The 72089-nt window shown below is 36.7% G+C and overlaps 3 protein-coding genes across 5 annotated transcripts in view; 1 reads left to right on the top strand and 2 right to left on the bottom strand.

The window, feature by feature from the left end:
* insig2 (insulin induced gene 2) overlaps positions 1-10661 on the top strand; it is a 12319-nt gene extending 1658 nt beyond the window's left edge. For both annotated transcript variants that reach the window (XM_058786096.1, XM_058786095.1), the window contains exons 2-6: positions 1686-1988; positions 2156-2280; positions 3380-3546; positions 3712-3811; positions 9176-10661. In XM_058786096.1, the coding sequence (XP_058642079.1) occupies positions 1742-1988; positions 2156-2280; positions 3380-3546; positions 3712-3811; positions 9176-9217 (681 nt within the window). In that variant the 5' untranslated portion in view covers positions 1686-1741 and the 3' untranslated portion in view covers positions 9218-10661. The remainder of the gene's footprint in view (positions 1-1685; positions 1989-2155; positions 2281-3379; positions 3547-3711; positions 3812-9175) is intronic.
* Positions 10662-34029: 23368 nt separating this feature from the next.
* Positions 34030-37695, bottom strand: en1a (engrailed homeobox 1a). Its single transcript, XM_058786091.1, has 2 exons — positions 36646-37695; positions 34030-35320 (listed from the first exon to the last, which is right to left on the bottom strand). Exons 1-2 carry the CDS (start codon positions 37406-37408, stop codon positions 35004-35006), a joined length of 1080 nt encoding a protein of 359 aa, XP_058642074.1. The 5' UTR covers positions 37409-37695; the 3' UTR covers positions 34030-35003.
* Positions 37696-64352: 26657 nt separating this feature from the next.
* marco (macrophage receptor with collagenous structure) lies at positions 64353-71718 on the bottom strand. 2 transcript variants are annotated; one of them, XM_058786089.1, is made up of 17 exons: positions 71560-71718; positions 71094-71195; positions 69168-69277; positions 68977-69064; positions 68281-68334; positions 67561-67614; positions 67267-67365; positions 67129-67173; positions 66890-66970; positions 66303-66365; positions 65662-65757; positions 65531-65575; positions 65392-65445; positions 65276-65293; positions 65109-65156; positions 64795-64959; positions 64353-64693 (listed from the first exon to the last, which is right to left on the bottom strand). In XM_058786089.1, exons 1-17 carry the CDS (start codon positions 71675-71677, stop codon positions 64563-64565), a joined length of 1371 nt encoding a protein of 456 aa, XP_058642072.1. In that variant the 5' UTR covers positions 71678-71718; the 3' UTR covers positions 64353-64562. The 2 variants fall into 2 exon arrangements, with proteins under 2 accessions (XP_058642072.1, XP_058642073.1); XM_058786090.1 differs by lacking the exons at positions 71094-71195; positions 71560-71718 and adding an exon at positions 69361-69385.
* Between the last annotated feature and the right edge of the window lie 371 nt (positions 71719-72089).

Genomic DNA, 72089 nt, shown 5'->3' with positions numbered 1-72089 from the left:
ATTTGTGACATTTTATTAGACATCTATTACAGTGGACTTAATAAGTTAGGACATGTTGCATGTGGTCTTTGCTTAGGATATTTTCCCCTCTCTGGGTCACAAACTACGAGTAAGTTAGAGCTGTAATATGATGTTTTGGAGAATTCAACACACAATACTTTCACTATGACCCTAATTAATTAATCGTAGTCGTTATTCGAGCAAGCTGTTTTGAGAGTCTGTTTACATTGTAAACGATGTGAGTGCTGGAAGGCCTCCTGCTGATGTGGCCTTTGATCAGTCTCCTTTAACAGCTAGAGATATGTAACTAGTTTGCTTTGAGTCCTGCCAAGTGACCAGCAGTAACATATCACGGGATTTGTATGCTGTGTCTAATAAGTGTTTGTGTGTCATATGTTTTATCAAAAAGTGATTTACAGTACTCGAATTATAATATATAACTCGTGTTATAATTGAGGGTACAGTTCACATAAACAAAAACAAAGTGCTTTCTCAGTAAAATTACTACTGGCTCCAGTTTATATATTTCATCAGTGTAACACATGTGACCCTGGACCACAAAACTAAAAAAAAAAAAAAAAAGTTTTAATTGAAATTGATGCATAATCTAAAAGCTAAATAAATAAGCTTTCCATTGATGTATGGTTTGTTATAATATAACAATATTTGGCCGAGATACAACTATTTGAAAATCTGGAATCGGAGGGTGCAAAAAAGAAAAAATTGAGAAAATTGCCTCATTTGTTGTCCAAATGAAGTTCTCAGCAATGCATATTACTAATCAAAAATTAAGTAAGTGATATTTACGGTTACTAATACTAATTACTAAAATCCTAACGATTTTTAACATTTGGCTATTGCTAAAAATATACCCGTGATACTTGTTTTGTGATGACTGGTTATATGATAAAATGTCCTTGCGGGTTAGCGTATATAGGAAAGACACAGCGTGCTTTAAAAACTAGGATTGCAGAACATCGAAGCAGTATACGCACAAATTATCAAAAAAAAAAACAGGTAGCAGTACATTTTAATTTAAAAAGGCATAACCTTTCCACACTGAGGTATATTGAAATTGAACATGTTGAAGTACTCAGGAGAGGTGGTGATTTCAATAAGATTTTACTAAAAAGAGAAGCTTATTATATTTACACATTAAATACTCTTTCTCCTAAGGGTTTGAATTTCAGAACTTGATTTTAACTCATGTTTCTAATTGATATTTGTTGTATTGAAAGGTGAATGTTGTTGATATAGCCTCATTTGTGCCATAATATATGTGTTGTATGGTTATGCATTGTCTATTTCTAGGACAAGTAATTGTAAATTACAAAAAGGATGGGGGACTGTTTGGTGTTGTTTTATGAAGGTTTGGATATTTCTTAATGTTGTTTGTATTGAAATTTTTGCCCCAGTGTGGTTGTCTTGTTTTAATTGGGATACAGCTGCTCACACGATTGATTTTGATTACCAACAGGTGTAATCAATTGGAACTCTGTTTGAATCTTAGTACTTGTTGAGCTGTTGCTTTTGCTTGAATGTGTTTACCTGACGAAGGTCTTGGACCGAAATGTTGCTACTTTAAAAAAAAATTGAATAAAGGGAATATAACAGTGTGCAGATCTTTTTCCCATTTTTTGGGGTTTCAGACATCATCATCATTATTATTACCACCTTCTTTCCAGGTGTGATGTCAGCTGACAGCAGCAAATGTAGCTGACGTCCTTCTGTGACAGCGGCCATGGCGGAGGTTTCATCACCGAGCAGTGGTGCTCCGATGCACCGCGGACCCTACATCAGCATGATCACCAACCGGACGATGAACTTGCTGATCCGTGCTGCCATGCTCTTTATGGTGGGCGTGTTTCTAGCGCTCGTGCTAAACCTGCTACAGGTGCAGCGTAATGTCACTCTCTTCCCTCCAGATGTCATCAGCAGCATTTTCTCATCCGCCTGGTGGGTCCCACCGTGCTGTGGAACAGCTGCAGGTACGCAAATACACACAACATATTACGATTATAAACGGTGTTTGTCTGAACTGCTTCTGTCATAACAGAGGATTCTCACACAAATGAATGCTGTTGTCATTAATACAGTATATATGTTGGCCTGTGAGATCTGTGATGTCGATTAAATGCCACTCTTCTTTTTTCAGCGTTGATAGGTTTGCTGTATCCCTGTATGGATCATCGTCTGGGGGAGCCGCATAAGCTCAAGAGAGAGTGGTCTAACGTGATGCGCTGTGTGGCCGTCTTTGTGGGCATAAATCACGCCAGTGCTGTATCCTTCTCTCACAACATCGCATTTCTTCTTGTTCTTGACCTTGATCTGTCAAGCAGTTCAACTGCAGTAGATTAACACTGTTTCAGTCTTATTGTTTATCCTAAAGTTCCGTTGTAGCAAAATTAATATTTTCTTGCATAATATGACGCACGTCTGAAAAAAAAAATGTAACCAATAAAATGCGTTTAGAAAATAGATGAAATTTATTTAATGCATAAGGTTTTTTGATAAAGTTTTTGGTTGTCAGCGTTTACAGATAAACATATTTTTTTCTGCCCTGGAAATGGCATTGAACTGATAATAAATGTGGCAGTTTTATAGAGCGCTGCAGTGATGACTTGTTTTTGTAGGTCAACCCATAAAATAGCATCATCCTTGGTTCCTTTGACAAAAACCAATAGGATTTTTCTGTTGGCTTTTGGATTTTTGCAGAAAATAAACTCTGTGACAAACAAATGTTTATCATTTGCACATTTTGTTCATCATGATAATCTTTACAAATTAAAACAATTTTTTTAAGTTTTTAATCCTAAATAAAATCACCAGAAGTAAAAAGTTAAACGGCCTATAAACAAACAATACCACGGTTTCATGAATTGTCTAATGTCTCACAATCTTATGTCACCACCATTAAGCGTCTGACACTTCTTTCAGTCTAAATAAAAATATCTGAAAGTGTGAGTTACAGTAGTTTGCAAGAGTGCAATTATAAACAATGAGGCTGTGAAAGTGGACTAGTGAGTAGTTTATCTGTTCAGTTTGTTTATTGTCCTCAAACCTCTGTAGTTGCATTTAGCAGCTTGTTAGCAACCACCTTTTGCAAGACATGTTAAAGCTTTTAATAAAATCACAACTGGGAATTACTGATGTATTTTATGTCATCTTTAGCTTGTGTGAACAACAGACCTTATTTCAGGCTTCCAAACAAAAACTCAGTTAAAAACCCATTGAATTCAGGACAATGGAACCGGAAGTGCTGAAAAGCTACCTTGTTTCTGTTTCGGCCTACAATAATACATCATACTTGCAGTACACTATAGTACAAAAACGATATTGCTCTTGTATGACTTGTTATCTTTAACACTGGTACCAACAGAAGGTGGACTTTGCGAATAATGTGCAGCTGTCATTGACGCTGGCTGCCTTGTCTGTCGGCTTGTGGTGGACGTTCGATCGTTCACGCAGTGGTTTTGGGCTGGGAGTCATCATTGCAATACTCGCCACATTTGCAACCCAGCTGCTGGTTTACAACGGAGTCTTTCAGTGAGTTTATATAGTCAGTTGGAATTATCACCAAATGACAGTAGTTTTTTTTTTTTTTAAGGCCTGTTCACACCAAGGTATACTGCTTACACTTGCATCATTACAAGACTGTTTTGCTTGGATGTTTTGTTTGGTACTTCACTGTCCATGTGTGAATGTGTGCAGATATACCTCCCCTGACTTCCTGTACATTCGGTCCTGGCTGCCATGTATCTTCTTCGCTGGGGTCATAACTGTGGGGAATATTGGACGACAGCTAGCTCTGGTAAACTTTTGCATAGTCGCACAAACATAATCACACAGTTAAGCTCTGGGGGGTATTCCAGAAAGCAGGTTATGTGACACACCTGGGTATGTTGGGTAAGGGGATAAAGTCAGCTTTTGGTTCCAAAAAACAGCAGGCTACTTTCAGGGTATTTAAGTAGCCATAGCAACTTATTCTCTGAACATAACCTGCTCTAGAGTAGGTTCTGTTTCAGGGTTAGTTCCCTTCAGAGCAATCAGCGCATGCATGGACGTGACAGATTGCACACAATATTATATGTTATTACAATATAGTTATATAGTATATATATGTGACCCTGGACCACAAAACCAGTCTTAAGTTGCTGGGGTATATTTGTAGCAATAGCCAAACATACATTGTATGGGTCAAAATTGTGTTTTTTTTTATTCCAAAAATCATTAGGATATTAAGTAAAGATCATGTTCCATGAAGATATTTTATAAATTTCCTACCGTAAATATATCGAAACCTAATTTTTGATTAGTAATATGCATTGCTAAGAACTTCATTTGGACAACTTTAAAGGCGATTTTCTCAATATTTAGATTTTTTTTGCACCCTCAGATTCCAGATTTTCAAATAGTTGTATCTCAGCCAAATATTGTCCTATCATAACAAGCTTATTTATTCAGCTTTCAGATGATGTAAAAATGGCCATGGTCATATATAGTTTTATGATAATTTGATATATTAGTGCTTTATAATTAACATAAGTAATAATAATATATATATATTACTATATATAGTAATAAATAAGGTAATATATTATTCTAATATGGTTATTATTATATTTATTTTATTGGCATATATAATAGTTATCTGTATAAATTTTAAAACACTATTATGACAAGGTAATGTTTATTATTACATTTTATACTATCATCTCACACACATCATGGATTGGCATTTTCTATAATTTATTTCTATGATAAAAATAAATATCTGATATGACTTATTATATTATTAGCATCAAACAAACAATATAATTATTATTCTCAAGGATTAAAGATTAAAAAGAAAAATAATTGCACAACCACCAGTTAGGTGGCCTTTGAACAGAAGAAGAAAGAAGTAGCATGTCGTTAGGGATGGGCGATACCTCATATTTTATTTTTGATCCGATACCGATATTTTCAAGCCCAGTATAGTCAATACCGATACCTCTAATAAACTAAACTGATCTTTTAAATTATTAAAAGAACATAATCAGTATTTATACTTAATATTAGATTTCAAAGCCATGTTTTTTTTTTAGATTTCATAGGCCTTTTTTTTTTTTTTTTACATTGTCAGAAATATAATATACTAAAATTGTATTTTAGCCATTTACTGGGACAGAAACCTCAAAGGTGCACCTATACCCCTAAAAGGGAGCATATTAGTACCATACAAGTATGCATGCTTTAAGGGTAGATAAGTTACAAAGGTGCACCTTTGAGGGTACCTTATTAAAAATAAACATGGTGTTACATAAGTACTAAAATGTGTTGTTATTATTATTACCATGGTAAATTTGTGGTAACTGCAGTTTTACTACAAATACTGTGGTAAACTGTGGTTACTGTAATAAAACAATGTAAACCATTTTTGTAAAAGGCTGCCAGGCTGCTGTACTCCTAAAGGTGAAACATTTTAGCATATTTTTCAGACAGATTTATTAACCGCAATTACAGAACATAACACACAATCAATTTGAACTTTTAACAACCAGTTTAAATAAATTTACTTGCACAAACTAGCCTATTTAAAATAAATATTACATAAATAAACCAAGTTTGGGGTAGGCCAAGTAAGATTTTTAAATATTTTTTTAAATAAGTCTCATGCTCACCGGGGCTGCACTTATTTGAACAAAAATACAGTAAAAACAGTAATATTGTGAGATATAACCATTAAAATAACTATTTTCTATTTTAATATATTTTAAAATGTAATTTAAAATGCATCTGATCAAAGCTGAATTTTCAGCATCATTACTCCAGTCTTCAGTGTCACATGATCCTTCAGAAATAATTCTAATACCATTTGCTGCTCAAGAAACATTTGATTATTATTGCTGCTTCATATTTGTGGAAACCATGATGCATTTTTTTCAGAATTAATTTTATATGTAGTAACAATGATTTGTAATGTAATAATGTGGCAATGGTTTCTTAAGATCTACTTATGCTTCTGATCCTTTTGGGAAATGCAGCCCTATTTGAACAAACACTGTGACTAAGCCATGCGTCAGCAGCGAACGCTGTCTGTGATTGATTGGTTTTGTCTTTCAGCATTTGCCTGTGTTCCGATGAGCAGCAACTATTTCGATGAGAAATAGTTCTATCCAACACAATCACTCACTAATATAGTCTATTTTTCCACTTAGAAGCTGATTTTATGCACTGAATTTCTTGATAAATAAAATCAGTGGTTAAATTTAGAACTTTAGAATCGATATTTTTATGTGAGGATCGATCCTTTCGATACAACATCAGTATCGAAGTTATCGATATTTTAGGATCGATCTGCCCATCCCTACATGCTTGCTTTTTCTTAGGGTCTGTTTCAATAGTGATACGTCGCTCTGTTGAGAATGTCTTGAGTCCTAAACAGGAATATTCTCTGGCCGTTTCTCAAACGGAAGACTGCATCCTCCGGACGTTGCATTTGTTGGCTGCATACGTCATCAAGCCTGGTTTATTTCAGTTAACTGAAGATTACATTCCCGAGTCATAAGCATATTACAACAATTTATGCTTAACTAAGAATAATGGTCAAATTTATAACTGTTAATATTCTGAAATGAGATCTTCTTTAAGACGTATGCAGCCTACAAATGTGACCTCCGGAGGATTCAGCCTTCCGTTTGAGAAACGACCTCTTTATTGAATGAACTTACTCCCGGATGCGTTTTGGAACCAACATACCTCGAGTAAGCAAGGTTTGGGTTAATCCACTGAGAGTGCAGGGTTTAGCTGATGGTAAGTTAACCTTGATTTCTGGAATACACCCCTGTTCCAAATCTCAGTGAACTGTGAACTGATTTAACTCAACTGAGGTCAGAAAGAGGTTGTTGTTGTTGTTGTTGTTGTTTGTTTTTAAAGAAATTAGTACATTTATTCAGCAAGGGTTCAAAAAAAGTGTCAGTAAAGACATTCGTTTCATTTTTTTATATATATACACATACAGTGGGTACGGAAAGTATTCAGACCCCCTTAAATTTTTCACTCTTTGTTATATTGCAGCCATTTGCTAAAAAAATTTTTTCCCTCATTAATGCACACACAGCACCGCATATTGACAGAAAAACACAGAATTGTTGACATTTTTGCAGATTTATTAAAAAAGAAAAACTGAAATATCACATGGTCCTAAGTATTCAGACCCTTTGTTCAGTATTTAGTAGAAGCACCCTTTTGATCTAATACAGCCATGAGTCTTTTTGGGAAAGATGCAACAAGTTTTTCACACCTGGATTTGGGGATCCTCTGCCATTCCTCCTTGCAGATCCTCTCCAGTTCTGTCAGGTTGGATGGTAAATGTTGGTGGACAGCCATTTTTAGGTCTCTCCAGAGATGCTCAATTGGGTTTAAGTCAGGGCTCTGGCTGGGCCAGTTGATGTGAAGCTACTCCTTCGTTATTTTAGCTGTGTGCTTAGGGTCATTGTCTTGTTGGAAGGTAAACCTTGGCCCAGTCTGAGGTCCTGAGCACTCTGGAGAAGGTTTTCGTCCAGGATATCCCTGTACTTGGCTGCATTCATCTTTCCCTCGATTGCAACCAGTCGTCCTGTCCCTGCAGCTGAAAAACACCCCACAGCATGATGCTGCCACCACCATGCTTCACTGTTGGGACTGTATTGGACAGGTGATGAGCAGTGCCTGGTTTTCTCCACACATACCGCTTAGAATTAAGGCCAAAGTTCTATCTTGGTCTCATCAGACCAGAGAATCTTATTCAGGTGTTTTTAGCAAACTCCATGCGGGCTTTCATGTGTCTTGCACTGAGGAGAGGCTTCCGTCGGGCCACTCTGCCATAAAGCCCCGACTGGTGGAGGCTGCAGTGATGGTTGACTTTCTACAACTTTCTCCCATCTCCCGACTGCATCTCTGGAGCTCAGCCACAGTGATCTTTGGGTTCTTCTTTACCTCTCTCACCAAGGCTCTTCTCCCCGATAGCTCAGTTTGGCGGACGGCCAGCTCTAGGAAGGGTTCTGGTCGTCCCAAACGCCTTCCATTTAAGGATTATGGAGGCCACTGTGCTCTTAGGAACCTTAAGTGCAGCAGAAATTTTTTGTAACCTTGGCCAGATCTGTGCCTTGCCACAATTCTGTCTCTGAGCTCTTCAGGCAGTTCCTTTGACCTCATGATTCTCATTTGCTCTGACATGCACTGTGAGCTGTAAGGTCTTATATAGACAGGTGTGTGGCTTTCCTAATCAAGTCCAATCAGTATAATCAAACACAGCTGGACTCAAATGAAGGTGTAGAACCATCTCAAGGATGATCAGAAGAAATGGACAGCACCTGAGTTAAATATATGAGTGTCACAGCAAAGGGTCTGAATACTTAGGACCATGTGATATTTCAGTTTTCTTTTTAATAAATCTGCAAAAATGTCAACAATTCTGTGTTTTTCTGTCAATATGGGGTGCTGTGTGTACATTAATGTGGAAAAAAAAATTAACTTAAATGATTTTAGCAAATGGCTGCAATATAACAAAGAGTGAAAAATGTAAGGGGGTCTGAATACTTTCCGTACCCACTGTGTGTGTGTGTGTGTATATATATATATATATATATATATAATATATTATTAAAATGCATGCTGTTCTTTTAAATTTTTCTATTAAACAGAGAATCCAGATGTTAAATGTATTACAGTTTCTACAAAAATATTAAGCAGCACAACTGTTTTCAAAATTGATAATTAATTAAAAAATATGTGCTCTAAATCAGCACATTAAAAGGATTTTTAAAGGATCATGTGACACTGAAGACTGGAATAATGAAGCTGAAAATTCAGCTTTGCTTCACAGGAATAAATTACAAATTAAATTATAAGTATAAATTGTAAGTTTCACAATATTACTGTTTTTACTAATATATTTATTTTTTAATCAAATAAATACAGCCTAATTGTCATCTTTCAAAAACATAAAAAAAAATCTTGTCAACCCCAAACTTTTAAACAGTAGTGCAGGTAAAATTGTTGGCTTGTATCTTTCTTTCTTTATTTATAAACGTATTTATTTAGAAATGAGTGTGTAACTCAATTTTGGAAGCTCTTAAAATTGTGATGTGTAGTTATGTTGCCTTTGAAACACTATCTATTGCATTGATTTGTGTTTCTTTATCTGCTGCAGTACGAGTACAAAGTCAGTCAGGAAAAGACCCACCAGGATTAAGGAAGAATCCAGCATAAAGTAGTGAAGCAGGAGCACCAAGACTGACAGAGTGATCCATCATTGAGGAGGAGCTGTTCTCTGTGTTTGAGGATGGACAGTGTTATGATTTATACCTCCAGATCTGTTTTCTGCCTCCTCAGACGCTCAGGTTCTCTAAGTGTGTGTAACGGTTAGATATAATGTTGTTTACACACTCTCATACTGTCTTCGCCGGCGCTAAAATGCTACCGGCTGCTGTAAAGTGCCAAACTGACTCTGACTGATCAAACTGCGTGACTGTCCTCATCTCATGACTGGAGGCAAAGCCTGGTGTGTAAAAGATGGCCAATATATTGGCTGAATATTTACATGTATTTCATGCACAGACACAGAACTCAATCACAAGAAATTTTCTATATGATCTTGATACTGTTGTGGCCTCTATCCTCTGTGATGGGTGGAGGAGAGTCATCTGGACAAAGCACAATCATCAGGTCTCGTTCATCATACAGAAAAATCACTGGTCATTACAAGTAAGGAGAGTTATATAGCGTATTATGACAGGGCATCAAATCTGTTACATATCACTTTACTAAAGTGCAGTTCACTTCTGCGGTGTCTCAGATCCACCACTAGTGGTCGTCAGAGGATAACTGACCCGTCACCCTGTGTTTGTAGATGCAGTGCTAAACACAAAAGACATCATATTTTCTAACAGACTAACCAGTGTGCTGTGTTCATTAGTTGGAAGGGGAATTGGTGTTCAACAAGCAGTTGGTTACTGCTTTGATTACAACTTGAATATTTTATTTTAATGCATTTCTCCTTATAGCCAGGGCTGCGTTTCCCAAAAGCATTGTAAGCTTAAGTTGATCGTAGCTCCATTGGTTTGAATGGGTCTACGATGTACTTAAGCTTAAGATGCTTTTGTGAAACGCAGCCCTGATCATTCCTTGCTAGACCTGAAGAACTCATCAGCTTTGACTGAATGAAGCATCCCTTAGCTCCAGAAATCTCTGATGACAATGTTTCAGGATAAAATTAAAATGCTTCTTAATGACATTCCATTGATCATTACCAAAGCCTTAAAATGACTTTAAGATAACAGATAGATTGGAGCTCAAAGAAAAGAGGATAGAACAGGCAAACCACCATCTGTGCACTGATTTTGGATAAATTAAGGGATTTTTTTTTTTTACTGGGAGGATATTTTATGAAATACTGAGTAGAATGCAAAATAAGTGGGATCAATGTGTTTTAAGTGTTGCAATGAGACTTGACAACTTAATTGTAGACTTGCAAGAGTAATTGTACAGTTCGTATGTGACCATCTGAAAGCGAGCATGTTGGGATGTTTTCTCATGGGTGATTACTTGATCCATGGTTTGTATTTTACCACATTTACTGTTTTTTGAAGTTGAAGTTACATGTTTGTTATTATTACATCTGCATTATTAAAAGAGACTTTCTCTGAGTTTATTTTCTTTTTGCTTACTGTTATAATGAATCTTTTGTTTTTTTGACTTTGATACCGATTCATTACATTACACATTTTAGGTAATCTAATCAGACTACTTTTAGATTACTTTTGACTTAACTCGTTTATCACATTGATTTAAACAGGGTAATCTTGTACCATATTGGTATAAACATAGATACAAACTCCTCTCCTTTCAGCAACAACTCACTTTTTTGAGGTCAAAATAGGTCACCTATGAGATTTGCATGGGGGGTCTTTAGGGTACTTGTGATCTTACAAGTTTATGCAACTGGCACCTAATTGTTTCAATAAGTTTTGTATAGTATTTTCTTTACTCTTTACTTCAAAAACTGTCTAAAAAGGGTCATTTTTTATTTTTATTTATTTATTTATTTTATTTTAGCTAGTTATTTATTTTTTTTAGGTCTGAGATGGGAACGGTGAAGAGAGAGAGGGCAAACATTTAGCATTTTAGGTCAGCATTGCCGTCTAATCAGCCGATACTGTCTTACATAGCCTGCATAACACTTCATCTTTTATAACATGGGATTTTGACCAAATATATACAGTGTTAATTTTCATAAAATGTTGCAACAAGATGTTAAAAAAATTTTGATTTTTGAAAAACAAGATGAAGAGCATTAAAAATTATACAGTGGGTACGGAAAGTATTCAGACCCCCTTAAATTTTTCACTCTTTGTTATATTGCAGCCGTTTGCTAAAATCATTTAAGTTATTTTTTTTCCTCATTAATGTACACACAGCACCCCATATTGACAGAAAAACACAGAATTGTTGACATTTTTGCAGATTTATTAAAAAAGAAAAACTGAAATATCACATGATCCTAAGTATTCAGACCCTTTGCTGTGACACTCATATATTTAACTCAGGTGCTGTCCATTTCTTCTGATCATCCTTGAGATGGTTCTACACCTTCATTTGAGTCCAGCTGTGTTTGATTATACTAATTGGAATTGATTAATAAAGCCACACACCTGTCTATATAAGACCTTACAGCTCACAGTGCATGTCAGAGCAAATGAGAATCATGAGGTCAAAGGAACTGCCTGAAGAGCTCAGAGACAGAATTGTGGCAAGGCACAGATCTGGCCAAGGTTACAAAAAAATTTCTGCTGCACTTAAGGTTCCTAAGAGCACAGTGGCCTCCATAATCCTTAAATGGAAGACGTTTGGGTGACCAGAACCCTTCCTAGAACTGGCCGTCCAGCCAAACTGAGCTATCGGGGGAGAAGAGCCTTGGTGAGAGAGGTAAATAAAAACCCAAAGATCACTGTGGCTGAGCTCCAGAGATGCAGTCGGGAGATGGGAGAAAGTTGCAGCCCTCCACCAGTCGGGGCTTTATGGCAGAGTGGCCCGACAGAAGCCTCTCCTCAGTGCAAGACACATGAAAGTCCGCATGGAGTTTGCTAAAAAACACCTGAATAAGATTCTCTGGTCTGATGAGACCAAGATAGAACTTTTTGGCCTTAATTCTAAGCGGTATGTGTGGAGAAAACCAGGCACTGCTCATCACCTGTCCAATACAGTCCCAACAGTGAAGCATGGTGGTGGCAGCATCATGCTGTGGGGGTGTTTTTCAGCTGCAGGGACAGGACGACTGGTTGCAATCGAGGGAAAGATGAATGCGGCCAAGTACAGGGATATCCTGGACGAAAACCTTCTCCAGAGTGCTCAGGACCTCAGACTGGGCCGAAGGTTTGCCTTCCAACAAGACAATGACGCTAAGCACACAGCTAAAATAACGAAGGAGTGGCTTCACATCAACTGGCCCAGCCAGAGCCCTGACTTAAACCCAATTGAGCATCTCTGGAGAGACCTAAAAATGGCTGTCCACCAACGTTTACCATCCAACCTGACAGAACTGGAGAGGATCTGCAAGGAGGAATGGCAGAGGATCCCCAAATCCAGGTGTGAAAAACTTGTTGCACCTTTTCCAAAAAGACTCATGGCTGTATTAGATCAAAAGGGTGCTTCTACTAAATACTGAGCAAAGGGTCTGAATACTTAGGACCATGTGATATTTCAGTTTTTCTTTTGTAATAAATCTGCAAAAATGTCAACAATTCTGTGTTTTTCTGTCAATATGGGGTGCTGTGTGTACATTAATGAGGGAAAAAAATGAACTTAAATGATTTTAGCAAATGGCTGCAATATAACAAAGAGTGAAAAATTTAAGGGGGTCTGAATACTTTCCGTACCCACTGTATATTGTGTAAAGGTTTTCTAAACTGAGGTTTGTAAAGGAACTGTAGGGGGTTCGTACATTTAATAAGTAAATAAATCATAAAAATGTAAAAAGAAAAAATAATTTTCAAATAACAACAATCAAAGCACCTACTAAAAAAAATGAAATATGTGTTTACCTGCAAGTCATGTGACCATTAACCAATGTCAGAGAAACGTGAACATGCAAATGTGTTACTTCGTTACTTACTTATACCATAAAATCTCAAGAGTACTTCAAGTAAATATATTAGGTTAAGAGGTTCAGCTGTTTAAAAAAAAACAAAAAAAAGTTTGGGAATGCCTGCATTACATGTAAATAAAAAATAACATGAATTCATGCATTTACAGTAATGCATTCCAAAGACAGTAATGCATGGTTAAATAATCCACTCATCTTTCAAATAAAAATGAATGTGTTCATCAGTAGTTTATGCAATGTTGAAATATTGAGAAAAACGTATTAAAATTGAAATTATTTTTTGTAAATCAAGTGGTCAAACGCTGTGTAATTATAGCCACCTGCCTAATGAAGGTCCACAAAACTGGAAGACTTTCTGAATGTATTAGCAGAGGGCTATTTCAGAAAGGTAAAAAAATAAAAGAAAAAGAGGAATTAGGGAAAATCAATAAATTATAAATAATTTATTGCTATCGTGTGAATATGTAATCATGTACTCCATAAAATAGTACTGTAATCTAAAAGTACTTAATTTTTGGAATCTGATTAAGTAATCCAGATTACATGTAATCACTACCCAGCACTGAATGTGTACGACAAATTTCAGACGTTATATGTGCAATAGGCTTTTGTTGCCATATATTTTAGTCAGGGTATAGATTTATTTTTAATTTTGAAACACCAGATTGCACGGATCACTGTCAGAAATATCTGAATTTTATTCAAGTTTAAATACTCTTAAGATATTTTGGGATAATGTGATTTTTAATAAACTTTATCCAGGCTGGGCTAAACCCATGATCTAACAGTACCTGTCTTGTCAAATACTATTATTACAACCTGAATTCCGGAAATGTTGGGACGTTTTTAAATTTGAATAAATTTAAAACTAAAAGACTTTCAAATCACATGTGCCAATATTTTATTCACAGTAGAACATAGATAACATAACAAATAACAAACAAACAAACAAACAAACAGACATTTTACAATTTTATGCACAAAATAAGCTCTTTTCAAATTTGATGCCTGCTACAGGTCTCGAAATAGTTGGGACAGGGGCATGTTTACCATGGTGTAGCATCTCCTCTTCTTTTCAAAACAGTTTGAAGACGTCTGGGCATCGAGGTTATGAGTTTCTGGAGTTTTGGTGTTGGAATTTGGTCCCATTCTTGCCTGATAGGTTTCCAGCTGCTGAAGAGTTTGTGGTCATCTTTGATGTATTTTTCGTTTAATGATGCGCCAAATGTTCTCTATAGGTGAAAGATCTGGACTGCAGACAGGCCAATTCAGCACCTGGACTCTTCTACTACGAAGCCATGCTGTTGTAATAGCTGCAGTATGTGGTTTTGCATTGTCCTGCTGAAATACACGTTGTCTGGAGGGGAGCATATGTTGCTCTAAAACCTTTATATACCTTTCAGCACTCATAGTGCCTTCCAAAACATGCAAGCTGTCCATACCATATGCACTTATGCACCCCCATACCATCAGAGATGCTGGCTTTTGAACTGAACACTGATGACACGCTGGAAGGTCTAACCTCCTCTTTAGCCTGGAGGACACGACGTCCGTGATTTCCAACAAGGATGTCAAATTTAGACTCGTCTGACCATAGAACACTTTTCCACTTTGAAACAGTCCATTTAAATGAGCCTTGACCCACAGGACATGACGGCGCTTCTGGACATGTTCACGTATGGCTTCTTTTTTTTTTTGCATGATAGAGCTTTAGTTGGCATCTGCAGATGGCACGGCGGATTGTGTTTACTGACAGTGGTTTCTGGAAGTTTTCCTGGGCCCATTTAGTAATGTCAATGACAGAATCATGCCGATGAGTGCAGTGTTGTCTGAGGGCCTGAAGACCACGGGCATCCAACAAAGGTCTTTGGCTTTGTCCCTTACACACAGAGATTTCTCCAGTTTCTCTGAATCTTTTGATGATGTTATGCACTGTAGAAGATGAGATTTGCAAAGCCTTTGCAATTTGACATATTCCACAATCTTTTTATGCACTCTTTCACAGATTAGAGAGCCTCTGCCCATCTTTACTTCTGAGAGACTCTGCCTCTCTAAGACATCCCTTTTATACCTAATCATGTTATAGACCTGATATCAATTAACTTAGTTGCTAGATGTTCTCCCAGCTGAATCTTTTCAAAATGTCTTGCTTTTTCAGCCCTTTGTTGCCCCTGTGCCAACTTTTTTGAGACCTGTAGCAGGCATCAAATTTGAAATGAGCTCATTTAGTGGATAAAAGTGTAAAATTTCTCAGTTTAAACATTTGTTATGTTCTCTATGTTCTATTGTGAATAAAATATTGTCTCGTGATTTGAAAGTCTTTTAGTTTTCATTTTATTCAAATTTAAAAAACGTCCCAACATTTCCGGAATTCGGGTTGTACACAAAAGAGAGCACAAAAGAAGGATTTGCACAGTTATATTGGCCTCAGAGAGCAGATTTTTGTGACATAAAAGTACGAACTAATAACTGAATAACTGAATTACTGTAATTAAGGGAATGGTAATTGTTGGGTTCTTTGTCAGTTCTGCTCGATGCCTGCTGTGACAGACATGTTTGCCATTGAGGATGTTTTTCTTTTTGTTGGTTTCAGTTGAAAACTGCTGATGTCCAAATGATTTATAGGGGTTCTGAGAATGTGTTAAACAGAGCTCAGTGTACCATGCTTTTATCGATGATTAATGATTTTCTTCCCACAACAGTGAAACCTGAAATTACCAATATTGTGGAGAGCATCTAATGGTCTCCATAAGGGAAATGGCTTAAAAACATACTAAAAATATGTATTTTAGACATGTTTATAGGGTTAGGGGATAGAGAATATCATTGCCTGAAGGCAATGGAAAGCCCTCAACATGACAGAAAAAATAAGTTCATATGTGTGCGTGTCCGCGTGTGTGTGGTAGCAGATTTAGAGGGTGCTCAGCATGGCTGGCTTCTCCATATCTCAGTAACACTGACTGCTGTAATCGCAGTTATGGACTGTGTGCGTTTAATCGATTTGACTGTGTCAGTCTGTGTGTGGTCCCATGTAACTGCTCAAAGCCTGAACAACCAGTCATCACTAACTCTCCAAGGACAGTTCTGGCAAAAACATGACTTGTGTCTCATACACACAAACACATACGCTCTGCAAAGGTTTTTGTTCTGTAAAGGTTAATGCATAAGATCTGCTTCGTGCACTAGTTAATCAATTCTGCTCAGTTCCAGAGAGTGTGAAGGAAGTGTGAAGCAGCGCTTTTACCCTGATCTCACACAGCTGCTTGCCATTTATCTCTCCTCTTGACTTCTGAATTCTGATTCCTTCAGCAGTTCACCAGTTTGAAGAATGTATCAAACTGAATGATGAATGGAAGGATTGTTTTGTGTTACAAGAAGGCATTCACCAGTATGTTTGGAAATCTGTACATTAATTTTCTATAAATGCTTTGAGAATAATTAACAATAAGACACCTAAGATATTTTGGCTAAAATGAGGAGTGTTATCATTTAGTGTTATCATAAAGTTTTATCTCACTGTGGGATGAATTTTAAATGTATATTTCTGTATAAACACTAAACTTAAAGGGATAGTTCACCCAAAAATGAAAATTCTGTCATTTACTCCCTCATGTCATTCCAAACCCATAAGACTTTCGTTTATCTCTGTAATACAAATGAAGACATTTTTAATAATTTCTTAATATTCCATCCATTGAAAGTCCATGCAACCAAAACTGACACATCAAAGTTAATGAAGATAGTGTAAAAGCAATTCATATGAATTGAGCAGTTAATCCAAGTTTTCTGAAGAGACATGATCACTTCATGATGAAGAGATTAAATATAGGCTTTTATTCATATAAACACTGATCAACACATAAATGAGCTCATGAGAAAAAAAACTCACTGGTTCTTGCACAAGCAAGCATGGTTGCACTTCCATGTTTACCATATCTGATGAGCTCTATGTATGTGCGCTGATCAGTGTTTAATTTATTATTAATGTATACAATCATTTTTTTTGTAATTTATAAAATTCATATAAAATTCAGAATTATATACAGAATTTAGAATGCTAGAATTAAAAAAATGCATACATTATTATTATTATTATTATTATTATTATTGATGTGGTAAATAAAACTGATTATTGGGGCACGTTTTACAAGAAAATACTATTTCAGTTTTTCTATTTGAAAATGTCATGTTTAATTTAATGTGTTACTTGCTGTTTCTTCATAACTGTGAAATTCACTAGCAATTTATGAGTGAAAATTATTTCTACACCAATTTAGTATAATACATATTTATAAAATTTAGTAAATAAAATTAAATAATTTATATAAATACATGGACTGGATTATGGACCAGGCAATTTACCTCTGGCAGAAATGAACAGAACTAAAACAGAATAAATACATACACCTGGAAAAAAAGATGAGAAAGCCTAAACATACATGATCCAAACATACATTGACAATCCATAATTCCTCATACCTTAATCTTAACAACATTTATCAAACAAATTTTGAATGTAGTCTACTGTATGTGTGTCGGTGCAAACACTGCCCTTGTTCTGTGTTCACTCTGATCTCCAGACATCAAATTTGCACTCCTCTACAGTATCTGAGCACTAAAGGCTGTTTAGACACATCACACATTTGTACAGCAGGATTGTTTTCCTCTCGGATGCGCATCTGATGGTTGCTTCTGACTCCTGACCGTGAAAGTGTGCTGTTAAATGAACACTGTAAGAGAGCAGCAGGTGCATGGAGATTGACAGGAGGCCTTGTTCTCCTCACCACGCGACTGATCACAGAGGGGGGTGAAGATCTCTGACACAGTCCTGCACTGGAGACAGTATGTATTTCTAATGGGCTACAGGGCTCTGAAGTGGAAAAAAACAGACATGAACGACACAAGCTTGCTCATTATGAAAGATCTGAACAGCCATGACAAGTTCAGAAAACGTGACAGTCAGGACAGATAATATACATCATGATATATTAGTTGAATCACTCTACCCTTGTGAAAATGAAGTGCACTTTAGCATACTTTTTAATAAAAAGAGTATTTCTAACATAAATAATATGCTTTAAAAGAACATTTTAAAATGTATTATAATTTAAATTGATATTAAATGCCATTAGTTGAACATTAGAGTGCTTTTTGACTCTCTTGAGCAAAAACTAAAGTACGTCTTTATATTTAATTTCATAATTTCTTCTATTGTCTTTGAAATATGGTTAAAGCAATGGTGAATGACAAGCATTTATGGTAAACTAAAATATATTTTAATCACGTATGTCAAGTTGCAATTTAGTACATGTAAAATATATTAACTCTCTGCAAGTACACTTAAGTTTCCTTTTATTTCATTAATATTATATATTGGCTGCAAGTACATTTTTTATATATTTTTCATATTTGAAGAAATATATTATAAGTGCACATTCAGTACAATTAAGCACACTTATTTTAAACATTGGTAATGTGACAGAACAGTTTTAAGAAAATTTAGTAGACATATTTATAAAATGTATGCACTAACTATAGCATATTTGCTGTTTATTAGTACTTATAATAACTTTAAAAAAACCAAAAAAACATTTTAATGCCTTTTTCTGCATCACCATACATACTTATGATCCCTTAATCCTTGATCCATTAATACCTAAACTTAACAAGACCTCACTAACTATTAATAAGCAGGCAAAAGACGTAGCTAAGTTCTGAGAATTGGACCTTTATTATTTTCATCATCATCATCATCATCATCATGAAGATATAAGGACGATTATCAACACAAACAGATGACAAGAGGACACCACAGACTGAGGCACACTTCATTAACACTAGAGAGCGCCGATCGACAAGAATTGACAATCAAGCTTATTTAATTTAAACTTGCTAGTTGTCTTTTGTACACACACACACACACACACACACACACACACACAACATCAGGTCAAAGGTGAGCTCTGTAGCTGATTTGCTTCAGATGCAGTCAGAATGCATTGTACTGTGAAAGAGTTTGAACCAAAGCAACAGCTCCTGAATTCACACACACACACACACACACACACACACACACACACACACGCGCGAACACATGATCACACTTCATCTTTGTGTCCTCATTTGAGCCTGCTTTGTTCAAGTTTAAAGCAATGACTTAAATCCAACCACAAATTATATATCTTCTTTTGGACTTTATTGCTTGCACTAGTCTGTCTGAATGCTCCACCTGTGACATGCACAGACACAAATACACCACACTTAACATACGCTCTGGGCAGTGCAAATAAATTCATTATAATGTCCTGACTCTGAGACTACAATAAATCATTCGAATAAATGACACTTGACAGGTTTGCTTTTTTTTTTTTTTTTTTTTTGGAGAAACAAGCTGGCTACTACTGTTTGCAGCCTCCAAGATGACTTCTCATATAGGTTTACAGTAAGTGCTATTGTTCTGAAATTCGACCAAAAGCAGGGAATATTGTTATTTCTGTGTTATATTTTATTACTGCCATAATTAACAAGATACTTAAAATATTAGACAGTTTGGATGTATTTCTAAAATGTTTTATTCAAATATGCAAAATTCCTATTTGTAACCATATTATGCTGTGATATTTCACACTTCAGTGCAAGGATTTATTATTCTGACATCATATCATAAGTGTTTTTGACAAAATAATAATAATAATAATAATAAAACACTACAAGAAAAGTCTGTAAAAATCAGGGCCATCATATCCATCATATTCTATAATATATTTTAATGTCTTTGTTGATTTTTGCAGGTGTTTTAACTGAATTTTTTTTGTACAGATTTTTTTGGTAACATTTTACAATAAAGTTCCATTAATAAATAAAATATTAGTTATTAATATTACTGTTTATTAATCTTTGTCCACGTTAGTTAATAAAATTATGACTGTTTATTGTTAGTTCATTTTACCTCAGGTTCATTAGATAATGTTAACAGATTCAGCTTTTGATGTTAATAATGCATTCGTACAAGTTGAAATTAAGACTGACAAATGCTTTAGAATAATTTTTTATTGTTTTATTGTTTGATTTTAACTAATACAGTTTTATAATGTTATAAAATGAAACCTTATTGTAAAGTGTTTTATTTATAAAGTGATTTATTTGTCAGAAAAACAATGATGATGGCACAAAAACACAAACATTCTAAATGTAAATAATATGGTGTTACATTTTATTTATTTATTTATTTTTTTTGTTTTTGGCTAAAAGCCTTATTATTTTTTATTTTAACTGATCTTTATCCCAAAACATTTTGAATGTAACACAAAGTTACATGTAACACATGAAGTTTTTGTAATTATAATGTGTGACATGTTACAAGGCAGATTTAAGTGTACACGCGTGAGCACAGAGGATTGTGGGTGCTGTGTAAATGCTGGACCGGATGAGGGCGGGATTCCAGGTGTAGCTGTGCCTGTGGTGAATATGTCATCACTGCTGCACTATTTCCTCTCGCACAAATATGCATCTGAGATTGTGTCAACATGAAAGTGAGTTTAGCTCACTCAAAATACTAAACGCACTTAAAAATACACACACACACACATATATATATATATATATATTTTCCATGAACCTGTATATCTCATCCCTGCTGTAATGGCATTACATGACAACCTGGACACCAGTGTCTAGTATTTAACATAGAAATGTGTAGATTTCTCTGATGAGTCTGAGTACGGTTGATAGATGACTCTGTTGTGATAGGAGAACCTTCATCACTGCCTGCCCAGAGCAGGTGCCTGTTGGGTCAAGGTGCAAAGGTCAGGACCTCAGTGTGAGTCTGGTCAAATAACTGGTTTTAAACGGTGTGGCAGCCACCTGTCCAAAGGTCAAAGGTCAGGGGTAGCCAGGCCACCAGCAGGACCTGACCAACCACACAGAGACTGTGGGAAACAGATCAGACAGACAACCTAAATACAGTTGCACACTGCTGTCACGATACATTGTACAGGACCCAACTTTGACTAACTTGCTTAGCACCTTACTTGCCTCAGTCAAACTCTGGCCCACCCACACACACAAACACACTGGCCTTGTGCAATGGAAACTCAACAACTTTTGATCAATTTGAGTTTTTGCATTTAGATTTTTAATTATAATTTTTTAAGTTTGAAAGATCAAACTGTTTATTTTTAAAAGGGAGAAATGTCACAACATATTGGTCTTAAATGGTACAAAGACAAATTTTGAACATTGATCTCCTCAGGAATAGCAGTTCTATTTAATGAGAAAATGTGCATGTGGTGCATGTGGAGAATGTGCATGTGTGTGGTTTCTCCTGCTGTTCTTGTTGAGCATGAGCGATCAGGGTTTCACCCACAGTGTATCTGACACAACGTGGCAAGACCTCTGCATGTTTAGGAAGTGAAAAATCCCTCTTCTCTTTCTTAACCTCTGCAGGAGGGAGCGAGAGAGAGAAAGAGAGAGTAAGAGAAACCTTATTGAAGTGGACACAGAGCGAGACGTCTAGACTGCCAGTCTGAACACTGGGGAACCTCCCTTTGTCCCCTGAGAATTTCTCTGCGCAATCCTCTATAGCATCCCTGTCTCTGTACATGCATGTGTATGTATGTGGGTTTGCTTAGCTGTAGCAGAAATTAGTTCAGTTGGGGAAAAAAAATTAAAATGCAAAATGCTTTTTTGAGAGGGAAAGGCATAGGTTTGAGTTCAGAATAGTCTTTAAATCTCATTAACATCTAGTTAACATTTCACAAGTCATTCTTTCACAGAACTGTGAGTTTTTATCCCGTAATTTTGAGTTTCTATCATGCAATTCTAAAAAGTTACAATTACCTTTTTAATTTATTTATTTTTTTATCCCGTGCAGAAATGGGCTTTTAGAAAACAGATGTTTTGGGAGAGTGTAGGTAAGAAACACATGTATAAACTTACATACAAACTTATGAATAATAACAGCAATCATTTATTGTTTAACATTAGTGCAGAGTTGCTCTATGCATCTGTTTATGAATTGTGTGTCTTTAAGCATATATGTTGTCTGTGTCAGGTGTCTAGATCAGGTGGGGGGTGGGGAGGGATTGTGAGGACCCTATTTAAAACAGATACTAAACTATTTCCTTATAAACCTTTCACCTTTAACCCTATTTAGGTCATATTGCTCAAAGCAACTGTGCAGTCATTGCCACCCACAGAAGCTTGTGCTAACACATTAACATGCTAACACAGCTACTGCAGACACATGGGCTTCTACTACTGAGGTTAGTGGAATCAGATTCCCACACCAGAGGAGCTAAACAGATAAATGAGTCCAGATGGTCCTTAATACATTTCAGCTGACAATCTTCCTATCAAACCCACAACTGCATAGAAAATTAAACATTCTTTATTTTAACTAATAACTGATAGCATGATAGAATGCACGGATTTAATGAAGACATTTTAAATAGTATGCTTTAAAAGGTTCAAACTGTTGCAACCTATGATAACCAAGTTCAGTTACATCAAAAATATAGCTTGAAGTGCTGCTAAATTTGATTCTTGAAAGAGATTTTCTGGCAATAGCCACCCTCTATTATCCTTAATGAAGAATGAGATTTCTTTATAGTTTTTCTCAAAAACCAAAAAATATGAAACATAGAAATTTGTACATTTTTGGTCATTATAGAGATTTACTGGCTGATTCAATCAATGAGATCATAACTAATTTATTCTGTCTTTAGCAAATTTGAAAATCACTATAGAATGGGTCTTGATTTGTTTGTTTGTTTGTCTGTTGACCAGACATGTTCATGAGTCTGAGGTTAAGTCTCAGGCTTTTGTCATGAGTTCAAGTCCAGTCTAAAGTCTTCCAAGGCCAAGCCTATAAATAAAGCCTCAAGTCAGAGTATTTTGTATGAACAAAACTAAAGAAAACAAAACAAAAAAAATTGTAATTTCCCTGTGTGTAAAAGCTCACTTTTCTTATTATAATGTACATAAGAGATGTCACAATATTTACAGAAAATAATTTTTCTTGACTTGTGTTATTCCTGAGTCTTTAATTTGAGTTTGTTTTTAAGAAACAAATCTATCATTAAGATATTTTTAACTTCAAACTCTTGCTTCTGAGTTCATACAAGCAATATCCATAATATTGCTTTCTCCAGTGAAGTTGTCTCATCTGAATCAGGAGAAAAATATGCACAGATCAAGCACCATTTACAAGTCAAAACAGTCTAAAAAATTTCCAAACAAATGTGTGGGTGTATTTTGATGTGACAACAGGGGATGGATTGGCGGAAGTGTTATAATTTGTGTTTTGAGTGTGTAACTGTGGGTAAAGCAGTTTGACCCCCAGGTCAGCTACAAGCTTGGCAACGTATTAGAACAATCCGGGTCAGTCTTACTGCTGTGGTTGGAGGCAAGACAGTGCTTAAGAATCATATGTTTCAGTAGGACAGTGGCAAAATATGCGTCTGTGATTTAAAAAAAAATTTTTTTTTAAGTAATTTAGTTGTATGTCAAAGAACCACATTTTTAACAGTCCCAAACTGCTCTTTTGATTTGATGTTGGGTGTGCATCTGTGTTTCATTCATTTGGATGAGTATAAATGGCAGAACTTATTAATGGACATCTCATTAGCATATGAAAGCAGACATGCTGGTGTAGGAGGTGCTGGTGAACGTGTGTGTGTGTGTGTGTGTGTGTGTGTGTGTGCAGCAGATGGACTCAGACATGTTGACTTTTGACCCTGTGGTTGTAATGAGGGCTGAGAGACTGGTTTAACATTGTGTTTCCATCATATGGATTCACCTCAAAGCACACAGATTTGGAGTGAGGGGTTAATTAATTCATTTCAACTCATAATTATCCCATTAACCTCTGTAATGCTGCTGAACATCAATTCATTTCCTCATTACCTTAATCATTTATTATGACCAGTTAATCATTGCAATCTGAGTATGATGGATTATTATAATTTACACAAAAACCAGAAACCAGATATTCTCATTCACACTAATAAACTAATGACATGCTATCACAGATAGTCTATCTATCTATCTATCTATCTATCTATCTATCTATCTATCTATCTATCTATCTATCTATCTATCTATCTATTTATCTATGTATCTCTCTCTCTCTCTCTCTCTCTCTCTCTATATATACTGTATATAAATAGTGGTGCTAGCAGTGCCTCTCTATTGTTATCTTTCCTTCTTCTTCTCGAGTAGACAATACTTTGACACATAACCCATCCCACAGCCATCTGTAGTAGACCCAGGTCATGCAGTGTATTGAAGAGAGCTGTGTTTTTTTTCTTTCTTTCTTTGTATAAGCGATCAGGCATATGATGAAAAAGTCCTGAAAAAAAAAAAAAAATGGCTGACCATGTAACATTGACAAGGAATCTGTGAGATTATGTCTCCAGATCAGAATGTCATAGAGACTTGGTCGTGGCCTCATTTGACTTAGCCTAATAAGCAGCTAATAAGTAGTGACATACCAAATGCCTAGCCATGCCCTAGCAACCAGATACAGCACCCATAGCAACCACCTCATAGACATCCATTGGAAAATAATGATAGGATTACCTCTGGAACAGGACATCGTAGAGACAAAAGTCAATTTGAAAAGGAAATGGGCTCTGAATTGCAACTAGTAGGCCTATATATTGTCTAGCCACTCCCTGACAACCATTTAGAGGATCCTAGCAACCATAAAGCACTTAATCACCTCACACTTTTAAACCAATGCACTTACACACACACACACACACACACACACACACAAACAAACACACACATTGTTTTTATGGTTTATTAGGACTCTCCATTGACGTAATTATTTTTATACTGTATAAACCGTATTTTCTAACACCATATGCCAACCCTACACCTAAGTTTGCCACAGCAAGCACCACTCACATTTTCATCAGTGATATGCACCACAGTGATGTACAGTAAATAGTGATAGACAATGTCACTAGGAAGGAGAAATAATCATTCCAGTGTGCGAGCAAAGTGATGTTTTGGCGCAACGAGGTAAATTCTATGAAGACTCACTGAAAAATTGCCTCCACTTGCAGTGCTGATATACAGTCCATCCAACAGCACTGGTCTTTTCACAGTTTGTGCAGTTGGTGTGTATAGCAAGGCTGTAATCACCTGTGCCTGCAGCTTATTGCTTATGGCCCACACAAAGCCGTGTTGCTAATATGATATTTGGAGCAGCACTCTTGCTCGTCTTTCTATTATTATAATAGTAATATAATATAATTTTCTTCAGGAGATTTGATCTCGGAACTTGAGTGAGCGACTGATGGCAGGACAAGTTACTAATGCCAAATTCTAGTATTGATTATTGTAAATGATAATCATATTTGGGGTGATGATTGTCAGTTATTTAGGAACGAAATCTGGTGAGATGGGGCGAACTAGTTCAAGCCTATAAAATAGATGGTACGAAATGCATGACACATTAACACATTTGCCTACTGATGTCTGCACAATACTGTACACACATTTTGTTATTACCTACTTATTTTCTAAATACTATATGATCTTGTTATTTTCACTTCTTTGCACACCTTTTCTTTTTGTCAGTAACTTAATATTTTAGTATACTTAAGTTATTTAAGGCACATTTTTGTACGGAATAATTAAATGTTTGTTTACTTGCAAATCAATGCATAGTTAATGTCTGCATCCATTAATCTTACTAATTGACTAGTGCTGGCTATAATAATAAACATTGTTCAGTCCTTTTTAAGAACATAAAAAAATCAAGTGCTTATTTTTTACTTTTACTCATACTTTTACTGGAGTAATATTTTATCAGGGTATATCTGAACTTCTACTCAAGTACTAGATTTGTGTACTTCGCCCATCATTAGGCCTATCACTTAAGTATTTAGGCCTAATGAACCATGGAGCAATAGATAATCTGCGGAGGATCTGCTCGGAGTGTATTCATCATTCACTTTAAAACGAAGTTCAGCGACTGTTTCCTTGGCAACAGCCTTGCATGTATAGCTCTCCTCTTTCTGAGAGCCAATGAGGCGAGTGATTCCATAATGTTCTATTACTCTCCGGTCTCCCGATCCTTTTAGCACCAATCAAAAGGTCAGAGAGCATGTGCTCCCCTTTTCCTGATCTCTCTTACACATAAATCAGCTGATGACAGTAAAACAATGACAAATGGAGTGTGTGGGTCTCAGTAAAGCCATATCAGCTGTGCTTGTGGAGAAGACTGGTCTTGTCAGGTGATTTTAGAAGGTTGAAATTATAATTTGCTTCTTATCGATCATGAATTGTATAGTTAATAGATAATAATGTAAGTTATGTTCAGGTTAAACATTTTAATCTCAATCAACATTTAAAAAATGTGTGTGTGTGTGTGTTTGAGTGTGATAGCCTAAGGCTATACTCTGTTCATTGTCACTGAGTCACTTATTACCTGTTTTCTGTCAGACTGTATCTCCTGCTCTCTCTATTTTCCTATATTTCCACAGAAATAACCCCTGTCAGTGTGGATGCGTATGCAAACGTTATAATGAGTGTGTATGTTTGCATTATGGATGACCCCTGTCATGTTGCTCAGTTAGTTATACTGGTTGACCACTGACTGTCTGATAGCATCTGAACTGTCACAGCCAATCCCAGTCCAAGATTTATTACTGCTATCCGGAGCGTAGTCTTGTCTGCACTTGGCTGGCTCATCCTCTTCTGACTGTGTGTTTTGCGTGTCTGTGTGATTTGAGGCCATATGTCCGCTCTCACTCTGTCCGGTCGGAGAAATAATAATAATAGGTAGCTACTGACATCCTGCAGACATGCACACACTGCAATTTAAACCTAGTCTGCTCTGTATCAGTGGTGGATGTCAAAGAAGGAATTTTACTGTATTCTGTACAGATGTGATGTGTGTCAAGGTGAGGGGTGGAGACCATTGATTGGCATGCACTAAAAAGCGCTATTTTATGCTTTTCTGTGCAGAATTTAGTGGCAAGAGTTCTGGTTCTTTTTTGAAGACAATTAGATCCAGAAGATAGATTTGTGTGCATGTAGCAAGAATATAATATCGGGAACAGGGCTGTATATTAATTTTTTTGCACTTGGCACTGGTGCTACAGAGGACATTAATCTTGCATATACAGTAAGGCACACAAAATCCAAACCTTAACAAAAAATGTTTTCAGACAAACATTTTCTTTATTTGCCCAAAATGGCAGACTGCATTAACAGAACACCTCTTGCTTAAAGGGATAGTTCACCCAAAAATGAAAATACTGTGAGAATGTATGGATTAGAATGCTAGTAACCAAATAGTTGACGGTAACCATGGACTTGCATAGTATTTTTTTCTTCTTCTCCATACTATGGAAGTGAATGGCTACCATTAACTGTTTGCTTACCAGCATTCTTCATAATCTCTTCTTTTGCGTTCAGGAGAAGAAAGAAACTCATATAGGTTAGGAATATGTAAATGATGACAGAATTTTACATTTTATACAAAATTTTATACATCATTTCAATTTTGTTTAAACAATATTTCACTGTAAAAAATTACTGTGATTTTAATGGTAAATAAATGTGAAAATGCTACAGTAAAAACCTGTTAAATGGTTAACGGTATGTTCCTGTAAAATTTACAGGGAAAAACCGCAAACTGACGTTCCCAGAATTCCCTGCGTTGCATTTCAAATTTTGTTTGAATTTGATGTTTTTTCTTTGAAATAACTATGTTTCTTCTTAGTTTTTTCTTATCAGTTATGTTTATTAGGGTTGTGTGTTACATCTGATGTTGTTAAATTAATGTTTATTGCATATTTCGGTTTAATGAGTCTCACCATGATGGTGTTTAGTGTTTGTGTGAATGACACTGTGCACCTTCTATATATGTTATCATTTAAAAGCTGCTTGTGATGGGCTTTGGTTCATTATGTGACTTTCTCATCACCACCTGCATTTGGTGGTTATCAGTGTATTTCAAAGGTACAAAACAGATTTCAGTACTTTAATAGGTTGGTATATTAACATTATATCAGTTAATGAAATTACAGTATTTAACTGTAAATTTAAGTTAAAACCTAAAATGTTGTTACCGTATTTTTACGGTAGAATTCCGGCAACCACAGCTGCTGTTTTTTTACCGTAAATTGTACAGAATTTTCTTACAGTGTAATTACAGTCCAAATAACATCCATTTACACTTTACACTTCTAATTAGCAGGACAGATCCATGGGTCTTTGGGCAGATATTACTAAAAATAACTTTATTTATTTATTTATTTATTCATTTATTTATTTATCAAACCAGCAGTAGGAATTGTGGGAAATGAAATTGGATGTATGTACTCAATGCAGCCGAGACATGATTTTTAAATCGCACAGTAGACTACAACTACAGTACCAAGTAAATTAATCTACCAATTAACCACACACACACAAACAAGCATGCAACAAACTGTTGCTTCACACAAACAAGTGGCTCTGTCTCACATGCATGAAAAACTATATTGCACACAATTCATTCATCGTACATTCATCGTTTTTTTTTTTTTTTTCATTGCACTTGCAACGTGCCCTGGTGCATACTGAGAAAAGTTTAAAAGTTGAATATTTATATTTAATATTTAAGTATCAGAGTGAAGCAGTGAAAAGTAAAAATATCACCTGTGACTTTTACGAGTTGGATGAAATAGCTCTGTTGCACTTGCGGATGTGATTGTCTGATAAAAAGCAAATCAGTGTGTGATATTGGCCTGTTCTAACCATGTGCCTGCAGGTCAAAAGTGTTCTTCTGATGGTCAGTGTTATCTTCTGCCAGTATTTTGGCTTTTTGGATGTGTAGATATGTTCAGTGAATGATATGGTGTATAATTATCCCCTACAAAGCTGTCCGGTGCTGTGTTATACTACTATCACATCAGACTGAGTCCACCAGTAATGAAACCCTTCAATAATGAGCAAATGATACTCCATTTTCATTTAGTCATTCAGTTTTGACAAGTCACCCTGTGATTAGTCTCTAAGTATTTCCTGTATTTTAAACTCATTCTCTCCTGGTATGTTGCAAACTCTCTTCTGGTTTCTCAGTATTTCAACTTTTCATAACCTTTACATAACCTGTGAGTTGTTAGAATGCACCACTGTAAACAAGAATCCATTGAATAGATAGTAATATTTTTAAATGAGACCCTTCACAGCAGCCTTGTGATATTAGTTTGATTATGAAGTCCTTTACAGCAGTTAATTCAGAATTTCTTTTGTCATCAGTCTTTATTAGTGGCATGTTTTAAGATAGGCTACATTTAGTAGTTTTGGCTTCTTCAAACCCTTCTCATCTCATATCCCATTTATCTCAAAACAATTCCTCTGTTACTTTTAAAATCTAAATTCAATAAAAGTGATCTGTGTCTAATGTAGTTGCCAAGGAGTGGTGAAAATTCCAGATGAGGCAAACAAGCCCTCTGGCACCCAGTGTGAATGGAGCAACAACAGTGATACAAGTCTGACAAATATTTCCTTCTATGTTAACATCAGAGTTAACAATATGTAGATGTCAGCATGCAACAACTAGGCTATATTTACATATATAAAAAATTTAAATAAATTAAAAAAAATATGGGTGCATCATACTTTTTCATGTCATTTATCAATATGCTAACCCCATATGGGTTTCACAAAAAAAAAAAAAAAAAAAAAAGAAAATGTAATTTCTCTACTAAGAAGTATTTAATTAGTCTGATTTTAGACTGTTTATGGTTGCCAAACATCATAGCAACTTGGAGCATTAACACTGCATATCACAGTCATATATTTGCGCATTCTCAATGAACAAGGCTCATACAAGCAAATATAGTTAAACCATTAGTTTTTTCACACTTGTTATGTAATATATAGCCTATATATATATATATATATATATATATATATATATATATGAAGAGTTCAGATGCAAAAGCCTCTAAATGCCTTCTGAAATTTTCTTCTAAAATGAGCATTTTTATCAGGCTCCTATATTTATGTTTAGTTATTTCACTTTAATTGCATAGAAAAGGACCTATACATTGCTATTAGAATACATTTCCTGAACCTAAACATAGGAGCCTGATAAAAATGCTAATTTTAGATGAAAATTTCAGACGGCAATTTTAGATTGCTTTTGCATCTGAACTCTTCATATATATTATTGAGCATTTGTGCCTTTGAATATCGTATAATTGTTTATTTAATTTGCGGAACATTCTTTTTAGGATTGTAGAACATTCACTAATGTACCATTAACATTCCCCCAACTTCTTTATTCCGATATCCTTTTATTTATTTATTTTAGAGAGGCTATATAGCTATCACAGTATAGTGCCAACTGCCAACATAGCTATGATAATGTGTCTCAGCTGTCCATGTCCCAGCAAACTCTTCCCAGAATTTAAAACTTCGCCTGCCTACGCACAAAGTCATGTTTGTTAAAGAAGGGCATAAACCGATTGCCATACACCCATATATCATGATTTAAGAATAAAGTGCTTCGTTTTATTCGCATGCAATGAACAAATGCAAGCCTCTTGAGGGGCTTTCATTGAGGACCGATGCTCGCGGTGGACCACACACCACGTTGTGACAGCGTTTAAATGCGTTATCCACGGTCCGAGAGGAACTCCATTCCAAAAATACTGTCTGTGGAAACCCAAGCTCCTAGAGACACAGATGGGATATGTGCGCGCTCACTGGATGACACCTGGGGTCCAAAAACTCTGCACTGGATTGCCGCCAATGGAAATCTGTCATACTGAAATATGGCTAGTGCGCAGCCGTGACATCATGCTCATCTACTACTAAACAAGCCTGTTAACAACCCTGCAATCTTGTCTGAATTTCTTACGACTCATCTTTTATAGAATCGGTGTGGGAAAAAAGGTAACAGCGAGAGCATTTCACAAGGCAGCTGTCTAATGTGAATTCTGTTAAATGGATAGGCTATCTTAAAATCCACAATTCAGTTCATCAGTTCATAGCTTTACGCTACAGATCCAGACCCCATGCATCAATGTAATAATATTAAGAGAAGTGAAAATATGAAATATTGTCTAAAGTAGGCTACAGAATAAATCTGTGACCAGTGAACTGTTATGTATGAATAAAAATAATAGCTACTTATGTAAGTAAGACGAAGACGAATGATGACGAAGTGATTTGCTAGAATAGGCTAAGTGCAATGTAAGAATTAAAAAGAATTAACACGTTTTTTTCTGTTCCTGAATTGGTAGCCCCGACTCTTCTTTAATGTCCTCTGTCTTTATGTAAACCAGGGAAGACACGACATGAGCTAAACTGCAGTTACAAAAACATTTAGGATAGAAGAACTCACAAATGTTCTAATTTGAGATAGGTTTGATAAAACAAAACATGCAAACAAAATAACTGCCGGAGAAAAATGACTTTTGAAGTCAAGCAGCCTTTGTGTGGCATGTTCCCCGTAATAGCTCCAAACCAGTATAAAAAAATAAAATAAAATAAAAATTCACGAAGTAGGCTATGCTACTTACACAGACATTTAGAAGATTAGATGCACTTCTTCACAAATTGCCGCTTTAATTTGTGGTAAACATCGAGGCTGTTTCGGTTGGTCTTGTTTGTGTATTCACGGGGTTTGTAGATCTGAGAAAATATTCGGAGGGTGTGTAGGCCTATCTGTCTGTTGGGGGCGAAGGTGGGGGACTGAATGTTCTTTTCACAAGTGCAACGGTATTTATTTGAAAATGATGAAAAGGTATGACTCAGACTCAGCGTGCACATTCCCTCAGTAATGCCGCAGAGGAATAAATTAAATCAAATTTAAATTCAAAAGAATAAATTAAACAAAAAATGACTTATGTTTCCATTGCTCAAAATGCAAAACGTTTTAGCCTATTTATTTATATTTTATGAGCTAGATGTTAGCTAGGCTACATGATTTAGGCGCGATCGTTAAAGCACCAGAACAGATGTTTTTTAAAAGAACGAGAGAATAAAATGTAAATTGTTTTTAAGCCTAGTATAGCTAAATGATTCCAATTAAAACATTTATTTTAAGATTATAGTCTACTCAATTTTTTTTATTAGGCCTATTGTAGGCTATTTTGTTTTCTTTATATTACTATAAGTTCTAAAAACGAAGTTGAACCAACAAGCGTAGCGGGGGATTCAATATTTTAGTTCAAATAGACCCGCACTTAAAAATGATAATATAGGCCTATATATGTTTGGCCGTTCTAAAATATATATTTTTTATTTTATTTTTTTTGCACTACACTAGGCTATGTGTAGACAGCAAGTTGTTCGAAAGGACAATGCTTAAATCGTTATAAATTCTTCCACACCAGTTGTATTTAAAATGTTAAAATGTAGCAGTGAAACAGATTATTGTTATTATTTTTTTTTAAAGAGCCCTATAATTCCTGAAGCAGTAAATGAAGCAGCCTAAACTGGAGTGTTGGTAAACAATATTTTTGGAACAGAATCATAGTTATTTTTTTAAATTATTTTTATTTTATTTTAAACCTACATAAAGAACAACTGAGAAAGTAACGTATTTATAGGGCACTTGATACACTGTTTCCTAGTCGTAGTTTACCGCGGTTCATTAGCCCTCTTTTTTATTTATTTTTTTTTTTAATGAATTTTTATTTCATGTTGTCTATTCATAGGCTACACCAAATCTAGTTTCAAGCGTGGCGTGACGGCGGAAGACACAAGAGGTAATGTGAGCTTTTTTAGCAGTGATTGATTCGATTTATTCGCTTCCAAATGCGCTTCCAAAATTGATTTTCTAGCAGGTGGTAGCAAAGCGAGGCGTTATGGAATCCGAAGATTGTTGTAAACGGCAAAACAACATGCTTTTAGCCAAACTGGAACTTTTGCGACGATTTTCAAACTGGAACTGGCAGACGTTCCTTTAAGACGTTCACACGAGTAAGGCATGAACCTTAGTTTATTATTTCTGAATCATATTTTGAAGGATATTTCTGTTGTGGTTTTTAAGAACTTGAGAAAAACGTCGATTTACAGGCCAAGATCTCAATCAAGTGTAACTCGCTTTTGAACTTGACAGTTGCTAATTCCTGCACTGCGCCGAGCCTGCCCAGGCGCGCCTCATGTTGAGGACCATATAGCGGTGGAGACAATAAAAGAGTGAGAAAACCACGAATCCAACAACACGCACGCTGCAGGTCCAATGAAGATGCCATATGACGCTGCAAAATGTTGCCCCGGGCAGAGAGCTTCAGAAAACAAACAGTGATTCCCATCAGGATAAGGTGTTCACGATTCTCTGTCGTCTTTGGTTTGATTAATCGGTTACAAAAAAGCCACGGCATGCCCACAACACACCACCGAAACAGTCACTCAACTACTGCTCTCAAATTCTCAAAGCCACAGCTAAAAAGAGATTGGAGTAGGCCTATATGAAACAACAAGGCTTAGCCTTACCTTCTATTAAAATAATTTTGTTAAAACTTTGGGCTATTATTATTATTGCTGCTAAAAGTGTAGGCCTATATTCTTCCAGCTAACAAAGTAGTAATTTTACACCATGATTTTGTCTTCCAACATAGCCTACATTTGTAAATTTCTTTAGTATATTTACATGTTAGTATAGATCAGTTCGTAGGCCTATATTAAATATTGTAAATACAATGTATTTATTTTTGAATAGTTTTGATATAAAATACATAGGTCACTACTATATGTACTTACATCAAAAAAAAAAAAAAAAAAAAAGTAGACCTACAGTGTACTTATTGTGTTCATACTGTATTGCAAAACACTATTGCTGCTGTTGAGGTGGGATACGGGGTAAGGTTAGGGACAGGTTTGGTGGTATGAGTAGGTTTAAGGGTGGGTTAAGGTGTAAGGTATGGGTCAACGGTGTAATTATAAATGTAATTTCAGAAATTAATTACAGATGTAATTACATATGTATTTTTAAAAATATAAGTACAATGTAAAAACATGTATGTATACACAATAAGCGCATTGTACCAAATTATTAATTTAAATGTAAGTACATAGTAGTTAAGGCCACCTAATATAAAGTGGGACCAATACATCAGACTACTGGTGAAATTATAACGCTATCTGTGTATGAAAATGTTATGGCATTTTGTGTTTTACATGCATTACAGAAATGAATCGCCAACGCCGCATAAAAATAAAAAACGCTGTCACATTAAAAAAAGGGCAACTGAGCTTATTGTGAGAAGCCTGGTAAACATCATGGCGAAACAAATTTGACGACGCAGGTTTGGTTACTCTGTTGGAGCTGTCTCTGATTCACGGTACAAGAAAAAAATAAAATAAAAATGTGTAGGCTATTAACTTTATAAGGGCAAAATATGGAGAAAATAGATGCCACGTTTTGTATGTACAAAAAAGGTTTATTTGGATACAGTATTAAATATCTTGTAAATGAATAATATCTGCTATCAGATAAGTCTCCCATTATCCCAAGTCCCATCATCAAAGAAAAAAAAAAATTAGGCCTACCAATAGACGAAGTGTAGCTATACTGTTCGAATAACATCTTTGGCACGAAGAAATATTGCTTTTAACAACATAAAAAAACAAGAATTTAGATCAAATGTAAAGTGTCTAGTTTGACTGGTAGTGGCAACGATTTCAAACAACAAACCAGCGCGATCCATTTAGATTTTAATAGCATCCTCAAAATCAAAATGAGGCCTATGGTTTGTAAAAAAATCACTCGCTCCTCCAAACAGGTTGATAAAGTAACCACAATATCCCGTTATAACGTCTGGTCAAGTAATTTGAATTTTTCCACTTTGTCTTCCGACCCTATTTCACTCTCCGGGTTCTCTCCATTTCTCTATTTCTCTTTCTGTCTTTGCTAGTTGCCATCGTCTTCTTGAACGGTGGTGGTGGTGGAATGGTTGTACAGTCCTTGCGCCATTAGCTGCATTGCCAAGCCATTCTTGAATCCGGTGGCTTTCTTGATTTTAGCCCGTTTGTTCTGGAACCAGATTTTAATCTGCGACTCGTTCAGCTTGAGTTCGTGCGCCAGGGCCTGCCGCCGCTGCTCCGTGATATAGCGGCTTGCCTGAAACTCAGCCTTCAGTCTTTGGAGCTGCTCAGCTGTGAACGCCGTTCTGGGTCGTTTATCCTCACTGTCGTTTTTCTTCTTTTTCAATTTCCGGGTCCTTGGGCCTTGTGTGGAGACAACAATGAGACGAATCCATGAATATCAACCATCTAATTAAATGCCATTTTGGACTACACACACAAAAAAGGGCAGTGGCGTGGTGAGTATTGTCTGTGCCACATGATCACTAGAATAAATAAACATCAAAATTCTTCTTACATTTTACAATAATAATCTTTATAAATTTAGGTTACCTTTTAAGAACTGACAGGACTAGATAGACAGCTAACTCCGCTGACTTGTCCGATAAATAAACAGAAATACAAAAACGCGAATTGTTGCTTCAGTTTGTGGGAAAATAATAATGTAACTACACATACAGACGGATTACAACACGTAGTTCAACATATGAACTACATTGTTATTATGTTGCTGGAAAAATGAAAAATAAAAATGAAACTGGAAAAATAAATTACATTCGTTTTGACGTCTAGTGCTCCTGAAGTTGTCTTATTGCAAGCCATCGACAAAAGCCAAAATAGCCTATATGATGGAACAGAATTAGGTTAAAAATGAAAAAGGTTAGAGCTATTAATATAATTATATATGTGACCATCCTGAGGAATTTTTTAAATTTTTAATTAATTAATTTATTTTTTCCAATTTTGCACGGTGAATTGAGATAACCAAGGGGGATCAAATTTACTACATCAACATAAATAGGCCTACGCTATAAGCAAAATATGTGAGATCTTGTAAATAATAATAATAATAATAATAATAATTGTCACTAGGCCTAACCTATGGCAGCACAAAATCACAACCTCAACGCTAAAATGCGAGATCAATCACACGCAACAGATCTTTTTTTTTTTTTTTTCTGTTTTATTAAAACATTAGATAGCCTTGATTATTGTGTCCATTTCGTAGACTTAAATATATTTATTGGGCAATATTAGTTCTTTTGTAATTATCTTGTAAATATCTTACGATTATTAATAAACGACGTTTATTTATTAATAGACAAGATAACATGTAAATCTTAATTCCTTGGAAACAATCGGTGGAGTTATGTCTGGATCGTGCATGCTGTAAAACGAAAAAACAAACAAACAAAAAACAAAACAAAACAACAACAACAAAACAACAACCAAAAAAAAAAAAATCCTATTTTATGTTTCATCTGCTGGTAAATTTGGTCTGGTTTAATGAACATAAGGCATTATGATTATGGTGTGTGTCAGCTCGAATATTCTACGATCGAAAGTATTCGATATTCATAAGTTGATTTTCCTGCTTTTAGTTCATGCAAGAAAAGATATGGCCTATAGATAAATAAAAGAAGAGTATTAGTATCATAAAGAGTATTATTTGTTGCCAGATGCCTTACCAGATGAAGGTCGATCAGAGTATCTCGTGCAATAAACCCAGGCGGGCCACATACTCTTTTGGGTGTCTTTACTGGGCGAGGAGGTTTCACCTGGTCTATTCAAAGCAAAGGATGAAGCTGAGACGACCCCAGATTTTGCTGCGTTCCCTCTGTCGGCCTCGTCTGCCTTGGAATGCCTACTGCTGGCTGGAGACGAAACGATGGACGAGGCAGAAGATGAAACACTGTCGGTACTGCAGCTGGAATCCGGACAAGGGGTGCTGGGGACAGTTGGACAATGCTCCCTTTTGCAGCCGAAGTCCGGTCTGAGGATGTTGTCAATGAAAAAGTTGGTGGTTCTGAGCGTGTGGTGCGCAGCCTGCAGCGGGAGCAGAGGTGGAGAGGGCAGGCTCGGTGACAGAGAAACGCTGTCATCTTCGCTCTGATCCCGCTGCTCTTCCATAACAGCTCTCCTCTTTGAAATTCGCTCCAGTGGTTGGATTGTAACCTGTTCCGCTCCAAATATAACGAAAGACTGGACAGCGTTATCTAGGTATCCATGACAACGCGCTAATTTCCCGCGAAATTGAGTACATTTTGTAAGACTACTTGTTGACATGTAGTGGAGAGATAACGCTTGCGTGCTGTCACTTTGGATATGACTGACAGCGCACGGTATACGGTTCCTACACCCTCCGCATTGCCAGACCTCGGTTTGACACCTCTTTTTCTGGAACTCTACTCGTGCACAACCACTCTTAGTAGCCACTAACCGGAAACACATCAGATCACATATGAGTGGGGAGCCTATCCATGACAAAGGAGCTCTTTGCCACGTGTGTCAGCGGCCAATTCTGTTACGCGCCTGTGCTCACAGATATCAAACGGCACAGAGATTGCTCTCGCCTTTGTAGTTGAATTCTGCCTCTTGCAGCCACGCTCTAATTCACCCATAGACGCGAGGAGAGAATTAAAATGAAAAACAAATCTTCGAATAACTTTATCTATTTGCAGCTTATAAGAAGAAATAGGACTGTTATAAGGCTTAGAAAATATCTTAAACCCATACTATAATAGGCTTCTTTGCGAAAATATAGAACTATTTCACATTTAAAGCCAAATCCGTTTTTGGATAATTGTCTCCAAATGCCTTAATTTAAATTGAAAAAAAAAAAAAATGCTGCTAAAACAATAATTACCACTATGTCATTGTATATGCTATTAAAATATACTAATTGAATGTCTAATTTAAATTATATGCTTGTTCTTAATGCTATAAATAGCATATAGGCTACTAATATAGCCTATTAAAACAAGTACCACTACACGTCACTGTGAAATAAAATAGGCTACGTTAGCATTTAATTTAGATCTCATTCAGGACGAGTGAAACCAGACTGGCATAGGCTATATAACCTCGTTCTCAATATTTGGGTGCTTGAAATACTTATCGCGAGAATTATCTGTTTGCACTTAATTAATTTATAATTAGGGCTATTGCAGTCTCATTCTGGAGAGTGGGCTATTGTGTGGCGGCGTCGGTTAAGCGGTAAATGGCTGAATAGTCCACTATCTCTCACGCAAGACGCGCCTTAAGAACTCCTATAAAAACATAATTTATAGGTTTTAATTAGCTTGCATTCACCGCGATCAGTTGGGCGTTCATCATACAGCACAGTTAAAAGCGCCTGCCACAATGCACGCAAGAACCGTTTAATCAAACCAGCTTTGCAGCGGCCTCAAATGCGTGAAAGTCCTGATGAGGCTTCGCTTACCAAAAACTCTATTTGCATAAATGGCTTAATTGACAGCTAAATGTCCTGTGATTAATTTTACCGCTCACGTGGTAGAGCTTTAGTGAAAATATGATGAATGTATTTTATCATTGTTAAACAAAATTTAAACGACCCCTGCTTAATTCACTGGATAGCTCCTTGGTTAGGTTGTTATATATATATAAATATATATATATATATATTTTTTTTTTAATTTACAGTTTCACAAACTATAGGCTAACTCTCCATCCCAGGCCACATATTCCCAAAATATCAGGTATTTTCGAGACTCGTAGTTTGGAAATAGGAAAATCCTTATCCTTAATTTCTTATCCATAATTTCTGGTATTTTAAACGTAAACTGTAACTTTAAATCTTTCTGAATGTCAGTGGATATTTATTTAAAGTAAATAGAATTAGCCTATATGGGACCTGTTGTGACCTGCAAAACGCGACGAGACAGTAACGAGGCACGTATTTTTAACTTTTTTGCTTGGTTAACATGCTTCGTGGCCTATGCCTTATTCAAAGTTCTTGCCATTCCGTTTAGACATTTGGACCATGGAAAGGTGTGTAAAAGTAGACAGCGAGTAACGATCACAGATACAGTGGGAGGCCCTTTGGGGTCCACACGGCGGCCGGGCAGAGCATGCGTTTAGTCATGCGTGAAGAATGTGCGTCTCATGCTAGCAGAACAGATGTGGACCGTTCAAAGGTGTTCATATTATTCTATTCCATAGCGATTTTGACAAACGTTTCCACAGATATAGTAAGGACTAGGCTTAAGTTAATAAATTAGGCCACTAAACGCCAGATTTGTTGTACCATCATATCCCAAGACTGAAAAAAGCACAGTGTCATAATCTCTTTATGAAAATTCGGAGCATTAAACGCAACTGGTTTAGAACATTTGGTGTTATTAAGTTGGGGAAAAAAGCGTTGTTGTAACATTAGCTACTTATTTATTAGTGCATCTACTGTGACATAGGCTATGCACGGTCAATATGTCTGAGATAGGCCTATTATACAATTGGATAAACTTGTATATAGGCCTAAAACATACCTCATCATGCAACATTTTCAACGTCTCCTGGTTGTAAGACTAGTTTTAGCAGACCATCTGCAGAATATATAATGGCATCACTTTTAACAAAAAATATGATCTGGAGTCTGTTTGTTGTTTGCATTCAAGGTTGACGTTGATGAATATGACTAAAGAGTGTGGAGGATCCGAAGCTGTATTTTGCGTCCTCTCGTGGCCAGATAGAATACTGACGCTACAGCTCTGAAGTAGCCTAGCACTTGCATTGAAGTAATCAGAGATCCCGAGGTAATGTGTGAACTGATTTCAGCGTTTTCAGAGACAAGAAGGCATGACGTGTCAATGCATTTTGATCATTGCAAAGCCATTGTATTCTATGTCTGATAATAAAAAGAGATGGTAAAAAAATCACTTTAACCCTCTAGCAACGGCAAGTTTTTCTTATGCCCCATGAATGAATGAATGAATGATGCATTTATATAGCGCTTTTATTGTGTATTGCTATACACCCAAAGCACTTTACAATCATGTGTGTGTGTGTGTGTGTGTGTGGTGGGGGGGTCTCCTCAACCACCACCAGTGTGCAGCATCCACTTGGATGATGCGACGGCAGCCACAGGCCAGCTACAGGTGGAGAGGAGAGAGTGTCATAGAGCCAGTCAAGTGGATGGGGATTATTGGGAAGCCATGACTGACAAGGGCCAGTGGAGGGAATTTGGCCAGGACACCAGGGTTACACCCCTACACTTTACGATGAGTGTCATGGGATTTTTAATGACCACAGAGAGTCAGGACCTCGGTTTAACGTCTCATCCGAAAGACAGTGCTCTATGACAGTATGATGTCCCTGTCACTATACTGGGGCATTAGGACCCACACAGACAATAGGGTGAGCACCCCCTGCTGGCCTCACTAACACCTCTTCCAGCAGCAACCTAGTTTTCCCAGGAGGTCTCCCATCCAGGTACTGACCAGGCTCAGCCCTGCTTAGCTTCCATGGGCAACCGGTCTTGGGCTGCAGGGTGATATGGCTGTGTTAAGTGCAAGTTTCTTTAAATGATTGCAACCAATTAAAATGTTTGAAAAGTATCAAAGAACAGTCCAATAAGGTGTGGGAGTCACTATCAAGCACCATTTGAAGGTGGGACGTCCTGTTCTGACACATGGTCACAGGAGCACATGGTGTGAGAAGAAGGCAAGATTATTTGCTTTAGTAATCTTATTTAAAATTACATGAACTGTAAATAATAAAATATGTGTGTTTGAAGACTTTTGTCAGGATTTATGATTTTTTTTTTTTTTTATTTTGCATGTTCAGAAATTCAGCTTCAATTCCACAATAAAGGGTAAGGAAGCAGGGGTCCACAGCTCCCATCCCTGGATTTCCCATTATGTGTGACAAAAAGGGAAGATGCAAGGTTCCTGGTACAAAGGAACACCCAAAGTGATGTGCAAAAATTGTAATGTGCACCTCTGTTTCACAACAGAGAAGAAGTGCTTCTTGAAGTTTAACACGGAGTAAAATCTCATTCCATGAAGTACATGATATGACATGACACACTACATCAGGGCTGAGAAACTTTGGTCCTGGAGGGCCACTGTCCTGCAGAGTTAGCTCCAACCCTAAGCAAACACATCAGAACAAGCTAATGAATGTATCTTAAGATCACTAAAGCTACAGGCAGGTATGTTTAATTAGGGTTGGAGCTAAACTCTGCAGGACAGTGGCCCTCCAGGACCGGAGTTTCCCAGCCTCGCACCACGCAATGCAATATATCCAAGTGTTGGGAAGGTTACTTTGAAAATGTAATAGGTTACAGATTACAAGTTACCCTACTTAAAATGTAATAAGTAGTGTAACTTTTCAATTACTTTATTAAAGTAATGTAACTGGTTACATTTGATTACTCTTTGATTACTTTTTGAAATTTCAATGTTTTCAACTGTTAATCATTTTGAAACATGTAAAGCAGACAGGGTTAACCTTACAGTAGTGCTCAACACTTAATACTGTCAGACTTTCAAAATCCTTCATCACTTGAATGAAGATTGTAATATTTTAATTTTAAAGGAGACATTGGATGCAAAATATCTTCATTTGCATATAAATGTGTCTTAGTAGTGCGTAGACACAACCACCCTACAAATCCTTATTTAATCCCCCAAAAACATAAAAAAAATTTTCAAGCCAATAAGATGTCATATTGCTCAGACCCCTCCCACAACCTCTGATGTACTGTCCCATATTAGCATATTTCCACCCTCAGTCAGTTGTACGAAGTCTGTCATTTTTTCCGCGCTTGAGCAGCTGTAGCGACAACAACGTCTTGTAAGCAATGCAGGTGTTTTGTTGTTAGATGTAGACGAATATAAGAGTCCTAATTTTCTCCAGACATCAGTGCCACCGAGGATGCAGTGAATTTTTATTTTTTATTTTGATGGTAATGCGCCAACGAATACTCCTAAATTCGTTTATGTCTGCGCAAATCATTTTCTCCTTTGCTTTCTGAATGAGGGACAATTCAAGGCAAGTTTTGTTAAAAAGTTAACACTCAAGGATGGATCCATTGTTCATGATCCAGCTGCACCTCCAGAAGTAGTAAGTCTCACACTTTATATTTTTTTAATGATTATTTGCGAATCGCCTTTGCTCTTCCACGGAAGAGAGGGGCGGGGTGAGCAGAGCTCATTATCATGTAAAGAGCTATGCACCGAAACAAATCGCTGTGATCAGAGTTGTTTTTGACAAGGTAAAAAGGGTGTTGTTTTACACGACCACTGGTACCATTTCAAGAAGACCCTAAAGAATCATACCAGCATCCCATGTCCCCTTTGAAGCATAGCCACCACAAAATCAGACTTACTTTGAGATCATTCTGAGGTTAAATACATATTTAAAATCATAATAGTTTAATAGCGATGATACTGTTCTTGAAATCAAATCTTTGCATAACTATGACAGGAAACACTGGAATCTAACAATGCCTTTAAAACAGTTAATCTTAAAAAAATAAAGCATTTACATAAACCCATATAGCAAATAAAAGAGTTATCAAATAAGCATATTATAAACTCTTGAAACATTGGTGTTTCATATTTTAGAGCACTCACTGCAATTTATGAAAGAAATCAATTAAATCTGTATGTGGGAGTGTGTGTGAAAAAAACAAAACAACAACAAAAAAAAAAAACAGATGTAACCCCCTTTGTAATCCTTAACATTTTCATAAGTAACTGTAATTTAATTACATTTTTTTTTCTCAGTAACTGTAACTGATTACAGTTACTTTTATTTTGTAATTAAATGACGTAATTCCGTTACATGTAACTAGTTACTTCCCAACACTGAATATATCAATGTGTTTCAAGTGTTTTTGCCTTTTCAGTTAATGATTTTTTGACAGATTTGTGATTTTGAATTGCTCTCTGAACATTGTCTTTTGATATGTGAATGGAGAATTTTCTCCGTAATTCTGTACCATAGTTGCACAACGTGGGTTGAGGGGTGGTCAAAAAAATGTTTTATCAATAAAATATTCCCAAATTATGTGGAATATTTTTTTATCATGTACCATCAAAATGCATGCAGTAGAGGGTTAAATGTTACTACATCATAAGCATATAGGCCCATTCATAGGCTAATGTCAGCGATTTTACAAGAAAACATGTGACTCTGAAATAGCAATTTATAAATAAGCGCTTTGGCGTTAACAAAGTGCATTTAGTAAATGATTCTCTTGAACCAGCTTTCTTCTGCTGTCTAACACTTTCCCCTGCTGCATTAATGTAAGACCAGGGAATAACATGAACCCACAGCCCACGACCTTCACATGATAACGCTGAAGAGCTTATTTAACTTGATTAACCAAGCTGGACCGTAATTAATAGCCTACTTCCTTCATCACTGACTAAAGCATGCTACGCTGTTCGCCATACGTCTCTACACCAAAAGAGGGCAGTGAAAGACCTGATTGTGTTCATCTAGACTTCCGTATAAAGGTTTCATCCTGTTTGTATCCACAAAAAATCGGATACAGTCAAAAAGATTATGTCCATTAAGCACAGCCTAAGATTATTTTAATTCTTTTTAGTGCATAATAATTGACTTTCTCTCTGGGATGATTTGAGATCCTGACACTTGTGAATTTGAGCAACTAATTGCATTGTACTTAAGTTGTTTTACACACTTTTGCACTCTATTCTAGTGCTCAGCTAAAATGTTGTATGGCTGTACTGAATTTACCCTTGGATTAATTCTCATTTCTAAGTTATTATCAAATAATGCTGCTATACATGAATGCATGTTGTAATTAAACATTTCACTGTTTAATTTACATTGAGACATTTAAAAATAGGATAGTTCATCCTAATAATGAAATGGAAAGAAAGTCAAATGAAATGAATCAGTATAATTCAGGGTTCAGGAAGCAATAAGGGAAATTAAATTAGTCAATTAAATGAGTGAAAGTTAACTTCTTTTTGACATTAACATTAGTTCTGCAGTGACTCAGAGTGCAGAACAGAAACAGCAAATAGCAAGCAGAAAGTACCATTGTCTTCTCCTTAAGAATAAAAAAAGCGCTAAGAATAGAAAAAAAAAGAAAAGAAATCCTACAAAGAGTCACGGAACTCTTCATGAGTAAAATGATTACTTGCACAATGTTCTGTTTCATAAGAAAAGCAGATGAAACTGGGTGAAACGCCAGCACTGCACAAATGAGACCTTCCACAAAATCACGTGTTATAGAGTAAAACATGACATTTTAGAAAAGGGGTTCAGAATACTTTTTAGCTACAAGGTTAATAAAAAAGGGGTAAAGCAACAATGTAACAAAAGCAGTGATAAATAGTCATGTTTAAATAACCATATTTATATGACAATAATAATAGAGTAATATAAAAAGCTCTAATCTTGGATTTTGATTGGCTAATACAACATATAGCAGTACACAATTTATTAACAGCTGACACAAAACATCTGTTCGCAAAACAGTATATCACTGCATAACACCCATAGAGAACACATTGTGTTGTTGTTTGCATTGTGGACATGAAGCATCATATTGTCACACATCTTGCTCAGGTCAAACACTCTAATGGGATGTGGCTGCTAAGGTACAGAGGTTGCTCTCTGAGTTTTTGACGTCAGATTTGGCTAAGTTATGGAACAGCTTGTACTTACAGTTTGTAATTATGTAGATGTAATAGGCAGCTACTGTTACACATATGTAACAGAACAAGTCTTTTACACAGCTACTTATGTATAAAGATTGTTACATATGTGTTGCGGACTTTATACAATGTAATTATAAATGTAAGTACACAGACATAAGCTACTTAAAATAAAGTGTATCAAGATTGTACTTAAGTGTACTTCATGTGTATCTATACTGTACACCAGCTGCACCTTAGTTTGATTTAACCCACCAGAACACAGCTTAAATACATGTAATATCTTTCTAATTTAATTAAAATGACAGAATATTACACAGGCATAAGCTACTTAAAATAAAGTTTATCAAGATTGTACTTAAGCGTACTTCATGTGTATCTATACTGTACACCTTATCCAGCTGCACCTTAGTTTGATTTAACCCACCAGTACACAGCTTAAATACATGTAATATCTTTCTAATTACATTACAATTACAGATTATTACACAGGCATAAGCTACTTAAAATAAAGTGTATCAAGATTGCACTTAAGTGTACAAGTAGCTGTGTAACAGACTCGGTCTGTTACATGTGTAACAGTAGCTTCCTATTACATCTACATAATTACAAACTGTAATTACAGGCTGTTCCATAACTTAGTTACATGGTAAGTACATTTTGTTTCATGTAAGTACAATGGCTACTACTAAGTACTTAATTAGGTAATTACTCTGTATTTTAACACCTTAAAATAAAGTGTTACCATAAATTGCTAGTACAGTTTGCAAAGGCATTTTAATGTTTGTTTGACCAATCCTTCACTCTAAAAAAAATGGTACTATATAGCACTAAAAGTGGTTCTTTGGCTCGTAATCATAGGGGAACCACTGTTGGTGCTTTAGTGGTTCTTCATCGGTTCTTTGGCATGACTGAGGGGCTATATAGCACCGCTACTATATACAGAACCTGTTAAGCTCCTGTATGGTTCTTCAGCGGTTCTTTAGTGGTTCTTTGGGGTGATTAAGGTGCTATATAGCACCACTGCCGTACAAAGAACCTGTTAAGCCTCTTTAAAGGTTCTTTACAAGCCAAATAACCACTGTTGGTGCTGTTTAGCACCATTTTTGTTGAAGAAATACAATGCAATATGGCACATCTTATGGTTCTACATAGCACCATTTGACATAGGCAGAGGTGTAAAAAGTACTCAAAAATTTTACTCAAGTGAAAGCATAGATACTTCTTGAAAATTTTACTCAGTTAAAAGTACAAGTATCTGGCCAAAAACATACTTGAGTAAAAGTAAAAAAGTACAACTTTAAATTGTACTCAAGTATTAAAAAGGTAGAAGTACTTTTTTTTCTAACAGATATACAGAGGTTTTGTTAAAGGGAGAAAACTAAACAAAATGCACAGGTCGAACACATACATCCAGTGCAATAACAACATTTAAAATGCAGCACAGTGGAACACACACACATACACACACACACACACACACACACACACACACACAAATACAGGGAAAGGGATTAAAAGGAAACTCTATCCTTTCCACCGTCATGCCATCCAATATATATATATATACAGTATATATATGACTTTCATTTATCAGATGAACACAAACTAAGAGTTTTAGAAAAAAATTATCTCTCTTTGTTTAATGCATGGGACATCCACAAATGAATGTGACAGATAGTAAGTCATACAACCCCTGTTAATGAATCAGTGTCTTCTTAAGTGAAAGGATAAATACAAAAAATACAGATACCAATATGTTAAACTTGACCATCGTATTCACTTTGTGTGGGTTCTGAAGTGGTCCTGTCCCCTTGCATTATACAGACCAAAAATCTTTGCTTGTGTTCATCTGAAGAAAGAAAGTCATAAACATCTGGGACGATATGAGGATGAGTAAACGATGAGAGAATTTTCATTTTTGGGTCAACTATTCCTTTGAATAGCAAGATGTGATTCAGAGGCTAAAACATATTCCAGACAGAATACGAGAATGTGTTGAATTAATGAGGAGAGTCATAGAATTAAAACATACAACATTAGCATTTTGAAAGGTCACTTTTTTGTGTTGTCTATTCAACATCACTGTCTAAGGATAATTAAACTTTTAATTGTTTATTTGGGGCATTTAGAGTTTTTTTTTTTCTCAGCAAATATTGGTAAATAAGTATTTGTGATTAATTAGATTAATTAATAAGCAAATTATGTAATTATTAAGATAAAAAAAAATACTCATTGACTTAATTGCTACTCAATGTGTCATATACATAATATCCATTACCTGGTAAGAACATCACTAAATATAAATTACAATTTATTTAACATAAAATGTTCATTTAAACACTTTTTTTTTTTTGGAGATTTGTAACATTTAATAATAATAAAAAATATATATTAATTGTATTTAAATTCTCTTCACTGATTTATTTGCACTCAATCTTGTGCATTCAGCTAATATATTACACAGCTAATGGCTCTATCAAGACAGAAAGAATAATGAATAAACTTTATTTTTTGGGGGTGGGGACACACACACAACTTTGTTACCTCAATATGCTTCCTCAGATTTCATAGTGAGCTTTTGAAGCCAGACATTTACCTGATCAAAAGTCACAACTGAAGTAGAAATGTGTGTGCTTGATGCGTGAAAACAATGATCATTGGTTCTTACGTCAAGCATGTACATTCGAACTTCTGTTTACCATATTTTTACAAAAAAACATATGTTTACCATAAACATGTTTATGTTTACATAAAGGTTATTAAGGGCTTTAAAATGGTAAGAGTTGGGGTTGCTCATTTTTAGGTGTTTCCAATATTTGATGGCTCGTTTCTCAATGCACATTAGTAGAGGGTATTGGCCTAATTCTGCCCTGCATGCATTGTTCGGTGTGTTCCTCTGTACTCTGAGCATACTCTTATAGAACTCAGCATGCAGGGGCTTCAATCGGGTTTTTGTCCCATTTTTCAAATTCGTGATTTAGGAGAGGACCACACACTTCACTGCCATATAATGAAATAGGTTCTATGACTGATTGGAATATTTTGAGCCAGATTCTAATTGGTATTTCAATTTGGATAGATTTGTTGATGGCATAAAAGGCCATTCTTGCTTTCTCTTCCAGATCATTCACAGCCAAATTAATCTTACCAGTTGCATTTATCTTCATGTGTAATTTCTGGCATATTCAATTTTGATCGTACCAAGGATGAAATTGTGTCTCTTTCCCTGACATCTGGGCCTTTTCTGAAATTTTAGTACTTTAGTTTTGTTAGAATTAATAGCCAGGGCCCAGGTCTGACAGAACTTGTGTAGGATGTTGTAACAAGTAGAATTAGGTACTGCTCCTTTAAGACGGAACACATGCTGCGTTCAAGTCCTCCTGGGACCTTCATACTTAAGAGTTGACAAGTCATAATTAGGACGTCAGGTGCGTTCAAGTAAGTTTAGTCAGCACAAGATGGCGGTATACCTTCTTTTCATAAATTACAAGAAAATACAACAGGGTTTGTTAACTCTGCTTATATAAAACGAAGAGCAAAGAATTTGCATCAGGTGTGTTTTTAATATTTAAAAAAAATAATTTATGAAGCCACTTTAATCTGTGTCGCATAAAAACTTGTTATTAATCCTGTCACATTCAAAAAGCTTTATTTATTTTTTTTGTAAATAAAAAGCCTGACAATGTCACTGCTTAATAACTATAAATATTGTGATTTATGTTTTACTTTGGCAATCTCTCTGTCTGTCTCCCTCTGTCAGACATGCAGTTCTACAGTGTTCTGAAAAGTGGTGTAGAATGGGAAGTCCTTCTGAACATGGATCCCCGCAGTTTTCAGAGTCACACGCGTCTCACTAGAGAGCAGTTCAACCACTTTGTTGATCAGCTGAAAAGATCTGGGCTTTCAGATGACCAGCAGCCTGGAGGTCTTGCCCAACCTCCTGTCGTTCAGAAAGCCCTTGTGTTTTTGTGGTACATGGGCAATCAAAATTCCTTCCGAGAAATTTCAGATAAGTTCAATGTTTCCCGTGGATCAGCTCATAATATTGTCCTTGAGGTTTTGGAAGTCACGTGCTCACTTGCTCACATGTACATAACATGGCCTATACAGATTGCGACAAAGGAGTCATTTCAGCGGTGTTTTATCACTTATGTGGCATTAGGGCCATCATTGGGGCCATAGATGGGTGTCACATAAAAATGCAAAGGCCAGCTATCAGAGGAGGCGATTGCCTGAATAGGAAAGGCTTCTATTCTCTTCTACTACAGGGCATTGTGGATGACCAAGGACGCTTCCTAGACATTTTTACAGGTGTCCCAGGCAAAGTACATGACGCAAGAATGTTACGAGCCTCTACATTTTTTGAAAACTGCCAGCAGAAGATGGGCACAAGTTACCTCTTAGGTGACACAGCATATATCTTTGGTGACTATCCCTTCATCATTACGCCCAAATGTGATAATGGTGCACTTACCGATGATGAACTGCACAGGAATGTGAAAATCAGCCGTGGAAGGGTCTCTGTCGAGCAGGCCTTCGGGAGGATGAAGTGCGTGTGGAGAAGGATGCTTGATCTCCAAAATACGGTGAAAATAATTGTGGCAGCATGCACACTGCACAGCATGAGTTTAAATGAGAGACAAGAACATCCCCAGATGCCCACATATCCAGGATGAAAATTCATAATCTTGTATTGCAGGCATTCCTGACACATTTCCAGAACACATCATACATAAATATGTAAATATTTTGAGACAAATCACTTTATTTTATTATTGGGTACCATTTGTGTTTTTATATTAACATGTCATTGTTTTGAACTGTGCATTTTCAAGAAATCTGTCAGTTTTGTAGCAGAGAAGGAGAAGAATGAGAACATGAAAAGGTACTGAACAATCTTCTGTAATGCAAGAAACAATTGTGTATATATATATATATATATATATATATATATATATATTTGAAACTATTGTCCACTTTTCTGTTTATTGCACAATTAAACAATTTAAACTGAAACATTGAAGGAATTCTTCCTTTTGTATGAAATTTAGTGAAAATGTATAAAGTGTCTTAATGACAACATTGAACAATAATGTTGCAAAAACAACACATTAAACCAGTGTCATCTGACACTTTCAAAACATGAATTTAAGGAAATTGAAGTAAACAGTCTTCAATAAATGAGTAAAGCCAGGGTTTTTAAGCTTGTGAACATGAACTATTTTTGAAAAATAGGCTCTTGTAAATTACAAAGTTGCCATGAAGAAAGTGACAAAACAACTTAAGTCTTCTCAGCACTGTGAACTCTATCACATCTTTCATTAACAAGGTAAAGGGATAGTTCAACCAAAAATGAAAATTCCGTCATTTACTCACCCTTATGTTGTTCCAAACTTGAATAAGTTTCTTTCTTCTTTTGAAATAAAAATATATATTTTGAACAATGAGTGTGAGTAAATGATGGCAGAATTTTCATTTATGGGTGAACTATCCCTTTAATGGCATAAATGTTGAAAAGTGCTCCATTAAACCTTTATATAACAAAGGAACACAGAACTCTAAGCATTTTTTAAATGCAGGAAAACTAATTTTGTCACACTACAGTTACACATTCTACTGCTTTTTCAGAAATGTTTGTATAAGTGTGTCTAAAGTTTTCTGTGATGCATTCATCTTTGTCATGATTTCATCATGACGTCGCTGAGTAGCTTCCTCAGATTCCCTGAGAAAATTAAGGAGTTCATGGTGACCGACATTCTTTTTGTTCTTGCGGCGACTAGTGGAATGGATGGCTGAACCATCAGAAGATATGAGGAGGTTTCAGCTTCAGGAGAAAGTGGCCTGCTACTGGAAGATGAATCTTGTGGAGACACCTCACTTGGCCAGGGAGAAGAGGGCCCTGACGAGTTCTTTCTGAGTGCCTCAGGGTTCTTGATGTGGACACCCACTGCATCACCGATTACTGGGAAATCAGCGTCATGATTACTTCCAATCAGTTCCTCCATCTCAGTGTAGAACTCAAATTTGATGACACCTCATCCAGTTGATTGTTATTGTCTTTAATTTTCTTAAAGGCATCCTGCAGAGTCGCCCACTTCCTTGCCACTTTTGCCTGATCAAACTGCAAATTAAACTGCTCGGTCAGTTTCTGGGCAATTTCTGTCCACAACTGTTTCTTTTTTTTGTCCACGGCCCAACCGTATCCTAGAATCCAGCTAAGACAGAGATTTTGGTAGCTCACCTTTAGTGCTTAGGTGTGCACACATCAAATCAATGAGGTAAAGAGTTTGTTCTCGAGTGAAAATGTGGTGTGGGGGACAGGTGGACAAAGAAGGTAGTGAAGTAGAAGGTGTTGTTGTAGGAGATGTGGGGAAGCCAGAGGGTTCAGGGTTGGAGTAGGTACAGTAGGATGGCAACATGTCAGTCGTAAAAGCAGGGAAACTGCTAGAATCTGTGTGGAAAATACAGAAATACAAGAATAATATTATGTTCTTTTTATGCTGCCATATCTCTAATTTGCACAAAAGCACTAGCTGTAAAAAAACGACTTCAAATTAGAGAATATATAACCAGCAGTGAAATGTAAATAAAGTCATATTTGTTCATTAAAGCCACTTATCAAGAGTCAGCTGCAAGATATTTGCAGATTTGTGAAGGTAATTACAGTACTACTAAAATGTTTGGAAACAAAAAACAAAAAAACTTTTTTTTAAAAACAAGTTACTAATGCTCAGCAAAGCTGCATTTACTTAGACAAAAATACAATAAAAACAGCAATATTGTGAACTATTATAACAATTCAAAGTAATTGTTTAATATTAAAAAAAAAAATGGTCACACTTTATATTAGGTGGGCTTAATTACTATGTACTTACATCAAAAATAAGTACAATGTACTTATTGTGTTCATATTGTATTGCAAAACACTTCTGCTGCTATTGAGGTGGGATATGAGTAAGATTAGGGACAGGTTAAGTGGTATGGGTAGGTTTAAGAGTGGGTTAAGGTGTAAGGGATGGCTCAATAGTGTAATTATAAATGTAATTACAGAAATTAATTACATATGTAATAACATAAAGGTATTATTAACAATATAAGTACAATGTATGAACATGTATGTACACAATAAGTGCATTGTACCAAATGATTAATTTAAATGTAAGTACTTAGTAGTTCAGGCCACCTAAAATAAAGTGGGACCAAAAAAACATTAAAATGTACTTATGTCATGTGATCAAAGCTGAATTTTCAGCATCATTACTCCAGTCTTCAGTGTCACATGATCCTTCAGAAATCATTCTAATATGCTGATTTGCTGCTCAAGAAACATTTCTGATTATTATCAATGTTGAAAACAATTGTGCTGTTTAACATTATTGTGGAAAGAATAATAACAGTAAACCTTTCTACGTTGCTATGACTATGACTAAATAATTTTGACAAAATTGTGAATAGATTCAATGTGTCATAGAGAGAAACTGTAAAATGATGCAAATAAAAAAGTAAAGGTCAATTACCTGTGTCGCTGATTACGTTCACTCGTATTTGCATTTCTTCATCAAGATAAAGGAAAGGGGAACCCTCTTTTTGGTACAGCACCTGGGTCACTGGTGTTGTCAGACCAGGATCCCAGTATAACTGATTTTCAGCATCAACAAATGCTAAAATACAGAGATTAAAAAAAGCTGTTGGCTAAATGCAACATGGCAAATCAAAAGATTTTTCACCTATAGGTGCAAAAATGATAGCATTTTTTTTTTATCTTGGATTTCATTAACCAGCTGTGTAACAAGAACATTACCAATTTAAGTTTACAGGACAACTAAACTATCAATTTCAACAAACTTTTACCGTCAACTACAAACGTTGCATCCATCGATTCCGCCATGTTTCTCATTGACATGCCCCCAACTCGGAAACTCGGGGCTTAAAGGAAATTTTGAGTTTCCCCACTCGTAATAACGACTTTGTGGTGACGTTCATGTGCGTTCAACTCGTAAATACGATCTATCCGACATGACTTGAACGCACCAACACTCTCTTACTTGCTCACCGATGAGTGGGCAGTCGTTAGAAGGAGCGCAAGCTGTGAACATCGCATGTACGCATGAAAAGCCTGTTTATATTTCTGTTGCTCTTAGTTTTATTTCTGTACAGTAACGCAGTTGTTAGTCGAATGTTTTCTGCAAACTGCCCCATGCGTGCGTGGGAATTGACGATGCTGATAATCTGCTTACACTTGGCTACAGCTATTCAGACAAGCTATCCGGCCTCCCTGATTAAAGCGTTACAATGTCTAGGTTCTACTGTAGACCCTCTTCTGTTGGAGACAGCAGAACCAGATCATTTGCAAACAGCAAGAACTTAATGTTGGAGCCATGTAGTGTGAGGCCAGGTGCTGTTGATTGTTTCAGGAGTTTTGCCAATTCATTAATGTAAATATTAAAGAGGGTCAGTGATATTGGACAGCCCTGCCTCACACCCCACCCTTGAGTGAAGAATTCTGTTCGTTTAATTGTAATTGTGCATTGATTGTTTGAATACATTGTTTTTATAATATTGTATGTTTTACCCCCAATACCTGATTCTAGAAATTTTGACAGCAGACCTTCATGCCAAATTGAATCAAAGGCCTTTTGGAAATCTACAAAGCAAGCAAATATTTCGGTTAATGTATTTGTCGATCAGGGTGTGTAGGGTGAAGATGTGGTCTGTTGTTCTATAATTTGGTAAGAATCCAATTTGACTTTTGCTGAGGACTTTGTGCTCTGTAAGGAAGTGTACAAGTCTTGTGTTGATGATATTGTAGAACAGCTTCCCCAGATTACTGCTTACACCGATGCCTCTGTTATTGTTTGGGTCTGATTTGTCTCCACTCTTGAATATGGGCGATATGAGTCCTTTGTTCCATATGTCAGGGAAATGACCAACACTCAGAACCAAGTTGAACAGTTTCATTATGGCCAATCGGAATTTATGATTTGTATTTTTAAGCATTTCATTTAGGATGCTGTCTGGTCCACTTGCCTTTTTTTTTTGTTGGCAGGGCCTGTATTTTCTCCATCAGCTCTTTTTCTGTCATTGGGTAATCTAGTGGATTTTGGTATTCGCCAGTTATTTATTCTATATGCTTTATTTTTTCATATATCTGTGCTTGTTTTGTACTCTTGTTTATTTTGCCATAAAGTTGTTCAAAGTAATTTTTCCAGGTGTTTCCATTTATTTCTTCATGGTTCCTTTTATTTGGAAAATTCCAGTTGTCCCAGAAACTGTTTGAGTGGACAGATTCTTCAATTGTTTTCAGGTGATTTTGGATGTACTGTTCTTTCTTCTTTCTGAGTGTATTTTTATATTTTTTAAGCTCTTCATAATAATGAAAGCGTAAATCTGAACAGTCTGGTTGTCTGTGTTTTTGATTTGCAAGCTGTTTAAAATTTTTCCTTATTCTTTTACAATCCGAATCAAACCGTTTTTCGTTCTCTTATTTTTTCTTATGAGTTTTCTTAGTGGTTTTAAGATTAGATATTGTTGCCAAATAATCAAATATGTCATTTATGTATTTTTACGGCCAGATTTACGCCATATTCATTGTGAAGATAAATGTTCTCTATAAAGTTATCCATAAGTAAACACACTTGAGCGTGCTGAAATTGCAGTCAGGTATTTTTCAGTACTGTTTTGGACCCATCTGTAATTTTTTTTCTAATATTGTACAGCTTACTGGGTTGTGGATGTATGTTAGTATTTTCTTTCTTTTTTAAATACACAGTTATTTGACTGTGATCTGATAGGGGTGTTAGTGGTTTGACTGTGAATGCTCTGAAAGAGAATAGATCTAGATCTGTGATTATATAATCAACTGTTGAGCAACCCTGCCATTGACGAGGTACAGACCGAGGCTTCGACAGAGCTCAAGTAGAAGTTTCCCATTTTTATTTATTTGGGAATCTGAGTTATTCCTTGGAAAATTTACAATGTTTTGTTGAAAACTCTGTCCAAAAATATAATTATTCCCACTGTCTGTGGTGTAGTCAGGTAGGGATCCTGTTCTAGCATTGAGATCCCCACACACCAGCACACTTCCCTGGGCCTGGAAGCGGTTGATTTGACTGTGGAGGGTCTCAAAGATGTTTTCATTATAGTAGGGATATTCAGAGGGTGGAATATAAAGAGCACATAAGAATATATCTTTCGTAGTTTGATTGAGTTGATTATCAATTTTGAGCCAGATATGAGATTCTTCTTTTTAAATTATTTGGATGTATTTAGCAATTTCAAGCTTGTACCAAATGATTGTGCCCCCTGAATCTCTCCTGTGTGTAATTTTTGCATGTTTTTGGGACGATTTGGATATTTCACGATATCCTGGAGGGCAAAGAGTGACCTCATCAGTTCTGCCCCATGTTTCCTGTAGTATTATTATTATGTCTATGTCTAAAACACTCTTTTTAAAATCTAGTTAATGCCCTGAATGTTCCACAGTGTGATTGTCAGTGGTTTCATGGGGTCAAAAAAACAATTTTAACAATCCTCTAGAATAGAACCAACCCAGCTTGAACCAGTTGAATTATTTTTTATTTTTTGTACATTATGTAGACATTTATTTATTTATTTATTTATATATTTACTTATTTATTTATGCTATATAATTATGCAGTGTAGTTGTTCAATCCGGTGTGTTTTACTCATGACTAGTCCATCAGCCGCGTGCAGATTATGTTGAGCATGTCCTTGATCTCTCTTAGATTGGTGCTGTGGGTGTCATTTGGGTCTTTTAGGGCTGCAGCGTTGCTCCGTTGTTCCTTCTATGTTGAGGTGTCGCTGCCCATCAACGGGGCTTCTCTGGGTCCTGGCTGATTTTTCTGCTGCTGGTGTGGTGGCACAAGGTCCTGGCGCTGCTGACGGTGATGGAATGCAGGGTGTTCACGTATATGTGGGTGTGGAGGCCAAAAGCATGGGTGTTAGAGTTCAGGATGTGGGTATAGCCAGGCAGGGTGAAGGTGTTGGGACATAGGATGCCGTCGACGGAATCTCCAGGGTGCTGCAGTGTAGGAGGACTCAGCTGGATGTCAGGGGAAGATGCTGTGTGGTGATGCTGGGATGAGGCGTCTCCTTGGTTGAGGTTGCTGGATTCTCTGTTGCTCTCTGAGGGACTGCCAGGGGCTCTGCCAAGGGCAACAGCTTTAAGATACAGATCAGTGAGTGTGAACGCTAACTGCGCCAGAGCGTGGAACTTATAACACGCTGCATGATTGCATGAACATTTCTGAGCGGCAAGAGTGATAGATCTGTAAGGCAATATATTGTGAGAGGGCCGTGTGTTAATGCTTCCCAAACGACTCAAAATAATAAACCACAAAGTTATCAAAACAGCACTCCACTGTGCTGAGCGAGAGCGCTTCTATGCTGTCTTCACGTGCTATCGGAAACTTCCTATTTCCCACTTATGAAGTCATGATTACGAGCATGTTGCATTATTTTCTGTTAAAAATAACAGTGAACAGTGGTCTGTGAATGTTGATGCTTAGCCTAAATAATTTTATCGGGAGCATTCATGTGAGTGCTGCTGCAGTCTTAGGCCCACCCCAAATGCTCTCATTGGTTGAGGGGCGTGATGACACCCATTCCAAGCCAGTACTGCTCAACGTCCCACCCCTCCTGTGACCCATGGTTTGTCTGTATGTGTATTCAAAGCCAACAACGGACTGTCGGTGTTAATCAATTAATGCGTTAACTTGCCCAGCCCTATTAAATACTGATTTAAAATCATAACAATTGACAAGAAATTGTTTAATAGCTACAGTGGGGCAAAAAAGTATTTAGTCAGCCACCAATTGTGCAAGTTCTCCCACTTAAAAAGATGAGAGAGGCCTGTAATTTTCATCATAGGTATACCTCAACTATGAGAGACAAAATGAGAAAAAAAAAGATTTTTAAAGAATTAATTGGTAAATTCCTCGGTAAAATAAGTATTTGGTCACCTACAAACAAGCAAGATTTCTGGCTGTCACAGACCTGTAACTTCTTCTTTAAGAGGCTCCTCTGTCCTCCACTCGTTACCTGTATTAATGGCATCTGTTTGAACTTGTTATCAGTATAAAAGACACCTGTCCACAACTTCAAACAGTCCAACTCCAAACTCCACCATGGCCAAGACCAAAGAGCTGTCAAAGGACACCAGAAACAAAATTGTAGACCTGCACCAGGCTGGGAAGACTGATTCTGCAATAGGTAAGCAGCTTAGTGTGAAGAAATCAACTGTGGGAGCAATTATTAGAAAATGGAAGACATACAAGACCACTGATAATCTTCCTCAATCTGGGGCTCCACGCAAGGAGCAATCTCACCCCATGGGGTCAAAATGATCACAAGAACTGTGAGCAAAAATCCCAGAACCACACGGGGGGACCTAGTGAATGACCTGCAGAGAGCTGGGACCAAAGTAACAAAGGCCTCAAATCCTGCAGTGCCAGACGTGTCCCCCTGCTTAAGCCAGTACATGTCCGGCCCGTCTGAAGTTTGCTAGAGAGCATTTGGATGATCCAGAAGAGGATTGGGAGAATGTCATATGGTCAGGTGAAACCAAAATAGAACTTTTTGGTAAAAACTCAACTTGTCGTGTTTGGAGGAGAAAGAATGCTGAGTTGCATCCAAAGAACACCATACCTACTGTGAAGCATGGGGGTGGAAACATCATGCTTTGGGGCTGTTTTTCTGCAAAGGGACCAGGACGACTGATCCGTGTAAACGAAAGAATGAATGGGGCCATGTATCGTGAGATTTTGAGTGAAAACCTCCTTCCATCAGCAAGGGCATTGAAGATGAAACGTGGCTGGGTCTTTCAGCATGACAATGATCCCAAACACACCGCCTGGCAACGAAGGAGTGGCTTCAGAAGAAGCATTTCAAGGTCCTGGAGTGGCCTAGCCAGTCTCCAGATCTCAACCCCATCGAAAATCTTTGGAGGGAGTTGAAAGTTTGTGTTGCCCAGCGACAGCCCCAAAACATTACTGCTCTAGAGGAGACCTGCATGGAGGAATGGGCCAAAATACCAGCAACAGTGTGTGAAAAACTTGTGAAGACTTACAGAAAACGTTTGACCTCTGTCATTGCCAACAAAGGGTATATAACAAAGTATTGAGATGAAATTTTGTTATTGACCAAATACTTATTTTCCACCATAATTTGCAAATAAATTCTTTAAAAATACTACAATGTGATTTTCTGGATTTTTTTTTTCTCATTTTGTCTCTCATAGTTGAGGTATACCTATGATGAAAATTACAGGCCTCTCTCATCTTTTTAAGTGGGAGAACTTGCACAATTGGTGGCTGACTAAATACTTTTTTGCCCCACTGTATGATACTGTTGTTGAAATCAAATCTTTGCATAGCTATGACAGGAGACACTGGGATCTAACAATGCCTTGGGGAAGGGAAGGCATTGGGAAGGGAAGGGAAGGGAAGCATACAACCACGTGACTGCTTCGTATTCTGTTTCAAATAACGCGAACCACTTGCGCAGTTTGAAGTGTCACTCACTTCTTCGATAAGAATAAATCAATATACGAATAAATATATGCATGTGTAGTTTTGTGCATGTTCATTTTGTATTAATTCCCACTTCACAATCACTTCAGCTGACCATTCTGATAATCTTCTTTTATTTTGATCATTTATGCATATCATATATTCTTGCCTATTTTTTCTACAAATTTATTCACAGACTCATTTATTCATATATTGTGTAAAACAATGACTGACAAGTAAAAGATTAATTTATATAGAGTTAATACTTTCTTTGCTTTATTTTCATAGCACAAACTGATTTATTATCTGAAAAAATCCAAAAATGGCTGGGTCGTCTGGGACGCAAAGGCAGCTATTTCCACCTTTGACCACAAGTTGTCGTTAGTGTGCATCGCCTTGAAAAGCTTCGAGTAATGAACCTTACCATACAGTTGAGGGAAGCCTCGGTGCTTCATAAAGCTTAATTTTTCCATCACTAAAGCATAATGTCACGGTGCACACAGCAGGAAGGAACGAGGAACACAGAGACGAGGAGTAACTTCAAAATAATAGTCTTTAATGTAGACAAGGCAGGGCTGACACACAGGAACACCGGGGAGTAATGAGTAGACCAGACCAACACTAACTGAACAGACAGGACTATAAATACACAGGATAATCAAAGATAATAAGACAAACACAGCTGGACAAGAATTAACTGATAATCACACTTAACAAGGACAGGAACAGGAAAAACCATATATGGACACAAGAGGGCGGGAAACAGAGAACTGAGACATATACATAAACCCAAATAGGAAATTAAAGCTGCAAGCAGCGATGAATGGGCCCTCGCACCCGGGCTCACCGCCACCCTGTGGCCATAGAAAAACAGCGAACAGCAGGCAATATGCTTTTAAAGTGGTAAATATAGGAGGAATATGTGAAAGTAATTTATATATGCCAAATTTCCTGCTGCCAACAGGTGGTGCTATGATTATAACTGAATTTTGGCATGTAGAAGTCTTCAGGCCAGGACTCTTACCAAACATGTGAACTTTGGGACAGATCAGACATTGCATGTTTAAGTTAGTGTAAAACAAGTTATTTACGTTTAAGTTAGTGTAAAACAAGTCATTTACTGTTGCCAGCAGGTGGTGGTATGATTATAACAGAATATTGGCCTTAAGATGTGTTCAGGCCAAGGCTATTATAAAATGTGTGAAGTTTGGTGCAGATCGGACATTGCGTGTTTAAATTAGTGTGAAACAAGACATTTCCTGGCACCAGCAGGTGACACTATAATTTTAACTGAATTTTGGCCTTTTGATGTGTTTAGGCCAGGACTATTATAAAACGTGTGAAGTTTGGGCCACATAAGACATTGCATGCATGAGTTACAACAACTTCCTGTGTCATGGTATTAATAACATGCTTTAGCACTTAGAAAAGTGTTGCTAGCATGTTTGACTATTATTCTAGCATGTTTAGCACACAATGGCATAATTTACCGTGTTGCTAATAGTGCATCACTGTGTTAAATATTTCACTTCCTGTTGTCAGTAGGTCTCGCTATCACTATAACCGAATGTGAGGATGTAGATGTCTTCAGGCCAGGACTGTGATCAAACATGTGAAGTTTGAGGCAGATTGGACATTGTATGCCTGAGTTACAACAACTTCCTTTTTGATGGAGTTAGTAGCATACTTTAGCACTTAGCTAAGTGTTGCTAACATGTTTGAGCATGTTGCTAACATGTTTAGCACACAATGGCATATTTTAATGTGTTGCTAATAGTGCATCACAGTCTAAAACATGTCACTTTCTGTTGCCAGCAGGTGGCGCTATGACTATAACCAAATACGGGAATGTATATGTGTTCAGGACAGGCCTCTTATCAAACTTGTTCAATTTGGGGCAGATTGAACACAGCATGCCTGAGTTACAGCAAATTCCTGTTTCACTGCATTACTAGCATGCTTTAGCACTTAGCTAAGTGTTGCTAGCATGTTTAAGTATGCTTGTAGCATGCTGCCAGCATATTTATCACTTGTTGACACTTTTTAATATGCACCTAGGAGTCCATTACAGTGTTAAACATGTCACTTCCTGTTGCCAGCAGGTGGCGCTATGACTATATCTGAATATGAGCATGCAGATGTGTTCAGGACTGAACTCCTATGAAATGTGTGAAGTTTGGGGCAGATCGGACATTGCTTGCCTGAGTTACAGCAACTTCCTGTTTCATGGCGAAACATCAAAATTTGTCAGGCCCCCAGGGACACGCCCCTTGACGAAAACTCTAGATCTTCGCAATTTAACATTGCAAAGGCCTTATGATTACACTCAGCAAATTTGAAGACGATCCGATTAAAACTGTAGGAGGAGTTCGTCAAAGTACGAAGCCTGGAAATTGCAAAAACTGCACAAAAATCGAACAGGAAATTCAAAATAACGTACTTCCTGTTTGGATTTTGTACCAAGAGGCTTTTTTGTAGGTAATGGTGTGTTACACGTGTGTACCGATTTTCGTGCATGTACATAAAACGTAGCTCGAGGCGCACTCTTTTAAAATATTATAGGTGGCGCTATCGAGCCATTTTGCCACACCCACTTCTGAAACCCATATTACATTTACATTTAGCAGACGCTTTTATCCAAAGCGACTTACATTGCATTCAAGTTACAGTTTTTACATTTTATCAGCTCTTGATGTAAACGTATCAGATGTAAATTTTCGCCAGTTCTGACCCGTGTGCAAAGTTTCATGAGTTTTGGAGCATGTTTAGGCCCTCCAAAATGCGATTCACTTTGGAGGAGAAGAAGAAGAAGAAGAAGAAGAAGATGATGATGATGAAGATGAAGAAGAAGAAGAAGAAGAAGAAGAAGAAGAAGAAGAAACAGAGCAATTCCAAGAGGGTCCTCGCACCTCGGTGCTCTGGCCCTAATAAAACAGTTATCAATTAAGCATGTGTCCTATTCTGTGTCCTAAACTTCTGAAACATTGGTACAATGCCATTCAGTCTGTGTGTGTGTGGGTGTGAAAATATTCAGATGTAACCCCCTTTGCAATCGTTAACATTTTCATAAGTAACAGTAATTTAATTACACATTTTTCTCAGTAACTGATTACAGTAATTCCGTTACATGTAACTAGTTATTCCCCAACACTGCTCGACACATACGTGTGTACGCTTACGTCATTACCAAAGCAACCCGTGCAGATAGGTCAGTTGTCTGGACACATAAACCTGATTTGATTACTTGCAATTAATAGTGCGGACAGTCTGCTTGAAAATAGAAAAAAAGAAGAAAAAACAAACAAAAAAAAAAAACAATTCTGATTTGCCTGCAACCTGTACATAACTTTTAGATGAGGGGGACATTCAAAATGTTCCCAGGACAGGTTTGAGAGGCACTTTTCTAGTTGGTTGATACTAGTTCAGTGTTTTCTAACTACATTCTTGAAGCCCTTATACAGACACTAAGACCTGAAATGCATGTGTCAGACAAAGGGATGTGGTTGTGAAGCACTGTACTAGTGTACTAGAGTAGAGAGTTTGATTAGTTACTAGGCATAGCTACGTTTAGGTACATAGATATGGTAAGTCAGATAAGTTAGAAAAGTCATAACAATCTGTCAAAAGAGACAAAGTCTGTACCAAGTTTGGTTGTTGTAGCTTAAAAGCTCTGAGAGCTGAAAAAAGTATACAGGACACAGGGCATAAATGCTCAGGAAATTCTGAACATACTGGTCAGTAGTTTTTCATCAAACAATGTCTCTATGCTGCTACTCTGTTGACAACACATGATTATCCACACCCACATATAAACACGCATCTGCAACTTTTACAGAAACCTCAGCAGTTATACTTCCTCATTCACTCTCTCTCTAAAAAAAAAAACAACAACAACAAAAGAAACATTTTTTCCAAAATAAATAAAATGCTTGGTAACACTTTATTTTGATGGTCTCTTTTGAACATTCTGTTGACACTAAGTAATGTTGCAACTACATGTCAACAAACTCTCATAAGAGTATTAGTAGACTGTCTGCTTGATATCTACTAACTCCTTATTGTGTTGATCTCCCAACAGATATTCTACTGACTGTAAGTAACTTTGCAAGAACGTGTCAACTTAATCAAACCCAAACCCTACCAGTCAACTAATACACTACTAACACTCTAATGAGAGTTAGTAGAAATGTAGGTGCAACATTACTTATAGTCAATAGAATGTGTTAAAGGGACCATCAAAATAAAGTGAAACCAAATGCTTTACTATATTGCACAAGTTTCAAGGTTCAATGAATGTCTCCAGGATTCTAAAATTTTCCATAAACCTTTGTCTTAACTGACTCCACCTGTTGCACAGAAAACAAAGTTACGGTCCCACTTTATATTAGGTGGCCTTAACTACTATGTACTTACATTTAAATTAATCATTTGGTACAATGCACTTATTGTGTACATACATGTTCTTACATTGTACTTATATTGTTAATAATACCTTTATGTAATTACATCTGTAATTAATTTCTGTAATTACATTTAGAATTACACTGTTGACCCATCCCTCACACCTTAACCCACTCTTAAACCTACCCATACCACTTAACCTGTCCCTAATCTTACCCGTATCCCACCTTAATATCAGCAAAAGTGCTTTGAAATACAATATGAACACAATAAGTACATTGTACTTATTTTTTGATGTAAGTACATAGTAGTTAAGGCCACCTAATATAAAGTGTGACCAAGTTTACTCCTAAGTCACATTACCATTTGTAAAAACAAACATAAAAGAAACGGAAGAAGTCCACACAATGAAGTCTATGGTGCGTCATAATTAGGCTCCCATTGTAGGTGCATAACTGTCAACATTTTTTTTTTTTTGCAAATGGCTGGACTAGCTGTTATTGTCTGTAAGTAATACACTCTGGTGTTGATCAGATCTCAGATTCGGGTTCAGTTAAAAAAAAAAAGCCTTGAGTGAGAGTCTCCTAGTTAAACTAATAAGCATCTCACTCCCAGTGGACCGGAGCTCTTTATAAATGCTAACACATCTGTTCCTCTCTCATTATTATTACCGTCACTGACTGCATCATTTATTTATTAGTGCGGCCTCTCACCCCTTCAGAGGACCTCACTCCCAAGCCCACCCTTCCTTTACCCAGGGTCCCACAGCTAATGAGAGGCCAGACAGACACAGTGAGAGAAGGGAAGGACTGGAGAGAGGAGGTCCCTGGAGAGGAGAACAGGAGCAGAGACGCCCTCTGAATGCTAATTGTTGATTAATGTCTCTTATATCCAAAATGCAAGACAGCACAATTTAAAGAAGGATCATGAAAGAGCCATAGAGTGTTGACTGTACAGAAACCAAAACGTGACACATTTTAAAGTCAAAATTAACTCTTTATTTTGCTGTGTATAAGTGTTATGAGTTAGGACAGTTTTAGGATAGCACAGTATACATGGATGAGTTTGTTGTGGTGTTTATACAATTCATATTGTGCATAGGCCAAAAATATTTGCACACACAAATCCCACTCAGAAATGCATGGATGTTGCTGCCTCGATGACACCATGCACACTTTTCAAGCATAACATTTGATAAAAAGAAGTTTGGTTTCATGATGCAATTCTTTCAAACATTAGTGGAATATAGATCATTTGATGACTGTATATGCAACCTGATCTCACAGAATTCCGTGTAATGACTCTTAACCCCCGAATCTGTGGTGGCATCATGGAATCGCTGAAAATTCTGTGATGGGCTCACAGAAGTGATACCAATGGAAGTCAGTGACAGATATCAGCCGTGAACCATGCACGGATCCACTGGTTCAACACTTTAAATAGGAAACCCTTAGCATCAATATGCCGACGCGATACTGGGAATTTTATCGTCATAATCACATTATATATTGGGTAACAACATTGCCATTATACTGCTTGTTTATGGACAGTTTTTGCAATAAATACCTGTGACTGCACTTATATTTGCCTGTGTGTGTTTTATATTGTTCAGAAGTGGATAGGTTTAGGGTAGGGGTGGGGTCAGGTACTCCAGTGAAAGTATAAATTTATATACAAAATATAACTGCATCGGAGTCACTCTTTTTACGTGGTCTGATGCAGCGCTGGTGTTGAACCAGTGAATCCGTGCATGGACCACGGCTGATGCCTGTCACTGACTTACATTGGTATCACTTCTGTGAGCCCATCACGGAATTTTCAGTGATTCCGTGATGCCACCACAGATTCGGGGGTTAAGAGTCCGTGGTCATTACACAGAATTTTGTGAGACCAGGCTGGTATATGTGTGAGGAGAACTGACATTATGCATCCATTAAAAATCACAAAAAACACCAGCTGAATAAAAGTTGAGGTGCAAAAATGAGTTCTTGGTGTGAGAAGTTTTCTTCTTTTTATTCAGGCACAGCTAACTCCCACATCCTCGCTGTGGTTACAGTTATTAACTCCCATTCCTGCATGTGGACAGTCAAAAATGCTCCTCTCATTTCCGGTACATCTCATCTCATCCAGCCAGATGCGTCCAGTTCCTGCAGCAGATACAGAGCATTGTGAGAGTATTTTGGAAACCATAACCTGTAAACCCCTGAACCAATAACCAAAAACTCTTAACCATAGATGGATACATCACCTGCACCAGCCGTGAACACCTGAGTGGCCCTCTGGAAACCCAACATCTTGCACACCACCGAAGCGTCCACAGAGTCAAAGCTGTCATCACACACTGTTCCCCAGACATTCTCATGAAACACCTCAACTCTTCCACGGCTGGAACTTCCCACTAAACGAACCACAGCTAATGACAAATAAACATATGTGAGACACACTGTTATTCAAGTAGAACCTCCAAAAACAATACAAGAATCTTTGTATTGGAATTATTTGACTGAATAAATGTTAACAGTGACACACAGTAGTATGCATAAATATTTATAGAATAATTACCAGGGGCGCCACCCGGGGATCCTGCATCACCTTTCTCTCCCTTAAGACCTGTTTAAGACCATCACACATTTAGATACAATTAATTTACTCACAAACAGGTTAATAATCACACAGATTCTGTGCACTCAGTGATATTACCGATATGCCCAAAATGCACCAAAACATACCTTGAGCTCCCCTTAGGCCTAAAAGACAGACAAAAGAATAAGGTGAAGGAAATTCAAGAAACACACAGAGTTGGATTTTGATTTCTTGTCAATAACAATCTTTTTAACAAACTCACCCGAATCACCTTTACTGCCCTTTTCTCCATTCGGACCTCGAAGTCCAGGGATACCTACATGCAACATCAAACTCAGATGACATCTATATGATATAAACTTAATGTTTATCATCTGTTTATGTGTTTGTTTTTAGATTACCTGGCAATCCTTGACTTCCCTTTTGCCCCACTTGTCCTGGTGGCCCTGAAAACAATTATTTGCCCATAAATAAATGGCATAATGCCATTTATAACTCTTATGTGCATGTGTCCTTAGCACTCCTACAATACCTGGAAGGCCAACACCAGTGTCTCCCTTTGGTCCAGGTGAACCTTTTTGTCCAGGTAGTCCTGGCAGACCAGATTGTCCCATCCGACCAGGAGACCCTAAAAGATCAGCCAAATGCAGGTTAGGGCACAAATGAATCGGGGATTATCGAATTTCAGGGAGTGAGGGTACACCACTCTGCCTCAAAACAAAGGTATCATGATAATACAATGTATACTTGTGAGGAAAAACTGATCTATGTATTTGCTGAAGCTTGCCAGGTTAGTGGCATCAAATCCCTTAAATAAGAGTTTAGTAGACACTTGGAAGTAAATACCGTCTGTAAAACAATATGTATTTATTATCAATTAAAATAATAATTATAATTGAAAATCTGATTACAAAGTCTACACATATGTTGTGCTGATTACTTTTGTGTTTTCTGTATAATGGATTCCGGAGTGAAGCTGCTATGCTATGCAGTTATATGAATGAGCTTTTATCCAATATTGTGGTATCAGCTATTTCATATAAACCTAAGTATACCATATTTTATGGCAATAGTCCTTAGACTGGCTATGATAATAATCTTAACAGAGAGATAGGCTTGTTTGACACATTGGAAAATATAGGTCAATCTGGGTAATGATCTGGGCTTTCTTACCACTAGGACCTGAAGGTCCCTGTTCTCCTTTCTCACCTCTGGCACCTGGGTCTCCTTTAAGACCTGAGGAAGAGATAATTTAGTGTATACATGATAAAGATTATGGATGAAAATATTCAACTACAATGTGTCAAACAGTGTCAAACTTAGAACACAAGTTTTACATTGACCAGGGTTTATTATTAGTGGTATTTATCAAGGCAAGCATCACTATTAGTTTTGTTCAGACTAACCAAAATTGTGAGGCTTCTTGAGGTGATTATACTTTTCTAAGGGATTAAACATCAATTTTCCTGATGGACAATAATGTATGAAAAAATTCATGTCTTATCAGAATGTCAAAATATGGTTGGCTATTTTGACTTGGGGCAATAACTAACCTTGCAACCACCCAGAATACCGTAACAACAACCTAGACATGCTCACACTATCCTAGCATCCATACTGCATTGTAAAAAAAATAAAAATAAAAATAATAGAAAAGGTATATAGCATTTTATTTTTATTATTGTTTAAAATTTCTTGTTATTTTTAGTAGTTATAAAATTAGCTCCTCTAGACAAGCTATCAAATCATTTAGATGATACCTGGTGGTCCAGGGATCCCTGGTGTTCCTGGGATACCAAGCTTTCCATCTGCACCTTGACGACCGTCAGTCCCAGGTAAACCTTGTGTGCACAGAGAAAATACCAGACACGATTTAATTAAAGCAATACTAAAACTCTCACAGCATGGAAAAATGTGCAAGGCATTTCCACAACACATATTTTGTGTTTTATTACAGTATGAATTATTCAGATGGCCTTTGATCATCATAAACAAGCACCTATTATTCCTCTTGCTCCTGTATCCCCCTTCAAGCCCGGAATACCTGGAGACAGCAGTAACAGTCATAGAGAGATATGGATCTACTATACTGTTCCAAATGGGGTAAGAGTTGTGTGAAAGTGAGAAAGGCGATTACCAGGTGGACCCGTCATGCCAGCTGGGCCCCTTTCACCTGCTAGTCCTTGGTCTCCTTTCTGTCCTTTTTCACCAGGAGTTCCAGGCTCACCTACCTGACCTGAAAGAGAGAAAATTCATATTTTCAGTTAACATTGTTTTGTTTTGCACCATTTTCCTTGTATGCAGCAAAGCAGTGTGTGCTTTAGCAATTAGTTGCCAAGCCAATACAGCACATTAAAATTAATGGAAAATGAGCACAGACCACAATGCTACACCCACACAAATTCATACAGATATATAAAAATACACTAACCTGGTGAGCCAGTCTGTCCTTTCTGTCCCAGTATCCCTGGCATTCCAGGAGGACCTGATACAGAACACACCTGGATTATAAATACTGACCAGTGACATAAAAATGTCAAAAATGCTATTCACACACATGTGTTGGGACAAAGGATCTAAGACACCAAAGGTCAAATTGCAGTTTTAGTTCAGTGTTTATGTCTCTTTTGACCAGCAGGGAGAGCTGAAAACACACAGATTGTGAAGGAATGGGGAAAGTGATTGACTCTATTCTGTTCACTGTGCTCTGCTGCTACTGTTATCGGCATTTTTTTTTTACCCCTTTAAACTGGGGACAAGTTCTTAGTGATTTGGGATGCCTCACATATGTTTGGTATCCTTCTGGAAATAACAAAGTAGTGCAGAACACAATTATTAATGTAATGGAGGGCAGCCAAGAAGAGTTGTGTAGGTAAACCTCCATCCTCTGCTCTTGAAGGACGTTAGCGATTAGTGCTTTCATTATGACGCTGGTTTGAATCCCATTAGCCATGGTGCAAATAGGACCTGTTACAATTGGTGCCATGACCCGGAGGCCTCATGCAGACAAGTACCGGACAAATTCATCATGAACATAACACTTATTAGTTATAAATATAGCATTCTTCTAATGTTACTATCGTTAAATGAGAGTAAGAGAGAGGTTGGGGGTTACTGATTGACAAAATTTTCAAGGCATGGAAGTAGTTACCGTGTAATCCAGGTCTGCCAGGTGGACCAGGTGGACCAGGCGGACAAACCATGGCTATAAAATATAAAGAAAAATAGTGAGCTCAGTTCTGTGGGACATATCTATGGTGACTCCTGACTAAATGCTTTAAAGCGGTCATGAAATGGAAAATTAAAATTGACAAATGAAAACATTCTCATTTACATCTCATTTCCCAATTATTCTCAAGGTTGCCATTTTTTTAAATGTTAATTATAGCAGTCGAACAACAACTTATAAGAATAGTTTTAGATCTATATACAGAGATTTTAGCAAACATGAGAAAAAAAAAATTGCTAACTAAGATGCATAATGTAAAGAACAGAAAGTGCATTTCATGCCCCGTTTAACAATTGAAATCATGGCAGATTCCCAAAATAGTGCCTGGTCAATATATGTACGACTTGTGCATATGGTATTCCCTACATTATGGGGAAACAAACGTCCCCACAAGGATAGTTATGCAAGGAAATTTTCACATTGTTGGGACTTTTTTTTGGTCCCCATGAGGAAAACTCATACAGAATGAAGTTGTTTGAAAAGCTAAATATTAAGAAAGGTTTGTGTGAGGGGTAGGCTTTTTCATAAGGGGATATAAAATACAGTTTGTACAGTATAAAAATCATTATGTCTATAAAATGTCCCTATAAAACATGGAAACCCAATGTGTGTGTGTACCTCTTTGTGCACTAATATTGAGCTGGTTTAGTTGAGTCCTTAGTTTCTCTAGAGTCCCATCGTTCCCACACATATCAGAGAGACACTCCTGTTTAACACACACAGAGAACCTTCAGTTCTCTCAAAACATGGCTTTCTCTGCGTATATGTGTGCATGAATTTGTATCACATTCATGGATACATGTGTGTACCTGATCTGAACTGGAGCTGCCCAGATTGAATCCCTGAGCAGACTTGAGTTCCTCTGTTTTGGCATCAGCTGATGTACAGTGAAGGTGAACCCAAGCCTCCAGAGTGAAGACTACATACAATACACATCATATGCATAAAGCAGATTCAATCATGGAACAACAGAAATCAACCAGAAACAAGGTGTTAGCTTACATGATTGCATAAAATTGAATGTACAGTGGCCACAAAACATAGGCTAATATTAATAATGTATCAATTGAATTGCATTATATAACATAATAGACGGTTTCAACGGCAACAACATAAACAAACATTACTGCGCATGCGCAGACATCCAAATACAATCAGTAACAACAGCTAAGTCCCTCTAGAGTAGATTATGTTTTGATAACAAGCAAAATATGTTTGCTGCGTAAATCAGACGGACTAAGATGCAGCGATAACTACTTGGACGGATTTATCAAAAATGCAAATTCATTCTCTGCCAGCAGGAGACGCTTTAAAGCGGAGAACTAGAGGTTTCTCCGGAAACGGCTGTTGGGCTGTACGTTACACAAAGCAGCGCTGAGCTTACAAACGCTGCTTTATCAGGCATATAACTTGCTAGATGAAATGAAAATGACATCGAACATTTTCTAAAGACAGTTGTCCTTCAGAAATACAGTGATATAAAAACACCCGCGCCTCGTTTTGATTTTTAAACGTGCATTATGTGCTCATGTTTATTCAACGAAGCCATTTGGAAAATCGGTCCGTTTTGATATCGTGGCAGGTCGCCACACATAAATAAATGTATGTGAAACACATCCCACAGCACAACAACCTGAGCCCAACTTCATTACTCATCACTTTAACTTTAACTGCGTTTGTAGCCGGCGCCACTAACAAGACCGACAAACAAACACAGACCGGAAGTTAACTTCGGTCCAGGCGCGTGCGCCCGATGAAACCGTCTATATCTTATATAATTTTTCACTACATTTCCTTTTATTTAATATGTTTGCTCAATATCTTTTAATCAGCTGGTGTTTTGTGATTTATCTTCATTTTTTATTTTATTTTGTGTTTTAGTGTATGTATGAAGTTCACCTCAAGTTCACATAAATGTCCTATCAGAGGAAGTAGAGAATCACATTAAAGGGATATTTTACCCCAAATGAAAATCTTGTTATCATTTACTAACCTTAATGTTGTTCCAAACTCGTATGAATTTCTTTCTTCTGCATAACACAAAAGAAGATATTTTGAAGAATGTTGGTAACCAAACATTGACTTCCATAGTTGTGCCCCCAACCTTCCTTTGTGTTCAGCAGCTGAAAGAAACTCATACCTATTTGGAACAACTTGAGGGGTGAAAAAGTGCATGTTCTGATTTTGCTGATTTAGATGTGTTCCTAGTTCAACATATTTTGTTGACCCTGGAACAACATTTAATACAAAAATTTAGTCTTGATCATATCCCTACACCTTAACTTAACCTTAACCATGAGTAATCCCTAAAATCAGAGGAAATGATAGATGAATGACACTGATGTACAAGCACCAAACACTGATTGTAAGACTAAACGTCACAAAAACTATAAACTGGTTCTTCAAATCTGATTGGTTAATCACAATGTTGTTCCAGGGTTAACAAAGGTGTTGATCCAGGAACATGTTGCACTTGATAAAATAAGGTTCTGCGTAAAAAATAAAAAAAAAATCATGACAGAATTTATCAAAATGATACAATATTGTTTCACATCCTCAAAAGGTCACAATAGTTATTGCAGTTTCTCTATACTTTTATTATTTCAAATCTAAAACTTGCTTGTAATGTTTGCTTGTATTCATTGTCTTTTAAATAAATGCCACTTGGTTTGAGCATTTGTATGTACAGAAATGTATAGCTTTTTAAATGTGACTTTATTTCTGGTACATCTCACCTTTATAGGCCAGCAAAGAATTCAGTCCAATCAGCAGCAGGGAAAACAGTATGAGAACAGGAATACAGCAACGTTTTTTCACTGGTTTCTTAGTCTTTAGCTCTATAACACACATAGTACAAACACTAATATTGCAAATGCAGAACTCTTAAACTTACAAAAAAAGTTCCTTTTTGTAAGCAGACTGTCGGCAGACTTTTTGTAAGCAGACTGTTATACAACATTGCCATGGATGACAGTCAATATTACGAAATATCAGACTGCAGAATGTCACAACTGATCAGAATGAAAAATTCCAGAAAGCTGTGAATTTTTTATTTCATTTAGTCATTTTTCAAGCATGATTTGATATTATCTTCAGAAAAATAATATATATTTTTCTCTTTTTTAAGAATTTGTGTATTGGACTTGTGTTTAGACTAAATCTTTAAAACATTTTAATATGAATAATGCCATTTTGTCTTACCACTGTGCTGGAAGTCATATCGGTCAGCCTCATAGAGCTTCATGGTGTTGTCATAAAGAGGGTTTGCTTGGCTGAATACAGAGGCCTTCCCATCAATTTCATCCACGTCGGTCTCCATCAGTCACTCTAACACACACTGACCTGTACACAACCAGGGGGACAGTTTAAAAAACAAAACCAATGAAAAACTGAAAAAAATATGCTGGCTCATCAGAATGTCAGTCATCTGACAAATGAGATGGAGAGGAAATTGTTCCAATGAGTTTCCTTTGTAAAAAGGAAGTTAGAGCTACAGTAGCAGGAGTAAGCATAAATTGCCCACATTAGAGATCATATGTGACCCTGGACCACAAAACTAGTCATAAGTAGAATGGGTATATTTGTAGCAATAGCCAACAATACATTGTATGGGTCAAAATTATCCATTTTTCTTTTATTATTATATATTAAGTAAAGATCATGTTCCATGAAGATATTTTGTAAATTTCCTACCATAAATGAAATGCAATAATATGCATTGCTAAGAACTT

The sequence above is a fragment of the Onychostoma macrolepis genome, chromosome 09, assembly GCF_012432095.1.
Source record: "Onychostoma macrolepis isolate SWU-2019 chromosome 09, ASM1243209v1, whole genome shotgun sequence".
Classification (NCBI taxonomy): domain Eukaryota; kingdom Metazoa; phylum Chordata; class Actinopteri; order Cypriniformes; family Cyprinidae; genus Onychostoma; species Onychostoma macrolepis.
This window is presented reverse-complemented; position numbering and strand designations above follow the sequence as displayed.

Bases quoted from the DNA above. Each gene is read 5' to 3' on its own strand.
- en1a (XM_058786091.1), bottom strand. From the start codon at position 37,408: ATGTGTTTCCGGTTAGTGGCTACTAAGAGTGGTTGTGCACGAGTAGAG. The intron at 35,321-36,645 runs GTAAGGCATCTG...TCTCCACACAAG, and splicing joins CTCTGATCGACCTTCATCTG to GCCCAAGGACCCGGAAATTG.
- marco (XM_058786089.1), bottom strand. From the start codon at position 71,677: ATGGAGACCGACGTGGATGAAATTGATGGGAAGGCCTCTGTATTCAGC. The intron at 68,335-68,976 runs GTACACACACAC...TATATTTTATAG, and splicing joins CAATATTAGTGCACAAAGAG to CCATGGTTTGTCCGCCTGGT. The intron at 65,576-65,661 runs GTATTGTAGGAG...AATTGTTTTCAG, and splicing joins CACTGGTGTTGGCCTTCCAG to GGCCACCAGGACAAGTGGGG.